Here is a 72,089-nt window from a genome sequence, read left to right on the forward strand (position 1 = left end):
GAATTCGTTACTCCACTCTATTTCGATAGACTTGAGAGTAGGAAACTTTGATAAACATATAGCATCTTAATTAGTTTTAGTTTTACTTGCGTTTGTAAGTTTCATCACTTTATTTCGTAGGTAAAACTATTGAATTTTATGTTTTATCAAATGGCGCCGCTGCCATCTTAGTTGCACTTTAGCATTGTTTTCATAGTAGAATTAGTCATTTTTAAGTCCCATTAAACCCACCCACCCTTGTTTGATTCATACTGTGGTTGTCCATTTCAGCGTTGAAAAAGCTCCGCAAAAATATATACCGAGCGACCCGGCTTATAAGGAGGCGCTTCTATACTCTAGAACCCGAGCGACCACCGCATCAGTTCTTGGACCTCGAGCGACCAGCGCCACTTATCGGACTAGGAGCTGACCCACGGCTTCTATAGCGAAAGCGCGCACTGCGCTCTAAGCAAAATTTTGCGGATTTGCGAGGTTTGTTTTGAACCGATTTTTTTAGTTCTTTTGTTCTAACTTGTTATTTACACCGAACACGCCGTAAACAAGACGCTATTCATAAGCGAAGCAAGGATGCTATCAGGTATTCCTTTCTTTCATACCCGTGATCTCGGTTAGAGGTTTCTACTAGTATATCGTAATTGTTTGGAGTGTTGCATGTTTAGTTAAGTTCGACTTAGTCTTGCATGAGATTAAGGTCCGGTCGAAGAAAACAACTAACGTAATTACGGCATCGTCAACAAACAAGTCTATCTAGTTTCCCACCCACTACACCTCTAGCTACTATTTCACACACACCACCGATATTATGGTGAAGAAAGAGAGACTCCTCTCTCGACTTTTATAAAGCCTTGAGCGATAGCCCTAAATCTTGCATCGTTCTAGCGGACCGATTGGGGATTTCGCAAGATCCCCCAAATATATTTAATTTGTTACCCGCTTTTTTTCATGGTTTAGACCATAAAAACCTTATCACATTATCGTGGGATTGAAAAAGTCCTTATAACATTCCACCATCCTACGGTTGGTGCGGAACAAATTAAATTGAGGGTATTCCCTTTCACCTTAGGCGATAAAGGCGTCTTGGTTAAGCGCCCAAAGCGCTAATTCGTGGACTCGTGGGCCAAACTTGTTGACTATTTATGGAACATTTTTACCCACCCCTAAAGACGGATGAAATGCTTTCCAAGATTCACTTCTTTCTTGACGTAATCCTCATGAATCATTTTCGAGAGGCTTGGAATCGCTTTCACCGATCTCCTTATAGAGTGTCCACACCATCACCTAGCAAAAGACACGTTAGTTCGTGCCTTTTTCAAAGGACTTCTACACCACCATAAAGAAGTCCTAGACATAATGAATGGGGGTAGTTTCCTAAGTAAAGGAGCCCCGAGAGGCATATAAATTTTTGGAAGATCGGACTAAAGCGTAATAATAATTGGGGGGGTAATGACGATTACTCCCGGCTCGTTAGCTCTTCTTCAACAGTTAAGGCTACCAGTATGTTTGAGGTTAAATCAGATCCTGAGCTTAAAACTCTAATTGAATCCCTCACTAAAAAGGTAGAGGCCATTTCGTACAACAAAAGCCTATCCCCGTCATGAATGTAAATTCAAATCCATGTAGTTTCATTTGGAGTCCCGAGCATCCCGACTCCCCATCGCCCTATAGCTTATGAACATTCTTGTTCCATTAATAGTGAACCTAACGCCCCTTGGAGACAAAATCCCAACTTCGGTTGGAGAAATAACCAACAAGTCACACCTGTGGTACAATAATCAATATGTTAGGCCAACGCACGGTTTAACCAAGCTCCACCACAACAAGGGGGGGATCAGGGTAATTATAATAATTATAACAACCAAAGCGCTTAAACCTCGACAAGGTCAAGCACAAGGTCAATATAGTTATAATAATTATAATGCTAATAGAGGTATCGTTAGGTAAATAATAACTATCACAATCCGCCCATAAATAATCAACGCGAGATAGTTCGGTCCACACCACCCGTGACTACTACACCCACAACTTGGATCGTCTTGACACCTTCATACAAGTGAGCCAACAACTTTTCCAAACCATGGCTCAATCTAACCAACACATTCTACAATCCGTTAATAATTTAAACCAACAGGTTAGCCCAAGAGAAAGCCCAACCAAAAGCGTGTTTCCAGGCTGGCGATACCCAACCCAAAAAAACAAAGAACACGCTTTTGAGGTAAACGGTAATACTAGTACGGAAACTACAAACCGTAGGTGAGCTAAATGTCATCACCACTCTCCGATTCGGAAGAGTGGTTGATAACAAAGTAACTATGCCTATAGTTACCCCATCAAGATCTACACACCGGATATCGAACTAGATACCGAAATAGAAACTCAAGAACCTACCACCGTAGAGGTACCAATTAAACCACAACCTAAGAAGCGAGAAAGCCAAGGTTACACATCAAGTCGAGCCATACGCTAAAATATAGAGCGAAACCACCGTTCCCTCAGAAATTAGCCATGCTAACCAGGGATACTAACTTTGAGGAGATTAGGAACGTTTTCAAAAATCTAACGATAAACCTTCCTTTTCTCGAAGCAATTAAAAAGCTACCTAATCACGCTAATTTTCTTAAAGAGTTGTGCACTACTAGGCGTAAGACCAACATACCTAAAGATGCCTTTCTAACTGAACAGTTCCCAACTTTATTCGAAAATAATGGAATTGTTAAGTACAAGGACCCTGGTCGTCCTACTGTATAATGCACCTTAGGAGATTCTCACACGACGACCGCGCTACTAGACCTGGGGGCTAGTGTTAACTTACTCCCATTTTATTTGTATAAACAAATAGGTCTAGAGGAGATGCAACCTACTAAAATGACATTGCAATTACCGATCGGGTCTATTAAATATCCTAAGGGTGTGGTTGAAAACGTCTTTGGTTAAAGTCTAAAATTTTTACTACCCAACCAGACCCGTTATCCCTCGACACGGAAGTCACTAACGACTCTGTACCTATCATTTTAAAGGCGTCCCTTCTTGGCTCACGCAACGCGGCTCATAAACCGCCGCGATGGTTCGATGTCCTTGTCCTTTGGCCATCTTTTCGTTGAGGTAAATGTTTTCAAACGAGGACACAAGATCCCGATTCATCTACAAATGGCGAGGTTAGCATGATCGAGAGCTTAGCTCAAGATTACTTCAAAAAATATGTTTCGGAGAAACAGATTAACAAATTCCTTTCCTTCGAAATTCCGACTTTAACAATGACTCCACGGTAGTAATTTAAATCGAAGAAGAATTCCGCAACTCTTTTGCACCGCTTCTTTACCACTTCATGAGTCCCCTTTGCCAACAACCATTCATCCCTTGATGCTATGGACGGAAGATGAATTTTTCAATCTCTATCCCAGTGATCCTTTTGACCCACCTATTGAGGAATATCTTGCATATATCAAGATTTCTGATGATATGGACTTGAGAGCTCTAGCTGAGAATCATTCACCTTCCATCACCAATATTCCCCTCCCTCCACCTTTTCAAAGGAACCTCAAGTTTGCACTCGATCCTTTAGTTTCTCCTGTGCTTCATGATTTTTTAAATCCACCTAATAAACAAATACTTCCCAAGGATAAACCACTTGACACCTTCATTTTCAAACTTAAGATAGTCCCTAACTACACCATGAATGAGTTTTGTGCTAAACCCACATCCTCATTTTTTCCATGCTTTCCCTCTAAAACTTATCCCAATCCACCATATTTTCCACAACCATTCACTTTTCCACACTTATTCACTAGGACACCCTCTCGTTCAAAGATGAAACATAAGGTGCATGCTCGGTTATGTTATAGGTCTATCCGACTTCGCTTTCATTCCACTAGGCTGCGTCATAGGAAATCTTGGTGCTTGATTGTGTTTGGATATGTTTTTTGTGATATTTATTTATGGAACAATCCACAACTATTTCGGTTGTTGATATATGATAAACTGCATATTCATACATATGTTTAGATAAGTCTAGGGAATCGACTTTAAAAGACCCAAGTTTTTAAGTTACAATACCAACGTCGAGTCTAGGCCAAACAAAATTTTCAAACTTAAAAGAGCTTTCCAATTTTGTTTTGGGGTGGCGATTTTGGTATTCATTTCAAATCATGTTGCCACCCTAAGCCTGTAATGTTTACTCCAGTAGAGTTTGTGTTAGTTAGTACGTACCAGTTTAATTGTGCTTCATATTATCGTATCATCTTTACAATATTTTATTACAGTCGCCAATTTTTGCCACGTTTCTATGGTAAATTCTTTCCTTATCTCTTTACACTTTGAGGACAAAGCGTTCGATTGTTTGGGGGTGGGATAGAAATATTTGTAAAAATTAGACACCTTTAGGATGTAAATTACGCACTTTTATTTATAAAATGTTAAAAATTATAAAAATTAGTTAGTTACATAATTTAATTGTGCTATTGAATTGTTTCATGAACCCCCTTCTCCCAAATTGTTTGGGGGTGGTATAGAAACACGATGTAAATGTTAAGCACATATTAGGTTATATATTACGTATTGTTTGTCTTAAAAATAATAAAAATAAAAATAAAAAGTTTATGCTATACACTTAGGAATATTGGTATTATTTCTTTCTCTATGCTCTTAATAAACTAGAAGTCTCATGTAGCTTTTGCATTAGAATAGTTTTTAGAAACTTAGGTTAATATGTAGGTAATAATCATTGCATCTATCTATAAATATATTACATGAGTATCTATGATTGTTTGGTAGTAAGTTTCTGAAATCTAGGCTAGAGTACTTATTCTACAAATCCTGTGAGAATATAGCCTAAAGCCTTATATGAGTGAAACATTTGAGAAATGACACAAGGGAGAAGTATATTCCGAATAGAGAAATCACACGTCCACTTGCTTGACCACTATACCATGTCCTAAGAGAGAATTTTGGCCCTTTTTGGATCGATATAGCTAGAAATTCCGACCTAAGTATATTTTCCGCTAGTAAGCCTAATCGAGCCTTTTATTAGCCCTTTTTATAAACCACAAATCCTTTACCCAAAAAAAAAAAAAAAAAAAAAAAAAAAAAAAAAAAAAAAAAAAAAAAATCAACCTACCCAATTTAGATAAGTCTGAGAATAGAATAAGGAAGAAAGAAGAAGAGAAAAACCTGTGTAAACAAAAGTTAGTTAATTGCTTCAAAAAATAAAGAAAAGAAGTTTCCATCCAAAGAAAAGAAAAATAAAAATAGAAATAAAATAAAAACTCCAAAAAAAAATAGAATAAAAGGAGTCAAAAGCCAAAAAAAAGGAAAAAAAAAATATGGCTAAGGATGGAAACAAAGTGTAGAAGCAAAAGTAAATAACAAGGTTTTCTCTAGTTTTATAATATGAAGACTCTATTATCTCAGACTTGTCCCTTTTGAATATCCATTTCCTTCCTTCTTAAACCATCTCCTAATCCCCGCAACACCTAATAAAGACCTCTAGCTCAATTAGGAATAGGTTAGTGGGATAGTAAGTGGCAGATGTGTTTGATCAACTTCGGCTTCCTTGTGTGTCATTGAGATTGTAAGGTAAAGTATGCCCACTGCACACTAGAGTAGCAAAACTTGAGTGGAAAAATCAGAGTGATTTTTGTCTTGACTTTTATGTGAGAACCTACTTAAGGATGTTATTCCAAAGTTTCAGAAACGGACTGTTCGCATTTCATAGCATTACTCATTGTATATATGTTTATTCATAGATGATTGATTATTATGCATATATTAGTTTTAGGTTTCGACATGATTATTCTCAGTATTCATTTCTAGTAAGATGTATAGATAATTGAGACATAAATAAGGAAACAATAGTTTTATTTCTTAGTCGATTTGTAGTATAGATGAAGTTTGTGAGTACCTTCATCTGGAAAACTCTCACGAGGCTATAACTTCGTCCACTAGGGAATTTCTAGTGGTTTAAGGCCTTGTTGCATATGGTCAATGCAATCGCGACTCAAAGAAAAGCGAGTAGATAGAACTCCATTTTGGTCACTTATTCTAATTTCTCATCTTTGCTTGAGGACAAGCAAAATGCTGTTTGGGGGTGGTTTGATAAGAGCCCAAAACTGTAGTTTTAACCCCTTAACAATCGTACTTTTAGACCAATTATGTGAATAATAAGTAAGAGTTAACACTGATTACGTGTTTTATGCCATTTCAGGCTTCAAAGTCCATTATGTGCAGAAATGTGCCACTTTAGCGAGATAAAGGAGCAAAGGTCGGTTACTAAGGAGTTCCGTGATTAAAGGCCAAGATTCAAGAAGATAAAGCCTTTCTAAAGCCCAGTCAAAAGCTGAAAAGTCGACGCGGGCAGAAACAACACACAAGTCAGCAGAACTTCCGAAGGCCGTATCTTTGGACTCAGACCTCAGAATGGGGCCTACCTTATGTCAAAACAACCGGATCGGAAAGTGCTTTCCAATGGACCAAGCCTTGACCCAATCAGAGGAGCAGAAGTGGACGAAAAGTCTGTTGAAGCCAACTGCAGCTGAAGAGGCCTTTTTGGACTGAAAGAATTGGGTTTTGGGCCTGATTCTCTGGCCCAAAACATGGCTCCAAGCCCATGCACGATTTTTGGATCTGAATGTATAAAAACCAAAGCTTCACTCTTTGTTAATGGTAGCTAGTTAGACCTAAAATAATATAGATAATTCTAGATCTGTTTTCATTAATTAAATTAAGCTTTAGTTCCATTTTCAATTCTTGTTTTAGATTAAGTCTTTGAATCATTGTTCTTGATTGATTAGATAAATAAAATAGTTGTTTTATCAATTTTGAATTGTGTTATTTCAATCTATTAGATCTAGTTTTAATTATTGTTGGTTACCATCTCTTAGTTGTTAATTAGAATTTAATCATTGTTTAGTTTAGATTAGTAATTTTCGAATCTTGATAATATGTTTAGTTTAAATTCATATAGGAATGATTGCGGAATGATTCAAGACTAAAACCTCCATTAGAGGGGTTGATGAAGCCTTGATGAAAACTTGGTGGTATAGTGTAGAAGCATTGTAGAATCTATTCCAATCTAGAAGGTCGTGATTCGCCATGAGAATGGGTGGACGACCTCACATGCTAGTTAGTACTCGGTAGAAATGCCATGAACACTAGGGATTAGAACTCGAATTTCTTGCCGTGAGAACGTAACAATCGAGATACAAGAATCTATGTTAGGCTATTAAGTTGGATTCGAGGTGGATTCAATTCCCCTCTAATCCTTTATCTAGATTCAAGCACAATCATATTTCCATAGCATTCGTAGTTAAATTCAAGTAATCAAATTCAGTAAGTATCGTAGTATATCACCTTCGTAAAGCTCTCATTGACTTAAGACTGAGTAATTAGATTAGAAAACATTACATGCTAGAGCACTAGGAGTGGAACGAATTCGTTACTCCACTCTATTTCGATAGACTTGAGAGTAGGAAACTTTGATAAACATATAGCATCTTAATTAGTTTTAGTTTTACTTGCGTTTGTAAGTTTCATCACTTTATTTCGTAGGTAAAACTATTGAATTTTATGTTTTATCACTTATTGTGGGCTGCTATTCAAAGTAGCTGCAAAGGAGAGTAGTATTTGGGTTGATTGGGTGTGGAAAAATCAGTTGGCTAACAAGTTCTTGTGGACTATGGCAATCCCGCAAGACTGTTCTTGGTCTTGGAGGAACATCCTAAAGAGAAGAAAAGAAGCGCGTGAACTAATCCTGTACTCTATCTCAAATGGACGAGACACGCTAGTATGGCATGATATCTGGTGCAACAGTAGTCCTCTCTTGTTCAACGCACAGGCAGTAGCTGAACTACAAATTCCTATTAACGCAACAGTGGATGAACTCATATCAGAAGGAAGTTGGAATGAAGTGGTACAGAACATCCAAAGTAATAGGCTACAAGAAGACATTCTGAATACAAGGATCAATAAGCATCTTGATCAGGACCGAGTAGTGTGGAAACCTCACCCTAGTGGCAAGTTTACATCGAACAACGCGTATGAAGCCTTGAGAAGAAAAGTTGAAAAAGTAAAATGGCAGAGGCTAGTCTGGGGTAGATTGGTTATACCAAGACACTCCTTTACTACATGGAATCTATTCTCTAACAGTTTATCCACGCAAGACAGGTTAGTATACAAGAAAATCATCTCCTTCTCGTCCTGCTGTTTATGTAATCAGAGTAGAGAGTTTTCTAATCACCTTTTCTTTGAGTGTACATATTCACGTGAGATCATTGAAGGCGTAAAGAATGTGTTGGGAATAAAGGCAGATAGAAGAAGTTCGAATAGAGAATGGTCGTCACTGCTGAGAGTATGCAAAGGGTCGAGTGTTGTGGCTGAAGTCTATAAGGTCTATATTTGTGCGGCTGTAGGGGGAATTTGGAAAGAAAGGAATGGGCGCAAATTCAAGAACAATGAGAGACCAGCTGCAGTAGTGCTAAGGAGATTACTTAGAGAGACAAAGGCGTACATACAAACACAAGTGAAAGAAGTCGCAGAATCCATTGAAGCAAGGAATCTATGCCGGTCATTTGGGCTTACAAATAGAGTTTCAAGTGCAAAAGAAGCAAGAGTGCAAAATTTGGACACCACCGAAACAAGGTATAGCAAAGTTGAATCTTGATGGAGCATTGACAGAGACCGGAGCTGGTCATGGGGGATCATCGAGATAGTGAGGAGGCGGTCTTTGGCAGCTTTCGGGGAAGTGGAGATAAGCGGGTCTTTGTTTGAGTGAAAGCGATAGGAATTGGGCTTGAGGTATGCTATGAGATAGGAATCCAAAAGGTGGAAGTGGAATCAGACTCACTGACAGCAGTGAACATCATCAACAAGATAGCAAAACCACCTTGGACTTGCGTGGACATAGAAGCCCAAATAACAAAGATTGCTGAACAATTTAGTTTTTGTTCCTTCTCGCATGTATTTAGGGAAGTTAACCAGCTGGCAGACTTTCTTGCTGGGCTAAACCCATCTCTATGTAAAGAGTTATCAGTGTTCATTCCTCCTTTAGATAGAGAATTGCAAAATCTAATAGAGGAGGATGCACGAGGTACTATCTATGTAAGATATGGTTAAATAATGCAGGTGAGGGTCAGCCTAAACCCTAGCTTATCTTTTTTAAAAAAAAAATCAAGATAGTATTAGACTATTGGTCTATTGCTATAGTGAGGATTTTTGGTTACAAGGTGTCATTAAGATGGCAATGCTAAGTGATACAGAAAATTCTTATAACCATTAAACCATAGCACTGACCATTTGATTGGCTCAAAAAGTGTTACATGTGAATTCACCTTGGGCGCTTATTACTAATAGAATTCTCATTCTTGTGTAGGAGAAATCACTCAAAGAATTCTGTCAATTGGTGAAAATTAAATTAATTGACCAAATGGCCATTAAAAGAGATTATATCAAGGGAAGAGGCTAGAGGATTAGGCAATTTTTTTGCAACAACAAATGTTTTCTATGTAAAACTAACATGTTTAAAATTGAGCTAAATTCAAAATTTCCATCATGAAATTCCACAAGACGAAAGCTTCAAGAAGTACTTCTTCAATTATAAAATTTCACAATATCCAGAAATCCTATTAAAGATCCTTCAAATTCAATTAGCCATTTCTCCCTCCTACATATGTTATTTGTATGCATGACAACAAAAGGATTAATATTGTGTTTTGCTTAGGTGAGCGGTGAGCCTCACGCCTCAATCAAGACAGTTATGTCGCTAGTGTGTACGCAATTTTACCAGTTTTTAGATGTATTGACAATTTTTTCATCCAATTGTGATAGTGCTACTTGTAAAGCCTCGTTTGTTTTACTCTTAATTAATTATAATATTAAATTGAATTTATTTTATTTTTCTCTAAAATCATGCTTGAAATTAATTATTAATGTTGAATTTGTATGTCCGGTTTTGACCACAAAGTTTTGGATCTATTTGCTTCTAGTACGTGTATGTATATGAGGCATCGTTTAGGTTAAGTTGTGACTTAAAAATTCAAGACTCGAACCATTTGCATGAGACCTAAATTAGGATCAACAAGTTTACTTTCAGTTAGCTCATTGTGAAACATGTGCCTCCAAAGTAGGAATTTTGACTATTACATAAAACCTTTAGTCAAAACCAAATTTGATGTTTTCCTCTTTTAATTTTCTCCCACATTATTTAGAGTTTCTTGACCAAAGTTCTATAATAGAGAGAGAGAGAGAGAGAGAGAGAGAGAGAGAGAGAGAGAGAGAGAGAGAGAGAGAGAGAGAGAGAGAGAGAGAGAGAGAGAGAGAGAGAGAGAGAGAGAGAGAGAGAGAGAGAGAGAGAGAGAAATATATGGTGAAAATCTAGCTACAAGGGAGAAAGGACAACAACCATTGAATTTGAAGGATCTTCGATTTCTGGATATTATGAAATTTCATATTGGGACAAGTATTTCTTGAACCTTGCGTCTTTTGAAATTGTCGCACACGAAGTTGAGCAATACCAGTTAGGATCATGCGCATGTTATTGAACTAGTTTTTTTTAGAGTGATGTTTTTCCTAGTTATGATGATTATTTTATCAAGTATCGGTCTCTAATTTTGTATCTTTTAAATGATTAGACGTACATACATGGATTTTGTTTAGATTATTGAAAGTTGTTTTCGTCTTTTACCATTGTATATGTATGGACTTGTTGTATATGCCATTTTGAGAAATATAATGAAATACAAATGATATTGTTAAGGATGTGACTTTAGTTTAATTATTTCATGTTGTACCATTTATAGAGATTTGGGTTGGGTTAAATTTGATAGGGTTATATACTAAAAGCATTACTTTTGTATTAACTCTAATTCTTTATATTTTGAATGAGAATCATATGGGCAAATGTAATGCATATTATATATGTTATTAGTTATATGCATCTGTCTAATACTTTATGTTGTAGATGATATGGTGTGTGGTGACACACAGAAGATCATATCATTAGTACCTTATAAAGTATAAGTAAACGTTCACAACCTAGATGGATTTGGACAAACCATTGGTATGGTTGTTGTATAATCTGGTATTAGTCTATCTTGACTACAGGATTACACTAGTACACTTTGTATGTATTGAACAGGACCAAGTGAGGTTGTTTCTCTTTATACTGACTATATAAGATAATAAATACCTCTGTTATTATGGATGCTTGTCCTCTTAATCTGGATATAATAACGGGCACTTACGTGCATTGTACATTGCTTTAAATCATCAATGAGTGAGATTCATTTGAGAATCAACAAACTTGATGGATTGGGTAATGACATTGTATGTAAGGTGTGATGTTGATTATAGAAGGAATCCGTGACCCGCAAGAAGTCGGGTTGATGATGTCCCCTTGAGGAGCTCATAAGGATTGTCATATAAACCCTGCAGGTGGATTTAATCTGACATGACAATGAGGATGAGTGGTACTACTCAAGGACATAAGAAGTTGATTAATGTAGTTGTCAGTAACTTGACTTAATCAACGGGCATTCGATATCTTAACGGGCATATAATATGGAGCTCATAACCAAAATACACGCAATTTGGGATTAGGGCGGTAGTGCAACAATGGCCTTTAGTGGAATAAACCATTTGTTGACGGACTTGGGTCGTGTGTTCTGAGCGAACATAGGAAGCCTAAGCCCGTCAGGAGACCTAACACTAATTTCTCCTCATGGTCCTTGTTGTAGCCTATATAAAAAAAACCCTTTTCTCTTAGCCGAAATTAAGTGATTGCTCAAACAAGATTAGTTCCAAAAATTCGGTTCTGACCTTGTGAGTAAGAGAGGCAAAGAGAGAAAGAAAGGGCTGGTATATCGTTGCCCACACAACGTCCATTCCAAGAATAGAAATACAACAGAAGATCAAGAGGTTGCTGATTCGTAGAGATTGGATTCTCAGAGATATCACAGCTAATCAAATGTATGATTCTAAACAAAATCGTGAACACCCTTATTCCGCTGTGCATGGGTTTTTACGGTTTGTAGTCGATGACATGAAACCATAACGGTTCCTACAAAATTTTGGTTGGAATAAGCTAGTTTTTAGTTGATGCTTAAATTATCTTTTTGTTGGTCGAGTTTTGACTGAATATTTGGTTCCCTAAAAATATAGTCGTTACAACATTAATGATGAGTTGATGGCTCTTTTGAACATAGTGCTAGCTAGAGAAAAAGGAACAAAAATGTTGAAAGCTAGAATATAAAAGTCGAAGAGACAAAAGTACTTACTTCAGGGTCTCATTGCCAAGTTGGCAGTTTCCTCTGGTTGGATACCGCACCTGCAAAAGACACGAATTTCTTGGGAAACAACACTCTAGTGCATGCATGTAATGATAGACCACAATTGTTTTGTAGAAATGAAACTTCTGATGGTTACACCACTGACAGAGCAAACTACTTTTCAATTCTCTTTGTTTTCACGAGGTTTAAAAGAAGAGTTGAAGAGCTCCCAAATCTCAATAAGTTTTAATAAACTAGTTAATGTCATCTCCATTCATCTTAATAAAAAAAAATGAGGAATTTCAGATGGATGAAGTCCTGAAGATAGAACCATGCCCTAGAACTCATAATACAGAAAAAAAAACTAGATTTTACAAACTTCATTGACAAAAGTAGTCATAGCTATGCATTGTGATATCGATGATAATAGAATGGATCTATATGCAAGGGCAAGTCACTATTAATTATTTTGTGTGTGTGTGAAATTAAGTTACTAGATTTGGTTGAGCAGTGGATGTAATATATGGTTATTTCTTCTTGTACATGATATTGTATATCGTTTATACAACACTTTTTATACAACATTTTATATAATGTATGATCTCTATTTCACTCTAAAAATTTACTTAATTACAACATAATTATTTTGTGGATGTTATCTTCCCACTATGGATAACATCTCTGCAAAAAAGAGCTAACTTGTTTGTACGTTAAAATAAACTCACATTTTCAAATCAACTTTTGAATGAGTAGAGATTCAGAAATGACCTGAAATTTTGCGGATATGATCTTTATAGTAGTAAAGATCATAACAACAAAGTATTAGCACTTAGTTCAACTTATAAAAGGGTGTTGTATAAACAATTGTATATGCCCCCACCCCCAATTAAAAATTAAATCGGAGCAAAAGAAGCAAGAGAGGCGGAAAAAAAAAAAAAAATCTCTAAAAGCATTCCAATGCAAGTTATCTCCACATAGGCGCCATATGGGATAAGTTGCCCTCAAAGTTGTCTTTGTTTTGTACAAACCACCATGGGTTTTGTCCAATGCTAATGTAACTATAAAAATTAGATGGAATCTAAGATCTCGCATGAAGGGAAAAAAACAATGACATGAAATATCGAAAACAAACAAAATATTGTGGAATATGATACTAATCCTACTACTTCTGACTTGAGTTGGATAAAGCCAACTGCACCCCCTAGATGGGTGAAACTAAACTTTGATCCTAGCTTTAATAGATAGAGTTCTCATGCCTGTTTAGTTGTGGTTGGCAGGAATAGTGAGATATGTTTTTGGGTGGAATGGTCAGTAAAGTCAAAGCCACTTCTCCTATTTAGCTTCATGATGTAGAAGCAATGGCATGAAGCCATTTTGGAAGGATATGCCAAAACTGTAATCCAAGCTTATGGAGACATAGCTGAAGCATCCTCTTGGACTTGGAAGCAAGCACTGTTATACATTTCTTCTATTTCAAGTAGCTTCAATTCTCTTTTGTTTAGATTTACTCCCATAACTTGTAATGTTTCTGCTCACAAATAAAACTTGCAAAATGGGCATGGAATAGGGAGTTTCCTAATGAACTGGAAGTTTGTAATAACTTTTTAGACCAATTTCTAAGTAATAAATGAATTATGGAGCCTGTGAGTTCCTCACGGGTCTTCACCATTTAAAAAAAAAGGGCGGGGGGGGTGGGGGGGGGGAGTTTGTGGTTACATTGCCTAAAACTACAATGAACGCTTCTAGGCTCCAATTGTATATATAAACTTAGAACCCTCAAAAACTAAAATAACTAGAAACGGATTTAAAATCTAATGTTGTTGAAAAGGCGCATACATCACCCTACTCGCAATAAAACCTAAGTTAGTTGTGTTGTGTGAGTAAAATGAAAAACTCTGTAGGTATGGAGCAATTTTGGTTTCGAAAAACTCTTAATACATTTTTTTTTTTGCTAAAAACCTGATTCCTAGTCATCATGATGGGCCAAAACTAGAAAATTTGTATGTTGCGTGCTCAAATAATATATGGGCATGTGTGAGAGAGTAATATCCACATCTAATGAATATTAGACACGTGTCCAACACTATATAACCTCTAACCGACCTCCAACACTCATCCCACGAGCTCGCTTCCAAATGACTCGAGTCGGGTAGCCGTCCTCTATGAGAAGGTTGCCCAAACGCCCTAACCAGAAGCGACCTCTCCAGCGCTCACTCCATCCAACTCCACAACGAGTAGTAACATATGTCCTAGCCATCACCTTCAAGACCGGAGCTTCAGTTGCGCCTCTTATTAAACCTCCATTACTTGCCATCATGGCTCACCTAACGACTTCAAGACTTGATCTTGACCTGACGTGGGAGAGGAGGAAGCGGGGGCAACTTGCCTATATATAAAGAGAAGAGGAACTATGTCCGACCTATACCGGTGATAAAGAGCCAAAACTGTAGTTTTAACCCCTTAATAATCATCTTTGTTAGACCAATTATGTGAATAATAAGTAAGAGTTAACACCGATTCACGCGTTTTATGCATTTCAGGGCTTCAAAGTCCATTTATTAAATGTGCCACTTTAGCGAGATAAAGGAGCAAAAGTCGCCGAGAACTCCGAATGCCATATCTTTGGACTCGGACCTCGGATTGAGGCCTACCTTATGTCAAAACCGCTCGGAAAGAGCTTTGCAATGGTCCAAGCCTTGACCCAATCAGAGGAGCAGAAGTGGACGAAAAGTCTGTGGAAGTCAACTGCAGCTGAAGAGGCCTTTTGGATCGAAGAATTTGGGTTTTGGGCCGATTCTCTGGCCCAAAACATGGCTCCAAGCCCATGCACGATTTTTGGATCTGAATGTATAAAACAAAAGCTTAGTTCATTGTTAATGGTAGATAGTTAGGTTAGAAAATAAATTAGATTAGTTAGCCTCCATTAAACCTTAATTCTAGATCTAGTTTTCATTAGATTAATTAAGTTTAATTTCATTTCAATTCTTGTTTTAGATTAAACTCTCAAATTATTGTTCTTGATTGATTAGATAATAAAATAGTTATTTTGACAATTTCGATTTATAGATCTAAATTCCATTATTGTTTGTTATCATTTCATAGTTATTAATTAGATTTCGATTATTGTTTAGTGAAATCGCATAAAGTTAGAATCTTTTCATTATGTTTAGTTTAGATTTAATGGGAATTGTTAGTTTGATGAATCAAGGCTAAATCCTCCATTAGAGGGGTTGATGAAGCCTTGATGAAAACTTAGTTGTTAGTGTAGAATTGTTTGTAGATTCTATTCCACTCTAGAAAGTGGGTTTTAAGCCATGAGAATGGGTAGACGACTTCACATGCTAGTTAGTACTCGGTAGAAATGCCATGAACACTAGGGATTAGAACTTGAAATTCTTGCCAGAAGAAGCGTGAGAATCGAGATACAAGAATCTATACTAGGTTATTAAGTTGGATTCGAGGTGGATTCAATTCCCTCTAATCCTTTATCTAGATTAAAAACAAGCATATTTCCATAGTATTCGTAGTTAAATTCAACGTAGACTCATTTTAGTTTTATCGTAGTATAACACCTTCAGAAAGCTCTCATTGACTTAAGAGCGACTAGTTAGACTTTTAGACTCCGTTTAGTGCAATTCGCATTGAGAGTAGAAGCTTTGATAATTGACACGTAAAAGACAAAGTTTTAGTTTACTTACGTTGTGGATTCGTAGTTCATTTCGTAGGTAAACTAATCATTTTACATTTATCAGCAGCTCACATCTATCGCGAGCTTAGTCAATTCACATCAAACCACCACTTCCTTTAATCTTTTAGATCGTAAAGCCTATCCCAAATAGAGCCTTTACAACATGTATATAGGTCTATTTGTACAATCAAGAAATTGGGCTACAGAGCTGCTTCAAAAATAAAATTAGTTTTAAAGACCTGGAAATATTATTTTTGGGTTTTAATACCATTTTAGACTTTTTGCATTACTAAAAGTCGTTATTTTTTAAAATGTTTTTGAAATTGGGGTTACGACTCAAGACCGCCCGCGAAACCTTTTTTTTCAAACTTTTCCTTCTTCTCTTTTTACCCTTTAACTGGTTTTGATAGAAACAAAAAGAAAAAAAACTAATTCACAATTTGTTTAATTCATATTCTTCACTTAAATTCCTTCTTTTTATTTCTAATTTATTTCTTCCACAATCTCAGTGTTCATAAATTCTGTCAATACTCCGATAATAATAAGGTTAGACTCTTTTCTCATTTTAAAATGCATCATATTGTTATTTCACTCATATTTCATATAAGTGCATATTGTGTTGAAATGGAATTGTTTTGAATTGTTAATTCACTCATATTTCATCCAAACATAATAATAACGTTTTTTTTTCGTGCAGTTGAAATGGAAAATACTGATACACATACAATTCAAAAGGATAATCATGTTTTTGCTGTGATATCATATTTGTATGATACACTTGCTATTCGTATTGGGTTGGATTCTACAGTTAGCGCACTAAAGCGCAACATATATGATAAATGGAGAGATGTTACCCTATTGGCTTGTAAGCTTTATTTTATTCGTGATGAGAAAAAGTCTTCAATTGATACTGATTCAGAGTTACAATCATTAGCTTTATTTCTTTGTGCAAAAGGAATTTCCTCCTTTAAGATTTTTGTTGGTTTGGATGACTCAATTCAAAATTTGATTTGTGATGAGGTTGAGAATTGTAGCATGTTATTTGCACCAACTCTGCACAATGTTTTCCAATATCTCGCTGCAGTTCTGCACAATGTTTTCCTTCAAATGCATTCTTGAAGAGCCTTTAATTTGTCCTGTTGAAAGGAGACACTCGACTCAACAAATCAAATGATTTCTTGCATAGGTGCCACACAGTTGCTGATAGATTGTTTTCTTAAAGTTGTAATTCTAAATCATATGCAGAGAATGTTAGAAATGAGAACCTCCAAACGTTTTACCATGTAATTTGCGTTCAGTATGGCTATCTTTGATGCATCTGTCAGACCCTTAGATCCCATCATCGCTATGTATGTGTAGGAAATGGGCAAAATAAGTGTAGAACCCCAAGGTGCAGCAGAAATGGTACCAAGCGGCTATAGGCCTTATCAGGGGATGGTATACCACTAGTAGCTACCTTCAGAAGTTAATAGTTAGAATAGTCAGTAACCGGAAACAAAAAAAGATTAGTGCAGTTTGATTTGTAGACACAAAGAAAGATACGCTGCAGTTATGGAAATTTAGATATGGATATAAATGCATGCATCTTATAATAACACACTCAAAACCAGAGCTAAAAAATAATGCAATTGATAAATGAGCAGGATATCTCCTATTGCTATCGTGAGTAATGTCCCAAAGAACCAGGAAGTTTCTAGGCTTTAGAAATCCAGCAACCTCAGGCTAGCCCTTAATATTAACCACAAACTTAGCTTTGTTGTGGTAGAAAGCATCAAATTTTTCTAAGATATCTATTATATGAACCTTCTCTATATAAATAGGGAGAGAAGTGCTACACATAACAAAATCAAACCTACCATTACTAGGACACAACTTTAAGTTAACTAAATCTAATATTGGTTAACTTTATTGTCCAAGACTCACCTCTAGTTAGAACTTTATGTCCAACTTGAAAGCAATAATTCAAACCGAAGTTAACAATATTAAGAAAACTATCAAGTAACACCTTAATTATAACTATGCAGTTAAAGTCACAAAAGCTAGGAGTTGGCGCCTAAGGGATGAGCATAGACCCTGCTTTTGACTGCATAGATTAGTGCGTTTAGAAAGGCAAAACATGGAGACTAACTTGAAATCAGTTTCTCATTTTTCCTTTCTCCAAAACCAAGCTTACATACAAATATACAACCTCTTAAACTTTAGGAGCACCCAACTCAAAACCAATTAGTGATGAGTGGAGACTGGAAAGGCCCAAGAATTCGTGCAACTAATCTATATTATAATCTCAAGTACTTCTGTTAATGCTGTAGTTATCCTTATTTAGGTGTTGTGACTTATGACTTCTGTACTTCTGCTGATCTGCAAATATTATATTTTTAGACATCGTCACATCCATTATGAGAATATATACATATATAATCAGAATCTTTACAGACCCCTTTGTTTATTAATCAGATTCAAAGAAATGGATACATTTAGTTCTCTCTCATACACAGAGAACCATTAGCATAATGCTTGAAAAGAGTTTCATATTCTATTTATAGTAATGATGTCACCATTTAAAAATTTATATAGAGTTTTGACATTGTACTGAAAAAACAAACATTTGATATTATGTTCTTCTCCTTGTAATTATTTCCTGATTGCAAAGAAATGCAGCAGATCCTATATAAACAATGACAAAGTCCCGGTAGATCGAAATGATTCCCTAGTATAATAGCAAAGTGTGTTTGTCATAAACATTGTTGTAGGAATCAAATTTTTAGTGGAACAATATACAGTAATTCCAAACTTTCAAGTTCACATACATTATAAACTAAACTTGAAATCCAAAATCGAAACACTCAGTTTCAAGTGATTCATCCTTCCTTTCCAATCACCACATTTTATTCAGGCTTTAAGCTCCAACTTCTTTTCTTGTCAGACAGGATCTTGTATGTCAACTTTGCACGAGCTTTTTGAATTTTTTCTCCACAATTGCTTGATGTGAATAAGAAGGCATTGTTTTTCTTATACGACCATTGCATGAACTTGCATACATAAATTGCACAGTCCACCTTGAAATCATAATTGATATTAGAGTCCTCATAATTAGTCAATAATTTATAGAAACTTTAAAAGTATTGGGACTATGGGCATACGATGATTCTTGTTGGGGGCAATCCATAACTTGAATCGGCGAATCAATAGGCCACAATTTTTTGCCTTCTTTACTGCGATGTTTGTTAACCAACTCGGTCACTTTATTTCTCTGTAAATTCAATCATTTAGTTAGATTAGGGAAGAATAATAAAGGCAGATTAACAATCAAGAAATTGGGAAATTGGGTCACGGAGCCTCTTTTAGAAAAGTTTACAAACAATCAATTATAACCACCTATTTTGCATTTTTAAATGCATATTGCACAAATATAAACCACCAGCATTAAAATACTAATGCATTTTAAAATGTATATGCGTAATGATATGTATTTTTCACAAAATGCATTTTATTATTTAGTAGTTTCGACCAACTATTATGAAATGCAATGAGTTGGTTTAGGGTTTAGTGTCCAAAGGTTTAGGGTTTAGGCTTAGAGTCTAGTTTATAGGGGTTTAGGATTCGGTATCTTAAGGTTTAGGGTTTATGCAATTAAGGTTTAGTGTCTATAGGTTTTTAGGGTTCAGGCATATATATGGTCTAGTTTATTGGGGTTTAAAGTTTATTATTAGGGTCTAATTTACATTGATTTAGGGTTTAGTGTGTAGAGGTTTAGGGTTTAGGCTTAGGGTCTAATGTCGACAAGTTTAATTTGTGATACACTATATGCAATTTAAAATGCAAAGTCATTGTCAGCACTCTAGGTAAGGCAACAAAAATGAAATATGCAGAATGCAAGCCCCCTTATACATAAGGGGCCAGAACCAACACAGGTTTAAAGTACACCAAAAAAGAAATCCGTCATTGATGCTCCTGTTTTGACTTTTACATTGTAAAGATGCTAACCTTCAGTGTTCCAAAAAACAAGCATGCAGCACGCACCCATTTATAGAGACACATCTAAAAGCAATTTGTTAACCTCTATGACAAGATTTTACCGATTAACAAAATACCCTATATATAATGCCACTCTTTAGAGAAAAAGAGAGTCATAACTGATTAATATTCTATAATTATAAATTACTAATATTCTATAATTCTATATACCCTATATATAATGCCACATCTTAGATAAAAAAGAGAGCTCAATTACTACTATTATAAAATGATAAATGACTACTATTCTATAATTAGAAATTACTACTATTACATAATTATCAATGACTACTATTCTGATGACTATTCTATAATTATAAATTACTACTATTCTATAAATCGAATTCTAATATCTACTCTAAATCCCCTATACAAGTATGCCACACATTAGAGTAAAACATCCCTCATCTGAGTCAAAGTTTTCCCCATCTGCACTGCTAAAATGAAATACAAAATGAATTTGCATTTTGAAATGTATGACCAATGAAGTGTTTTTACATTTTTAAATATTGCTAGAGATTTCACATTTCAAAAAGTTGGCATACGCATTCCTAATTAAACAAATTGAAACCTTTATTTACTAATTACAATGTAAGTAATGCTTGTAAACAATTCAGTTCCTTTTTTTTTTCACAATGACAGTTAATGCTAACCAATCAAATAAAAGTTTTATAAAGAAAGTGAGTGAAACATCTACGTTTTTTAAAATGTTTTCGAAAATATGAATTCTGATTTTGGAAATAAATGAGAAATTAATGGAAGATGCTAATTGCTATATGTTGAATTCACTAATTAATAAATTTCTATATATGATAATATTAATATTTGTTAAAATTGGAAACAAATTTATTACATACCTTTGATCACGATTTGCAATTGACGTCTTCTTCATTTTTGATCTCTCACAAACTTAATTTTCTCGAGAATTTAGTTCATTAAATTGAGTAACTTTTCATATCTAAATTTTTTGATTCAGTTTCTTTTTTTATGTGAAAATCAAATTTTTGTTTTGCATCCCACTACTGGGTAGTTAGTCGGTTCTGCTGGTTTATATGGAGGATATTTTCGTCTATTCATGGTAAAGTTGGGTAACAGATGTCAGTTCCATATTCTGGTCAAATTGGGGTATTAAATTCTAAAAAAATTTAAGAGTATTAGGATTACTAAATATTTATAACTAACTCCTCTAGACTAATTTTCTGTTTATACAATACCGTATCAAGACACATGATGGTTAAGTTGATAAATTGTTGATGATTGCATAGTACAAAATATCCTGATATATCGCGATATTTGGGGATATCTATCCATATTTCAGAAAAAGATATTTAAATATCACGATATGTTTAGAGATATATACGACTGTAAATATCAGTTATATTTCGATAATATTTGCGATATTTGCGATATTTTGCAATATTTGGCTATATTTTATATATATAACAATTTTATTTAATATTTACCATTATATTTCAAATAAATATAAATAATGTATCATGATATATCAAAAATATCCACGATATTTGTCAATATTTTGGATATATCTACGATATTTACATGTGAAACAATGTCAAATATCCCCAAAGAGAGGGATATATCCACAATACATATCAGAAATTGAATATCGATAAATACCCATATCATGATCCGTGAGCGTAAGCGAACTCTTGAGGTCGGTATTCAAAACTCTCACAAAAAACCACTTCCACGTGTCACTCTCCCCTGTGTCTGACCGTACCCCCAGATAACCCTTACTTTTTGTCTGACCGTACCCCCCCTCTCTTCTCTCATTTTCCCCTGTCTTTGCTTCCAACCTCTACCAATCTCCCCTCCAAACTCTTCTCACAATCTAAGAGTGATAATCCAGATTATGCTCCGGATTCTATTTCTACTCTATCCGCAATCTGCGTAGTGCAAGTGCTTTGGAAAAAGTGGAATTGCTCTGGAAAGATTTCATTCTGTTCTCATAAAAATTTGAAATGCTCCGCTACATAATTCCTACCATAGGTATGTCTCTACAAATATACGGTGACGAGTTGTTAATAGCCTGCTCCTTCAGAAAATTTGTGTTTTACAATCTGAAGTTGCGTACTTTCAGAAGAGTTGCCAAGAATCGTTTGTTTGGGGGTCATGAACTGCATGTAAGTCCCTCACGTCAGTAGCCTGGTCTCCTTGAATGTTGATGGTGTCCTAATTTTGTCTGTTTAATCACTTTAATGTATATATATACACTTGGGAATTTACTTATTTTACTTCTTGGCATAATTAGTGTATTGAAAATGAACATATTGTTAGAAGAGTTGTGGTTATAACTTATAATGTAAGAAAAATGGTGATAACTTGTTCACTTGCCTTAATTACTTCAACTCCAATTCTCAAAGTAAGACATCAAATTTAACAAACTCAATAATCTAACTTATTGGGGCTTATATTTCATTTTGCCATATGTAAATCGTCTCTCATTTGTAATAATATTTGTAGAGACTACATGGTTTCCGTTGCTCATCAAGTTTACACAATAATAAAAAAGAAACCCCCTTTGTTGTTGAAATTCTTTCGCTAGTGGAGTTCTGAGCTTTTACGCGATTTTCTCTTCCGGTACTACACAGAGGTATCTTTCTGCATTTGATTAGTCATTTTTTTATGTCTTGTTTAATTATTTTGAGATTAAAAGGGTTAGGTTTGGTTGTGTTTAGTTAAAATCTTAGATTCTTAGTCCATGGGATGAAGGGGTAATTTACTAAAGCAAAATTTTGGTTGAATTTGAACTTTTCTTTGAATGAAAAAAATAGGAAAGTCCACGCAGCAAACCGAGGCCCTGCGTGCCCCGAACCGCCGACGAATAATAGGTACCCCCACCCCAGGCAGAGTTAGTGAACCGTGTAATAGGCGACCATTTTGCGCGGTTCGGGGGGAGCAAATGGAGAGAATGCGTAAATAGTGTAGTGTGTGTAGTCACTATTGCGGCTACACCTCCCGATTTGTCAGCTATACTACGAAGAATGCCATGGGTCGGTAGGAAATACCATTCCGGACTTTTTTTTTGCTGAAACTGATCATCGCTTCCGGGGACAGGTCCTCTCTGGAAAACATTGATAAATGCTACCAACTTCGCAGTTTCTGTAACACCCACTGGAGTTAAGAATAGATCCAGGTTTCGGTTCACCCGGCGCTACCCAATCAAGTCCCAATCTTACTCTAAATTAGAGTGCCTTCGCTTCGTGGGTTCCCTGCTTCGCTTTCGCTTCACAAGTTCCCCACTCGTTCAGACCTAGCTCCATGTAACGATCCATTAGCAGATCGGACCTATGATCAGGCTCCCCGTCTGGTTCACCCGGCGCTACCCAATCAAGTCCCAATCTTACTCTAAATCAGATTGCCTTTGCTTCGTGGGTTCCCTGCTTCACTTTGCACAAATTAAAGAGGTTTTGTATTAAAGAGTTACTAAATAAACAGTAGGCATAGTGGAGCTAGCCGTAGAAAGTCCACGCAGCAAATCGAGGCCCTGCGTGCCCCGGACCGCCGACGAATAATAGGTACCCCCACCCCAGGCAGAGTTAGTGAACCGTGTAATAGGCGACCATTTTGCGCGGTTCGGGGGGAGCAAATGGAGAGAATGCATAAATAGTGTAGTGTGTGTAGTCACTATTGCGGCTACACCTCCCGATTTGTCAGCTATACTACGAAGAATGCCATGGGTCGGTAGGAAATACCATTCTGACACTTTTTTTTTGCTGAAACTGATCATCGCTTCCGGGGACAGGTCCTCTCTGGAAAACATTGATAAATGCTACCAACTTCGCAGTTTCTGTAACACCCACTGGAGTTAAGAATAGATCCAGGTTTCGGTTCACCCGGCGCTACCCAATCAAGTCCCAATCTTACTCTAAATTAGAGTGCCTTCGCTTCGTGGGTTCCCTGCTTCGCTTTCGCTTCACAGGTTCCCCACTCGTTCAGACCTAGCTCCATGTAACGATCCATTAGCAGATCGGACCTATGATCAGGCTCCCCGTCTGGTTCACCCGGCGCTACCCAATCAAGTCCCAATCTTACTCTAAATCAGATTGCCTTTGCTTCGTGGGTTCCCTGCTTCGCTTTCACTTCACAGGTTCCCCACTCGTTCAGGGCTAGCTCCATGTAACGATCCATTAGCAGATCGGACCTATAACCAGGCTCCCCATCTGAGGGAAAGAGGTCACCCGTAATATCCGTGTAGTCCAAACAAAGATCACGTGTAGTCGAAAGAAAGAAATAGTATCTGAGAGAACAGAATTAATAATTAAATTACCAGATTGCTTTATTTGGGTTGCCTGTTTTCAACCTGCGTTTTTGTTCGTCGAATGTGATTTTTTTCATAAAGGCGTGTATGTTCACTTTATTTGTTGTTTCTTTTCTTCATTGGTAATATATAGAGCTTTCAAATGTAATCTTTAATTCAATCTTGGAGTCTGTTATCACACTCTTGCACTTAGCCTTGTGGTATGTTGGATTTGATGTGCAGATCCTCTCTATGTTGCTTACCATGATGAAGAATAAAATCTTTTACAAGACACATACTATATTTTCTTAAGATATTTCTTGTCGGTTTGACTTTTGTTGCTTTGTCTCGCACAAGAAAGTTGTGTGATCTAGCATTTAGCCCTATGTTCTCTTTGGAAAGACTTCAAAAGATTGGAAAATGTGTTGGTCTTAGAGGTCGATTGCAAGAGGAGAATCGTTTGTTGCACTTGTCTCCTTCAACCATTTGATGTTCTAGGAAAATCTGATCATTGAAATGTTATTTTATTGTTTTTATCTCGGTATGTAGTATTCATCTTTCTACCTTTATTTCTATTTATATTGTTTGCAAATTCACTTCATCAAGATGTTTTATATTTCTCATAAATGAATATCTAATGTCGTTATCATACTTAATTTTGTTGTTTGGATTTATGTAGGTTCTTTCACAAGTAATGTATAGGAGGACATTTTTTGATGGTTGCTGCAGATGGATTTGGTCACTTCAGCTATTGCCTTTTATATTATAGTTGGTTGGACTTTTGCTAACCACTCTCTCTGTGTCTTCTGAGTTGAGTTGAGCAGTTTGTAAAGTAAATAACTGTGCAACTTGTTATATGTATAGTAGTTTAGAACTTTTGTGATGTTGTTACTTTGGTTCGATGTTGTTACTTTGGTTTTTCTGGTCATATGACAGGTTTAATGATTTTATATCTGACAGGTTTTTTATGATTTAATATTGAAAATACAAAAGAGATTCTGTCGAAATTTTCATTCGTAAAATATGTGTTATGATTTTTCTACGTTGAGAATGTAATATTTGCTTCTAAATAAAATAACTGTGTAACTTTTTATATGTATATTGTTTTAAATCCTTCGGGGTGTTACTTTAGTTTTCTGATGGTGTTGTATATATGTATTTTTGCTTATTCAAATAACGAAAGACAAAAACATGTTTCTTTGGAATGACAGGTTCTGTGATTTAATATTAAAAATATAGAGAAGATTTTGCCGAAAATTTCGTTCTTATCGATTTGGATAATGTAATATTTCTTTAAAATTAAATGTATGTTGATAGGATATTATGTGACTTACCTCCAAACATAAAAGGACTACATTGGGGTGCCCATCGTAATGCATGACTACTTAACAGCGGAAATTCCAGCAAATACTAGCTTCTTTCATTGTTGGGATAAAGGTCCATTTCTTCACATTTACCACACATTTAGTTATTGATAGATAATTCTTTGTATGTGTTAAAGCGTTACACATGTTAATACATGATTGTTGGTTCAAGTACGCAATCAAATATCCGTAGCAAAAATCTTCATTCAATATTGTTACACTTGAATAAACTAGACAATGGTATAGTCTATTTTTCTTAATTTATCTGTCTAATTATCAAAAAATTAATCAACTCGTGGAAATAAATTAATAAATATAATATATTATATTATTATATCGCGAGGAGAAAAAAAAATGACAGCCTTAAATAAATGATAGCTCCGCTCCTCCCCACGCCACGCTAAAGTATACTAGTATTATATAAAAAATGACAGCCAAATAAATGATATACTACGCTCACGCCCCATTGCAATGCAGTATACTAGTATTTTGTACTATGGATGGATGATTGAGATTGTTCTTTTCGCTAGAATGTATCGGTTATGGGTTTTATGGGCCGGGTCAGACCTCCACCCCATTTACTAGGGTTTATAACTTCTTATACCCTCCCAAGATCATCTCCTCCTCTCTCTCTCTCTCTCTCTAATTTCTGTCTTCAATTCATTCCAATATTTTCTTCTAATTAAGAAAAAAAAGAAAAAAATGCCGTCATCAAATCGGCCGTCTCACGAACCAGCATACATATCCACCGAATCATTCTCCGCATCAGGTCTAAGCTCAGAAAAAATAAGTCTCCCAACACTCCAATCCAAAATGAAAATCGACCCAGAAGGTTACGAAACCGAACTAATCCAACTCTACCGACATTTCGATTCCTCCCTCCATTTATTCCAACAACAATCCACTCTAAACTTAAACTCAACTGGTAACAATACTACCGATCCTACTATATCTAAAGATTTAGGTGACATGGCTATGTTTTTATCACATGTCACTCCTTTTTATCCCACTCATTTATCTGACTTTCCTAATAAATTGTCCCACTTACTTCGCTCCGCTGCTAAGTCGCTTCCTAGTTCTCTTCGCTCTCATCTTGCTCAGGCTTTGATTCTACTTATTAATCGCAAGGTATTGATCAACTACTTCCTTGATTTTGTTATTATTAGTTTGTCTGTAGTTGATTTTGACAGTTTCTTTTTTGTTTGTAGATGATTGATATTGGAGAGAATCTTGGTTTATTTATGGACTTGCAAACACTTGGGGACAGAGTTTTGAGGAAACTGTGTTTCTCTCATGTTGTTCATAGTATTCGGCGTATGAATATGAAACATAAAAATGATGCTAAGAATCGTGCACTTCAGAATATAATCTTTTCCATGCTACAGGTTTGTATTGTAATGCCTTTTTGTGAATTTATACGCAGTTTAATACTTAGTTCTTAGGACTAAATTTTGATAATTGTGTTTCAATAATCAGAATGAGGATGAAGGGAAAGCTAAAAGAGCACTTGTTGTACTGTGTGATCTTCACCGGAGAAGGGTTTGGTTTGATGAGAGAACTGCAAATGCGATATCCACTGCGTGTTTTCACTCGTCTTCCAGGTTTAGTTTTCTTAATGTCTTTTAGAGGTATAGCTGTATAATGAATAATATGGACATAAGTTTGATATCTGAATTGCTCAGGATTATGATTTCTGCTCTGTCTTTCCTTCTCGGATTTGAACGGATTGAAGAAGGAGATGGTAGTGATGACTCAGGTGATGAAGATGGTATGACTCCTCAAAACCCTCAAGTTATTATCAGTAGGGAGGCTGTGTACAAGGTATTCTCTTAGGTTTCAATACTCTAGATTCTTCTTTGTGTTTTTCTTTACTTTGCTATGCTATTCTATTTGTGAGAGAGCTTCGACATTTCATAATTTGGGACCCCCCTCTCTTTCAAATTTCATTTGTGGCTGTATATACGACATTTTCATCCTTGAAATCAATTACTTTTGGGCTCATTTCACCATTTCAGTAGATTAATTATTACTTGCTTCATAATGTGGCATCTTTCAGTTCCTTATTTCACCTTTTGCTTTCCTCCGGGGGCTTAGTGACAAATTATGTTATTTTGACCATTGTCAATCGAGTGAATAAATTGAAGATTTACTGTCAGATGCTAATATAAGGTAAACGGTAAAGTTGCAAAAATATCCTAGTACAATTGCACAACTCTTTGTACCTATTTACCTTTCTAAACTTTATAAATATAGTTAATAACACATAAGCATAACTGCATAAGTTGGCAACCATGATTCTAAACTTGTACGCATTACTCCAAAATTTTACTTCAAATATTTAGTTTGTCCATTTATTAACTTAGAACTGGCCACTGGGTATTAGGGATTGTAGTTACCATGATAGTCTCTGCAGTTTTTTTTTGTTGGAATTTGAAGTCGGTATGATTGGCTGAAACCATGTAGAATCCTGCAATCCTTTTTGGATACTCTATAGGCTCTTTTCCCTTATTTCATATCTGTATATATTCTATATTACTTTTCCAGATATCATTCCTTTCAAGTTTAATATTCAGTAAGAGAAGCAAAAGGTTGTCTTAAAAGTAAGCTGCAAGTTGTCTGCTGAGTCTTGTCTTTGTTTAACTGGACCTGTCAATGCTTTCGCCTGAGTGCCTGACTACTATCAATGCTTTCATCTATCTATGTCCATGAGAGACTGTTATCCTTCGAAAAGCAAGCATTAATCTGCGTTTGGATAGATTGTGTTTATTTGCAGCCTGATCTTTCTGATTTTCATGTGGGTCCCAGTTGGAAGGGGTCCAAAAAGAAGTTGCAGATGTCATCTTGGCATGCTAACAAAGAAGACTTTTTATAAGATTCATATCGAGTCAGTTACTTATGGCTGCACAAAATTAATCAAATTATTTGTGTTATGTTATCAAGTGAAGGAATTTCTGGCATTTTCTCTTCAAGTCTCTAAACCCATCAGTTCCTTGTAACCTTTGTTCTTGTCTTGGATTTTAGGCACATCACAAGGGCACGAGTGCCAGCAAGAAGAAAAAGCAAGCCAAATTACAGCGTGCAGTTCGCACCATGAAAAGACAGCAGCGAATGTCATCAGAAAAGACTAGTCCGAACCACTATTCCCCGCTTGGCCACTTGAAAGATGCCCAGGTTAGCTTGATCCATTTCCTTTTAATCCATTCTGCTATGTTTCCTTTTCTCAATTATGAAGCATAGCTTATGGTAGACCGATCCTGCCGTTTTACACAACCTACGCAACGAATTTCCTGATGTGTATAACGGTGAATTCTTACGTATCCTCTTGTAGGGATTTGCTGAGAAGCTGTTTTCTCGACTTCAAACTTGCAATGAAAGGTTTGAGGTTGGTACTTTAATATCTGCTTTTGGCATCTTGTTTCTTCCTTTTGAAGCTATAGTGCTAAGATTTCTTTATTGAATTAGTTTCCAAACTGAATCTCGTGCATTTATGTAACTCTCTCACCCTGGTCAAGGTTCAGTCTCCATATGTTGTCTCTTCATGTTCTTAAATCCATAATTTTCTACACTTAGTCTACGAACGTTCTTTTTACTGATTATTTCTAGTAGAGAAAAGTCTGAAAAGGCTGCATATTTTCAAGTCATGGAGTGGTTATAATAGTTGATAGGCAAAGGGCCGAGATAATAAGGTCATGTGAATTTATGTGGAATAGGCCAACGAAGAATATACAAGTTGAGGATTTTAGAAGACTAGGAAGAAAGCATGAATTGAGCGAGCAGATATGAGCGAACCTGAATAATTGCAACCTATAGCCCTAGATAGAATTGACTAGATAAACATCATTTGTTCAATGAGCCTATTGGATTTTTTTTTGGTCTTGAATTTTTTTGGATGAAAAATTACTCAAGATTAAGATGATGAAACTAAAGTTACGTCTTCCTTTTTGTGTGCATCAACATCTTTATGTTGTCTTATATCATGTTTTGCAAATAAAGTTGTATAACATAAAGTACCACAAATTAGAATATAGGGGTCCCTCTTTATCACTATTTTCTTATATTATTTTCTATATATATATATTTTTTTTCTTTTCCTTTTTTGAGGAAGAAGGTTTAGAGGAAAAATAAGGGACGGGAAAAAGGGTAAAAGAAGATGATTAGGTCCTGGGATATGGAAGGACTAACTATGGAATTAATATATTGATCTAGATGAAGATTGATTACAACCACAGAATTAGCATGAGATCTTAACTTACTTGCTTAGGGTCAAGCGATGTTAAGCTTTGAGGTTGAGTAATTCATCGAGACATAGTGTGAGTCTCAGAGAGACAGGTAAGCCTCGATTGAACAAATATTTGCTTAAAAATTTCTTCAATAAGAATAAGAAAAATGAAATGTGATCTCATAGCTAAATAGAATAATGGAAACAAGCATAACCATGATGGAGGATTGGAGGCTATAAGTTTTTCTAGCAAGTCACACTATCAGTCAAGTTGCACATCAGAGAGCTTGAACAAAAAAAATTTATAACGGTAAAGGAACAATTAAAGGTTATTATGGGCTTGCAACACAAGGGTTGAAGATTTTGATGTTGCCAAGTTCGAGAATGGAGATTGAGAAAGTAGAGTTCGACTTTACACAAGATGTTATTGTGGTCCTTGTGTTGGAAAGTGGAAACTAGGTTTCAATTTCTTTTTATAGTTAGAGGTGTAGGACATCATTTATATACCAGGGAACTTGCATGTAGTTGAGAATTTTAAAGGATAAGTGTGATGATTTTTCGTAATTTAGAAACACATATTTTGTTGATGATCAAAGAACAATTAGAAGTCTGGGGTAAAATCTTTGGATGATGATATCAGAGGTCTGGGGTTCGAACCCCCGCTACACACAATTGAGTTACTGATCTCTTTAAAAACAGGTTTGCCCACACATTTTGCAGGTTCCGACTAGCAAAGTCGGTAAAATCTTTGGGTGATGATACCAGAGGTCCGGGGCTCGAACCCCCAAAGATCAAAAAGAGTTCTTGATCTCATTTTTAAAACAGGCTTGCAAATAAAAAAAAGAAGAAGAGATCTAGAAGATGATGAGTTGAACCATGTTTTTTAATGGATGCTTACGTATCCTGTGAAGAGGAATCAAACTCAAAACGTAGTTCAAGTATTCTATTATTTATAAGAATAGATTAGGTTTTTCATAACTACTTGTGAGCTAAGTAATTAGTGTTTAACTAGGAAATAATCTCTTGTTAAGTCTTATCCAAACTCTTCTAGAAGGTCATGTTTCCCAAGTCAATTTCTCTTTTTTATTGACTTAAACAACAAGAAAATATGTTCAAGTTCAGAGTAGGAGTTGGAGTTCCGAACTTGGTAGTTGAACTTCAGATTTAGAGTTCCTAGTCAGGAATTGGTTCTATGAACCTACTACTACAACCAGTTCCAAAGACCTCTGAACCACATCTTGTCTCACTTCCGAACCTAAGAAGTGAGTTAGTCAGGACTTGAACTTGGATTTGAAGTGTGTTTTGGTACTTCCTGCCCACACCAAGACCATATCCGAGCCTTAAAAAGAGGTTGCCACGCGTCGCATATCTATTTGCTAAAATATGTACATACGGATGCCCCTTTGTTTTCTTCATGGATTGTAATTCAAACCGTTAAGGAAAAAGGGTAAAAGTGTAGGTGCACGTTTTGTACGAAACCACATAAAAAATAGTGAGCAATATCCCTCTATTTTCATCTTGAGATTTATGCATAAAATTTCACATTATTTCAACTCAAGGAATTGAATTTTGTTAAATCCGGACATACCATAACCATGTCCCCAACCTTGTATATATATCATGAGATGCCAAGCACAAGGAACTATTTTCTTTGTCAAATCCAAACATGGGGAGAGCAAGGCATGCCTAACCAATTCACTACGACTCGGACTTGGGCAGATTAGAATGCCAAGCCCATGAGCACTCAACCGGAATTGGGTAGAAAGTCATGCCGCAACTTACCCATCTGGAATTGCCTATGTGAGGAGAGAGAAAGTAAATACACCTTTTTACTTGGTTTCACTTACTCCCCATACAGTGGAAGCTTGTTTCGATTACTTATTTCAATTCCTTGTAAGTGAAGCACCCCACCGACTACAATCCCCTTGCGGCCACCCTTAACACTTTGTTAGTTTGCTACTATAGATTTTCTCCCCCACTTCTAATCCAAAAAACTAATATTTCAATTGTGCCCAAATTCTTTTCGTTGGCTTGAACGGTTTTAGCGAATGAATCATAACTTCCTAATCAATTAGACAATCAACCAATTTCGGTCCTAGCAATTGTTCAAACACTACTTGGTTTTTCAATTGACAAGGCAATTTCATGTTCGTCACTCGACAAAGCAGTACCGGGTCCTTCAAATGGTAATGCAGCTCCGGATTTAACACTCAACTTGGCAGTTTCGGATTTGTTACTCAACTTGGCAGTTTCGGACTTGGACTTTCTATAGAGAAAGTTGAGTTCCTTACTAGCTAGGAAGTGGAGTTTATGAACATGGACAAGTTTCGAACGTGGAGTTCCTGACTAGCTAAGAAGTGGAATTCCGAACTTGGACAAGTTCCGAACGTGGAGTTTCTAACTAGCTAGGAAATGGAATTCTGAACTTGGACAAGTTCCGAATGTGGAGTTCCTGACTAGCTAGGAAGTGGAATTCTGAACTTAGACAAGTTCCGAATGTGGAGTTCCTGACTAACTAAGAAGTGGAATTTCGAACTTGGACATATTCGGAATGTAGAGTTCCTGACTAGCTCGAAAGTAGAGTTCCGAACTTGGACAAGTTCTTAAGCTAAGAATTGGAGTTCCAAACTTGGACAAGTTCCTAACGTGGAGTTCCTGACTAGCTAGAAAGTGGAGTTCTGAACTTGGACAAGTTCAGCTAAGAAATGGAGTTCCGAACTTGGAGTTCATGACTAGCTTGAAAGTGGAGTTCCGAACTTGGAGTTGTTCCTAACTAGCTAGGAACAAGTAGAGTTCGGAACATGTACAAGTCCTAGAACCAAAAAAAATTCGACCAAAAAATCAAATAAATTTTTGCATGGTTTCCACAGACGGCGCCAATTGTGTGATGATTTTTCCTAATTTAGAAACACAAGTATTTTGTTGATGATCAAAGAACAAATAGAAGTATTGAATCAAGAAAAAGAGATCTAGAAGATGATGAGTTGAACCAAGTTCTTTAATGACTGCCTACGTATCCTATGAAGAGGATTCAAACTCAAAACGTAGTTCAACTATTCTATTTATAGTAATAGATTAGGTTTCCATAATTAGTGTTTTACTAGGAAACTAAGTTACATTGACACCACACGTGTGTCCATATCTGACACATATCTCAGATATGGAGTGTCTGACACGGCGAAATATAAAAAACTAAGGTATATCACACGCAACGTGTCCGTGTGATATGGTGTGTCCATGTAACATAGCTAGGAAACAATCTCTTGTTAAGTCTTATCCAGACTCTTCTAGAAGCTAATGTTTCCCAAATTAATAGGTCTCTTCTATTGACTTAAACAACAAGGAAACACGCTTAGGTTCGGAGTAGGAGTTGGAGTTCCAAACTAGGCCGTTGAACTCCGGAGTTCCGCGTCAGGAAGTTGAACCTATTACTCCAACTAGTTCCGAACCTCCTCTTCTTATTTCACTTCCGGACCTAGGTAGTGAGCTATTCAGGACTTGGATTGGAAGCGTGTTCTAGTACTTCCTACCCACACTTAAGACCATATCCGAGCAATAAAAAGATGTTGCCACGTGTTAAATATTAATTTACTAAAATATGTACACACAATAAGTAAAAGAAAGAGAGAAAAGAATGAAAACAGCTAAAATAGGGGCTTAAGCCTCGAGGCATGCACCTTGTGACATAAGCATTTTGAAACAAGCATGGAGGTCATGTCCTTACTGAAATTTTCTTTATGAGGGTTTGAGGAGCGGTAATCTTGGGTTTGAACCCATGCCTACTATACAGTAAAAATACACCTGACCTTCAGGCCAGAAGTATCTTGTGTTCATAGAGTTATAAAAAAACGCATATTCTCCTAAAATAATCAAATGTACTACGAAATCTTCATATACTCTGGGGTCTGACCATTATCAGATCTCAGTATCTTACTACCATCTGTCAAAAGTGATCAGGTCTTTGTAACCTTTGTTTTTTCTTCTTTCTTTGTTTTTTTCTCTCAGGAGATATCTTGTATAGGCAGGATATCCTCTATAGATAACTCTAAGTAACATGGACATTTCATATTCTTTAAAAAATCTGTGTCAGACACACAGACGCATAGACACATCATGCATACAATTTCAAATTAGGGTGTTTTTCTGTACCCTAAAAGACAAAAAAAAAAAGTCTATTAACATAGTTACACCTCTATGATATACGACTTCACAGTTAATTATTTTTAAAGAGGCTCTTTGTAAGGTTTTGAGCCCAAGAAGTAGTTGTGTAACTAGAATAGTAATATTTATCTTTTTAATTAGTTATGTCCCCGTGTCGTACTTATATAGGTTGTTGTGTTGGACACCGACACGTGTATCTGTGTTAGTGTGACTTAACTATAACTATATAATTCTAAATTTGTAAAATATCTCTATTTACTGATCAAAAATATAAATATATCTTCCACTGTGATCCAATAAGCTATCGGGCTAAAACATATTGGGCAGTGATATCTATCGGTCTTCGGTCTGGCTCAGCCCAGTGACAGCCTAGTTTGCAAATCTCTATAATATGGAGCTATAGATTTATGAATCTGTTATCATGGCACACATATAAATAAAAGAGTGTGTCAATGTTAAAAATAATGGGAGTAAAAGGATGAATGGTTGGGACACGTGGTAAAGAGATTAAGTTGGAAAAAGAGATGGAGTTTAAATGTGTTGTACTTTCGATTTTTTTATTGCTGATTGGCAAGTCAATTTGGGATCAGATTTGTTTTGTAGAATGCTCAACGAGACCATTCCAGTTAGACCACACATGAACATCAATTTCTGGAAACCAAAAAAATGTATATTTGGTGTGATGTACACGAGACGAATATGAATAGAAGGGGAATGATTCAGTTAGAAGATATGTTCTTATTGTTGCTAGTGGATGGTACCCTTTTTCTTCTTAGTTTTGTTTGTTTACATCTCGTGAATTTTATTGGTTAAGTTGGAGGAAGCTGTAAATCATCAAATTGTTTGTGCCACTTCATGTGGCTGGGTCATCCATAAGGGATTGAGGCAAGGATAATGATGTGACATCGACAACAATTGACCCTGTATTACTGCTCTTCAGGCATGCGTATAGTTCGTTATTTGTTTACTTATTTGATGCACATATACATTGCCACATTGGTGCTTGGACTGTTATATAACTAGTATACTGCGTGGCAGTGGGGAGTGAGCGGAGCTGTGGAGAGAGAGAGAGAGAATTGGGTGATGCAGGGGAGAGGGAGAGATGGGTGAAGGAGAAAGAGAAAAAATGAGAGAGAAGTGAGGACAGACAGACAAAAAATGACAAGTTGGTTTTTGTCTGCATAGCCCCCCCCCTTCTGCCAAAATCGTTCGCTCCGCTCACTCGATTAGCTGAAACAGACAGAAAGATTTGTTTTGATTCAAGTATTTTTGTCTGATCACATAATCCAAAACTTCGATTTAAAACACTCTAACCATTTTTTTTCCCTGCAACTTTTACTGCATGAATGATGCAAAGATTATCTAGTAAGAAAGTTGGCTTAGTTGATTAGATCTGCTCTATAAAGTATCACGCAGGGGTTCAAGAATCAAGACCAATGGATTCCAAGTTGATGTATTGGACGTTCCCTTATTGCAAGTTGCAATTGTGTCTTGATAATTAAGCATATTGAATTACAATTTAAGTTGTGGTGTCAGATGCTAAATGCCATTTATTCCTCTGACCTAAATGAAAAAGATGAATATTTTGTCATATGCTGTATAGTCATATCAAACTATTTGTTTTTCAGGTTAAGATGATGATGTTGAAAGTTATTTCTCGAACAATTGGGCTTCATCGCTTGATCTTGTTGAATTTTTATCCTTTCATTCAAAAATATGTTCAGGTATACCCTTTTCTTCAGTTGAAGTTGAATTGAAGTATACAACATTGAGGACGCATTGAGTATCGAATCTTTTAACACCTTCAATCACAAATTGACTGCTTATTTGTTACTTTTTCAGCCTCATCAACGTGACATTACAGAATTGCTTGCAGCTGCAGTTCAGGCTTGCCATGATATGGTTGTACTTTCTTTTTTCAAGTTGTTAATTTTTCTAGCTTCTTGGCTTGTTAGAATTTTACAGTTTCATTTGGTAAGCTTCGAAGATCTAACTGATATTGTATTGACTAGGTGCCACCTGATGCTGTTGAACCATTGTTTAGACAAGTAGTAAACCAATTTGTACATGATCGGTCCCGTACAGAGGTATCGTTCAATATATTTTTTACTTATCCATCATTGCTTACTTTCCACTCATTTGATTCTAAAATTTTTCCCTCCCTATTCATATTGTGTGTTAGGCAATTGCCGTCGGACTAAATGTAGTAAGGGAGATATGTCTGCGCATACCTCTGGTATACATCTTTTTCTTTTTTTTAAGCCTTTTCATTTCCCTGTTTATATTATTAGTTACAGTTTTTAATTTGTATCATGTTTGTATCTATCTCGAGTTTTATTTCTGCGAACTCATTAAGTATACTTTCAGATTATTAAGTTGCGATTCTACCAGCGAAGGCAGCTAATTTTTAGCCTTCTCGTTTTCTGTTATTTCTTTTGGCTTTGAAGGATAGGTTCCAGCATACATTGTAATGATTCTAACTCAATATTATGTTTTCATGTGCTAGTTGATGACAGAGGATTTGCTGCAAGACCTGGTCTTGTATAAGAAGTCACATGAAAAAGCAATTTCAACAGCAGCTCGTTCATTAATAATTTTGTTTAGAGAGGTTGATGACGTGCCTTTATTTCTTGTTTTGGTATTCTACTTGTCAGTGATCGATTAAGTAAATTAAATATCTAATTTTTCACAGATATGCCCTTCGTTGCTGGTTAAGAAAGACCGTGGGCGACCTACCGACCCAAAGGCAAGGCCAAAAGCATTTGGAGAAGTAAATGTATCAAATACTGTTCATGGCATTGAGTTGTTGGAAGATGACGATGGCGATAATGAATCTGCTTTAAGTATCTCTGATAATGAGGAGGCTGCTTGTACTGATGACGAACCATTTGCTATGGCTACTGACTCTGTTAATGGGGATGAGAATGAGGAAATAACAGAAGATGAATTAAGTGGAGACCCTAGTGAAAATGATGAGATGGAAGAGGTAGAATCTGATGATGTTGATAATATTGACGATTATGAAGACGACGAGGAGGAAACTGATGCTGTTGCTTCTGAGGGTGATGAGGAGGAATCTGGTGGCGATGAGAATGAGGATAAGAAAGAGGAAGAGGAAGACAAGGGAGTCTCTAAAACAAGGAAGAGGAAGTTTGTTGGGGATGAAGGACAACTGATTGCTGCAGATACAAGTCTCCGGGCATTGAAGAGGGTAGGAGTAAAAGTGAAGCAATCAGCTGCAACTGATGGGTTTCTCTCAAATGAAGATTTCCAAAGGATCAAACAATTAGAGGTGTGTTGATTAGATATCCGTTTTCGTAAATGATTTTTGCTTTATGGTTGAACTAGGAACTTAATATGTTGATTAAGTTTCTGTGTGATTTACAAAGTACGCAGCAGTTTCTGTTGAATGCCATGACAGTTGAACTATTTTTATAGAAATAATTGTTGGATCTATTTTTATTGTTGTTATTAAAAATAAATTACTGCAAAGACTTTTATTGAATTGATTTTTCATTCTGTTACATCTATATTCTACAACTTCATTTTCCTTCCCATGGGTCCTGGAGGAAATTTGTTTTTTTTCCCATCTTGGTAGGTGGTGTACCCTTTTATTAGGGGAAATAAAGAGGGGTGGTGGGTCGAAGTCTTGACTGGAAATGTTTAGTTTCTCGTTAAGGATTGAGATTGACAATGAACATATGTCTGACTTCTTTATTAAATGGTATGTTGCTTACTTCCAGACTTGAATTGTGTATATTCTGTTCTTATCAGGCAAAGAAAGAAGCAAAGCTTGCTTTAAGTCAGCATGGGCTAATAAGAAAGGGCTCAGATGCAAAACCTGTTGCTTTTAAGATTCCAAATGCTGAGCAGTTAAGTGTTAAGCGAGTAGATCCTGCTAAACTAGAGGTGAGTACTTTTTTTTAATAAAATATTCTGTCAACAGATAGAAAGCATATGTTTAGCAATGGACCCATTGATATGTGTTATTATTATAAAGAGAAACAGAAAAAGAAAATGAAAAGCATTGATATGTAGCACATGGTGTGAAAATCGAGTGCAAGAAGCAGAGGTCACGAAGATGGTAAATCAAAACACTTCTTTGAGAACTACTGATCTATAATTTTCATTAGCACTATGTTTCATGATATGGCCTACCCACCTTTAGACTTTTTATGTTTTACTGAATTGTTTTTTGATTTCCTTTGGAAAGCAAAATGAGCTTGCCATTTCTGTTTTGCAAGTGCATCCACTTGCCTTGCTACGTCTCTTACACATTCTTTTCTTTGCTTTTCAGCTAAACATAAAAAGAAAGATGAGCAAGGAAGAGAGACTAGCTTTAATCAAAGCAGGGAGGGAAGACAGAGGGAAGTACCAGTCCCGGACTGCTGTAAAACAGAAAAAGGTAGAAGCGACTTTTACTGCTTTTTAGAATTTTGAATTTTTAAATACCTTGTTACCTGGCATGAATTGAGTGAAACTGAGAGCAATTAGATGTTGAAATAGCAGAGAAAATGAAGTCTGCCAAAGTGGAAAATTATATTTCTCTTGTGGTCCGTTTTAATATTATTCCCAGAAACCAAGTTTGTTTCTAAGAGAACCATTACTTGCAGCTTTTGAAAGGTTGTGGTTTTAGTTCAAGATTGTGGCCACTAAATTATTTATATCTAGAATCCTGAACCGACTTGTGATTCAGTTAGTTATCTGACTAAGCTTGAGCAGCAACTATTGTTGGAGATTAAAATCTTAAATCATTGTTTGTACCTTAAACCATGGGGTCCCAATTGGCGTTCAGAATCTTCAACTATTGTTCGTAGATCCTAAGTGACTATTTTAGTAGGTTTCTTATTAATTTAAATGTTGTGGGTTTTAACAACAGACGGGTGGTTTGAGCAATCGGCAGAAAGAGCACAAGAAGCAAATGCCTTTGGTTGCAAAGAGAAAGAAGGTTGCACGATCCCGACAAGAGAAAAAGAAGCAACAGCGTCGTGCTGGCACACAGTTCCGGGGGAAGAAAGCCTGGAAATGATCTGGTGTCAGTTGTGTATATTTAAATGTAATCCGAGTTTTTCTTACCGGTTTTGTTTGTACTCCGTTTGAAACAGTGAGTAACCTGGTGTAGTCCTCATTGGGAGTGGTTTATTCATATCAGAAATTCCCAGTTTTGTTTATTTTCCGGTGTACTCACCTGGCAAACATCTTATGCTTCTTTACCTCCAAATATAATAGAATCGAAATATTCAATTAAAAAATTGAAAAGCAACTTGTTGAGAGTGGGTGCGGCACTAGAAAGAATTGGATTATTCAGATGCTGATGTCCAATTACGCAATTCCAGGTTTATGACTTTATGAATAGTTAGAAAACCTCTGGAATAACGCTCTGTAAATTTGTTTTGGAAAGTCATGTTTTGACCGAAACTAAGCTGTGAGGTTCTGCTACTCAGTTTGCGAGGTTGTACCATGTGTTAAAGATTAGCAGGTGGACAAGGCAGAACTTTTGCTACCGGTGGAGTATTCACAGGTGGCACTGCGGAACATCATCTGACGCAAAATTGTACCGAGTGTGAAAGATTAGCTAGGTGTTTTGATGTTTTGGCGTATAGACTGGTGGTCTTTTGAGTTTTGATTAAACTTCGTTGATTGTATACATATACAAGCTTACTATTGCAGTATACCCTATATGACAATCTCGATTTTGGTTCCTAAATTTCGTTGTTCATAGAATTAGAACTGGTTTACGAATATATTAATGGCCATCTACAGCTAGTTTTCATTGAGCATAATCAATAAGCAACGAAGCAACCAACATTATATTATGGTACGTTTGGTTCCTAAAATAAAAACCAGCATTATTGTACGTCTACATCTTTCTGGACAAACTATTACAACAATCATGTCATACACTCAAACCTCTGTTTCTCTGTATGCCTTTGTTTTCGAACTAAAACACCGCACGACCCGGTCAAACCAAGCCACTATAAGATAACCGTTTTAACTGAAACCAGCCTCCTCTCCTCTCATCAAGCTTTCTTGTCTCTATACAACTAAATCACATCCCCACCATACAACTAAACTTTCTCCTTCCACCTTATTTAGAAATTTTAGGAACCCACCCAAAGTTACCTACTTATACGTCCCCCATTTCCTTTCTCATTTGCAGTGTTTCTCTATAGGCATTATCATTCTTATCATATAGAGTAACTTCTGTCCAACTTTGGTCAATTCAACTTATTTAATTTCTTTCTATCCCAATGGCTCGACAAATCATTGTTCTAGCTCTCATCTTCATCGCGATTGTTGGGTCAGTTTCCGCCAAAGAGCAGCAGGCCAAGGCCCAATCACCATCTCATGCTGCTAGCAAAAGTTCGTCACCTGCAACAGCACCATCAAGTGGTGATCAAGTAGTTGAAGAGGGTGGTGTGTCACCTTCTGGTGGTGGTGATCTTGATGAACCCGTCGGAGTGACTAATGCTGCTGGTCCCATGGGCGAGTTAGGACCTGTTTCCGCACAGGCGATTGGACCTGCCCCCGCTGCAAACAGTGCATCTGCATTCAAGGTATCCGCTGTTTCTGTTGCTGTTGTTGCTGCCGTTGCTGGTTTCTTCTCCTTCTAAGTTAAATATACGTCAGATGTTGTAGACTGGTACCTCTCCTTGGAAGGTGTTTCATATGTATTAAGCACGAAAGTTTATCATGAAAATTTCGGTACTCTTCGGTTTTCTTCAAGAAAATTGAGTTATGTGATGTTCTTTCATTAATAATATAGTTTGTATCTTTATTATTAACTAGCAATGCCTAATGCTTTCCCAAACCAATAAATAATTTCGTAGTTGGTGCCTCTGGTATTCTTGTGTCTTTATTGGCAGTGATCGATGGTTGTGTTTCCGCTACTCCCAGGTTTCAGCATGGAACTCTTTTTAATTAAAATGTATATAACAATCCTGTTTAAGGCCCTAAATGAAGATTTTAGGAATATGAAAAGCATATATAGTTGACCAAAGCATCGATGTGATCTGCAGCATTATCGGAGACATATATAGGATATTCTATTGGACTCTAGAGGACAAATCGGCCGAAAGAGGAACTCTAGAGGACACGTTATTTTTGTAATCACTCACAAAGACCGGGTGGATGAAAGTTCAAATTTATCATTGATGCGAAATAAGAACGGCTCGGGTAGATGAAAGGTCAAGTATACCCCTGAAGAAAAAAAAATAAATGGCCCGACCCAACTGAAACAACACATTGATTGTTCATACCCACGATAGGTATGAACATTGTTCATACCTATCCATGTATGAACAATAGTTATGAACATTGATTGTTCATATCCCCAATTATGAACATTAGCTATGAACAATGAGTGTTCATACATATTTGAGCTATGAACAAGCATTGTTTATACCTATCCATGCTGAACATTAGCTATAAACATTGATTGTGGCTATGAAAACATGAACCCAAAACAGATATAAACAATAACTGTTCATACCCCAAATTATGAACATTAGCTATGAACAATAAATGTTCACACCCAAAACAGATATGAACAATCTGTGTTCATACCCAAAAAAAATATGAACCCAAAACAGATATGAACATTGATTGTTCATACCCAAAACAGACATGAACATTAATTGTTCATACCCAAAACATATATGAACAATAAATATTCATACCCAAAACATATATGAACATTGATTGTTCATACGTACTTAAAAAAAAACATGAACCAAAAACATATATGAACATTGATTGTTCATACCCCAAAACATATATGAACAATAAATGTTCATACCCAAAACATATATGAACATTGATTGTTCATACCCAAAACAGATATGAAAAATACGTGTTCATACCAACAAAAAAATATAAACCCAATGCAGATATGAACAATAAATGTTTATACCCAAAACAGATATGAACAATACGTGTTCATACTTAAAGTAGGTATAAACAATACGTGTTCAACAGTAAAAAATGAACAATCATTGTTTGATTAATATTAAAATTTTAGAGGATCTTGGTGGAATCGAACCACCATCACCTTTGGATATCTCCAAAGTGCTCGCCCATTTGAGCTAAAGATCCACCAGGGTTTAATTAAAAATAAAATAAAATGATAATGGTGTGATACTTCATCTTCAATGTCTTTGATTTTTTGGATAATGGTTGTCATTTTTGTTCAATTTCTTTAAAATAACTGAAGTTTCGCACAACTTCGTCTATTTCTCGACTTTGGTTTTAGGTTTTTTCTCTCGTAATTTCGTTTGATTATTAAAACAGGGGAGGGGTTTTGGGTTTTTTTCTCTCGTAATTTCGTTTGATTAAAACAGGGAAGAGATTTGATTTGTAGTTTGATGAGGTGCGTCATGAATCAAAAAGTCAAGTCAATTGGAGAAGAAAGGGGTTTTGGGTTTTCTCACTCGTACTTTTGTTTATTAACAGAAAAGGGTAAAAATGGTATTTAAGAAATATAAAATAAACCGGGCCAACTTATTTTGTCCGTGAGGGTTATTAAAATCAAGAAATTGGGTCGGTGAGTTATTTCATTGATGAAAATGGTTTTGCGAGTCATTATCACAAAACACTGTCCTCTACAGTTGTTTTGAATTGAAATTGGGCCTTCTTGTTAAATTTAATTTTCAAGGAATGTTAGTTATATACTAGAACTAGCTAGCCATAACTTGGTCCGTCCTTTTCGCCTTAGCACTTTCAAGTTTCAATAGCCAATGTTCCTAGTATGAACATGTGGAACTTTGAGTGCCCTAGTACGAACAGAAACAACTTTTCAAATAGTTGTAGTTTCGAGAGATACCTCCAGAACTAGCTGGATGTGTACGTAGACCAAGAATCCAATAAGAAAGGATAGTCCCATATGGAGAAAGAAAGCAAGAAGAATAGTATAAGAATATTGTGGATCTCTCACAAACCAGAGTTTGTAATTGGACTCGAGATCTCTACAACCGGGTACAGAGATCATCTCTGTAACCGTGTTATCTCGCCGTTGATCCGAATCCGAGATGTGTGTGTGTGTGTGCCTCGATACCTGTGTGTGTGCTCCGAAATGTGTGTGTGCGCGCCGAGATACGAGATGTGTGTGTGTGGTACAGAGATCAATCTCTGTACCCGGTTATAGAGGAACCGGACTCTTTGTAATTAGGGTGGACAATGATCATTCTACTTATTTAAGATTTATTTCTTTCTTAATTTTGTAATGTTGGAGAGACCTACTTAAGGCTCTCACAAAGATCTAACTGTGAAAGTTTTTTTTTTTTTTGCTATTAATACATACAATTACCCTTTAAAAAAAAAAAAAAAAACTAGTACGGATGCCTTTCAATAATAGATCGAACACTAAGAGGCTAAGACCAAGGTGCTTAAGTTGGCGATAATATCCATGCTAATGGGTTTCATGGGTCCTGAAGTAGGCCTAACAGGATGAACCATGATGTGTATAAGTTCGAGCTTTTAGAGAAATTTAAATCGAATTAATGGTATCAAAGCTCATGTTATAAGAGGAGTCTTTTATAATAGGAGGGTATATATAAATTTTAATTGATTTCCTATTTGATTTAAATATTATTGGCTCATTCAGTTATGAAGAGTTGAAACACAAAATTAATTAAATTCTTTTAAAAAAAAAAAAAAAACATTATGGGATTAAGGCACACCCCACCTGTATATTTGAAAGAAAATCATAAAACTTACAAACTCCCCAAAGAGTGATCTTTAAAGGGAGTAGATCACAACAAACCAAATGCAACATTGCTACACTCCGATCTTTCCTAAGAAAACTAGGAAAGGTTACATACCTCCCTAAGAGTATATGAATATTAGAGGTATGTAGGAGCTTCATTACAAAGAGTCAAAGACACTAGGCAGCATAGGCTATAAGCCTTACAATCATGAAACACTTATTCGGGTGCACATAAGAATAACAACATATAAACAGATATCTATCATCTGCCACGACAAAATTAAATTCATAATTAGGTGAAGCTGAAAGAATTTATCTAGAGAAAAAGAAATCATGAGTTTAGATGCTACATTTTAGATGCTACTTCTCATAATTTTTTTTTCCATGTGCGGTCACACCCTGATCTCACACTCCCTCAAAGGGGCCTGTCGTGATCATGATGACCTAAATGGTCATGCCATGACTTAAATTATTTTTTATTTGAAAACTTCTAAATTCATTACAGCATATGCACATATGCTCCCTCTACATTGTGTAGTTGTATGATGCAACCTTGAGGAGAGATATAAAATAAGTAACTCTAGAGTTTTCTAGTGTGCGTGTGATGAGAGAGAGAGTTGAAATGGACAACTCTATGTATGTGTCATGTTTTATCAACAATAATTTGTTTTTTATATACTCTAACGAATCAACTGTCCATATATATAGAAATATGAGTAAACAGGAATCAAACTCTTTATATATATATATATATAGTCCCTCTCTTAAACGTAGGTACTTAAAATAATAACTAACGGAGTAACCCTCACAAGATATCCCACGAGATTTAGTCAATCTTAAAACTAGAAAACCCCACCGTATCTCTCTTTCTCTTTCCCTCCCTATTTTCTCTCCCATTTTGTGAATCTCTCTTTCCCTCCCTATTTTCTCTCCCATTTCGTGAATCTCTCTTTCCCTCCCTATTTTCTCTCTCCCATTTTGTGAATTTCTTCCCCTCCAACTTTTCTCTCTCACGGTTCTCCCTCGTTTCTCTCTCTTCCAAGGAAAAAAAAAACCTCATTCATATCTCTCTCCATTACTTTTTCTAGGAGAAGGTTTTTCTTTACTGTTTAAAGGTATGAATTACTACTTATGCCTCATTAACAATAGTATATTGAAGTGACATGTAACAATATTATCCTGCAAAAAAAAAATATCAAAGTTTAACTTCAGACAAGGATTTTCTTCTTCCATGTAAATAGCATCTATCAGAAAATATATATATATCATGATCATCATATCTCACTCAACTTGAAGTACGATACACTAGTTCCACGAGTAGCTTTTCTGCCTCATTTTTCTGTCCCCGCCATTGACAATATCTACCTTTTCATAAGTTACTACTGGAATTAATTAAGTTTTGTAGTTCCTTAATTTTATAGTTATTAGTAGGTACTATACTAAAACAAATAATTAATTATTACTATATAGTGTTTTTTGGTAATAAGTTAAATTTTTTCTTATGTGTTAGGTTATAGTGATGGAGAATCCGGAACTCAATGCAAAGAGTGGGAGCTTAGGTGTTGAAAATTGTGAGATCTATACTCCTCAAGAATCAAATGACGTGAAGCCAAAAGTAGGTAAATAATTTGAATCATTGGATGAGGTTTATAACTTTTACAACGCATATGCAAAAATAGCTGGATTTAGTATACGTAGTTGGACTCAACAGAAGAAGGATGGTGTAACAGTAAGAAAGGAATATGTTTGTTATAAACAAGGAAAAAGTTTAATAGTAGCAGATGTTGGGCAAAAAAGGCGTCGGGGTAATATAAAAGAAGATTGTAAAGCAAAAGTAGCGGTGACGAAGACAAAATCCGGTGCATTTGTAGTTAGTATGTTCGTTGAGGGGCATACTCACTCGTTGTCAACTCCGAGTAGAGTACACTTTCTGAGATCTCACCGTGGCTTTTCTAATGCCCAAAAATGTTTAACGCAGCAACTTAGCATGGTTAATATACCACAACATCAACAATTCAGCTTGCTTGGAGTGCAGTCGGGTGGGATAGAAAACATTGGTTTTACAGAAGGATTTATATAACCAGAAAAGGAACAAGCGTAATGAGATGAAGGGCCACGATGGAGATATGTTTCATGAGTATTTAAAATTGGAACAAGGAAAGAATCCTTCTTTCACTTTTAAAATTGAGGCAGATGCTGAACAAAGAATTACTCGTTGTTTTTGGACAGATGCAATCTCTAGGCGAGCATACAAGTTTTTTGGAGATGTGGTTATTTTTGATACTACCTATAAGACCAATCGATATGGATTGATTTTCGCACCATTATTTGGGGTTAATAATCATGGCCAGACTATTTTATTTTCTTGTGCTTTTTATGTGATGAGACCCGAATTGTCGTTTTGTTGGTTATTCGACCAATTTTTAGAAGCTATGCCAAGCGAAGCGCTGAAAATGATTATAACAGATCAGGATCCAGCAATGACAAAAGCCATTTCTCAAGTTCTTTCAACTACTTATCATAGGTATTGTAATTTTTTCTTTTCTTTTCTTTTATTTTTATTTCTTTTGGCATATTAAAGATTTGGGTACTCTGTCACAGGTACTGCAGTTGGCACATATTAACGAAATTTTCCGAGAGATTAGATATAGTTAAGTATACTGAGTACTATGGTGAGTTTTCAAGTTGCATATGGAGATGTGAGACGAAGGACGAGTTTGACTCCAAATGGAATGATCTTGTTGAAAGGAGTGGTTTACATGAAAACAAATGGCTACTGATCAATGTACGATATCCGTTCACAGTGGGTGCCGTGATATGTGAATCATATATTTTCTTTGGTATGTCAAGTAGCCCGAAAGCGAAAAGTGCTCATTCATTCTACAAGAGGTATGTTTCCAAGGAAAATTCTTTAGTAGATTTTATGATTCAATTTGGTAGGGGGATTATGCACCAACGCCATGAAGAATTAATGGCTGATAACAAAGATATGATTGAGAAGCCTAAATTGAAAATGCCCCATAATTTTTTGGTACATATGGCTGATGTTTATACACTTGAGTTGTATTTTAAATTTCAAGATGAGTTGTGGGAGATCTTGAACTATAGATTTGAGCTTCTTAGTGACGATGACAGTTGTTGTGTTTATAAAGTTGAAAGGAAAATTTTGGGGAAGAAAGTGGAGGAAAAGTATAAAGTGCGGGAAGTTTGTTATAAAAAAGATTTGGATTTGGCTTCATGTAGTTGCAAAATGTTTGAAAGTGCGGGGGTCCTCTGTAGACACGTTTTGGAATATTTGAACAAGATGCATGATTTTGATAAATTGCCGGACCAATACATTTTAAAGAGATGGTGTAAAACTGCAAAATCAGAGACAGTCATTGATGATGGTGGAATGGAGATAAAAGATAATAAATTATACCTTTTGACGAGGAATGAACTGATTCAAATGTCTACAGTTGTAGTTGATGAAGCTCTTAGAAGTAAAGAAGCAATTAAAGTGTATACTGATGCTTTATGTAGTGCACTTGAAGAGATTAAGAAGTTAGTTGATTGTGGCACAAGTGTAGCAGCAACACGCGATAAAAATATTTTTCTTAGAAATATGAGTTCTAATATAGAAAATAATTATACTGAACCGAGTCAAGCAAGGTCAAAAGGTAGCGGAAAAAGGCTTAAAAGGGGCAAAGAGAAGGCACTCAGAAAGGGGAAGCAAAGTCAAGGCAGGCGGTGCAATGGATGTAATAAGGCTGGAGTATCTCATGACAAAAGGAATTGTCCAATGCTTAATAATGGGTAAGAAAAGCCAATTTATTATTTCTTCATTTTTAATCCTAAAAGTGCATTTCACATATTCTTTGTTATGTTAATTGTCTTGTAGCAAACAAGCTTCACAAATTTCATGTGACGAGGAGAATGAAACTAATACAAATTCTAATAGTGATGATGATTCTTATTCTGCCTCGGGTACACACTGATTTTTAGTATTATTTTTTACCTTTTAGTATTATATTCATTTTATCCTTATCGCTATTAAATTTTTGCTTGATATTAGGTGATGGAGTTTTGCATTGATATGCATAAAGTACATGGCAGTTGGTGGTGCGTGGTACAGATTTCATAAGAGTAAATCCCAAAGTTGGACGGTCCGGTCACTTGTTTACGTGCTTTACATGGACAAGATGGACTGACATATAGAAGGCACATAATGTAAAGACCTAACTAAAACAAGTAAGTAAAAGATGTGATGTTGTGGTGGTTTATAATTTGATTGATTAGTAGTTGGTGGTCGAACCATTTCTGAAGGTGCATGTATTTGGTGGATCTGTCTTTGTCAGCGTGCTCTGTATTTGATATCTTTTTAAGTTTTTAGTGTCCCTCAATTATAATGGAAACTGATGCTATCTTGCCTATCACTTTAATAGCTCAAATGGCAGTTAAAGTTTTTTGAATTAAGAATGTAAATACATGGTTGGTTCAACCAGAGTAGATATGGAACTTCTTATTTTGGACCTAACACCACAACAAGACACTTCTGAATACATAGTTGGTTATGCACTTCTGCCAGAGCTGAAACTTTTTGTTTTGGTCATCTTTCAAAATGACTAGCTCTTGTAGTATTTGTAGTCGAAATAAATGTCATGCTCCCAGTAGAAGAAGGTCTGCCATGATGGATAAACTTCTGAAATGATGAGATAAACTTCTGTCCTAGAAGAGATTCAAAGTTGTGGGTAGCAAGTTCTGTTGTGGCAGCTTTGCTGGACATGATGTCAACTTGAGAATTAGAGGATAAAGACTTCTCGATAAAGGCAATCTTAAGTGTCTCTTAGTAAAGGCATTATTGGGATAAAAAATCAAAGCTGAAGGCCTCATGCTATTTAGAATGAACATTTGTTAATTCATTTTGAATATGTTGAAGGCAGCGAACAATCTAGCTAAAGCTTGAGGCAGTAAGAACCTTAGATATTTCAATGCACAGTGAAAAGAAGAAACAGAAAAATAACGTCAACCAGAACAGAAGTTGCAATTAGTCAATAAACATCAAATTTCGAATAGAAAATTCAGAACTCACTGACAAAGCTCATATTAAAAGTCCTTATCATTGATAAAAAACTGTAATCCCAACAATTCCAGACAAACAAACATTTGATCTTGATCCTTCAAACTCATCAACCAAGCTTAAGCATCTCTCAGGAACTGCAAAGTCCTTATTCTCATCCTGCACTTAGTATTAGCAGTTTATTTCTCATTTGTAGTATCTGTTAAACTGGAGTTGGCGGTGTCTAGCTTCGCGATCCAGTTCATTTCAACACAAGGAATACTTTCTAAACATCTCTTAAATTTATGCAGATGAATAATATAGGATCTTGGTGGATTCGAACCACCATATCTTTGGATAACCCCAAAGTGCTCTACCATTTGAGCTAAAGATCCAATCCTTGTGAATGTGTTTATCGGTACTTTATAAAAACCAGTTTACTAATTACCATTAGAAACACAACAAAAAAACGAAAAACCAAATTCAACTTCAGCTTCACTACATCATGCCCATTGACATACCCATCACTCCTGATATTGAAATTCAAGACGCCGCAAAAAAAAATTTAACTACAAAAAAAAATTACTAACAACAAAATTTGCTACGAGAAATAAGTTTCAAAAATACGAAATCCAGCAATATAAGTATGACTCAGGAATTACACCAGTCAAGTTGTTTGCAGATAAATCCAGCCTAGTTAGGTTAGATAGCTTAGATATCGAGTTTGGTATGCTACCTGAAAGGCGATTCTCATTAAATAACAGAGACGTTAGCATTGTACATTGGGAGATTTCTTCTGGGATTTGACTTGAAAAATTATTGTTCCCAAGATCAAGCTCCTTCAAATGGGAAAGCCTTGAAAGATCAACGGGTAGCCCACCAGTTAACCGATTCGAGCACAAGTACTTCAAGATTAGAACAGTTACCAAGCTCAGTTGGAATCGTGCCAGAAACACGATTATCAGATAAAGACAGTACCAATAACCCCTGCTGAAAGCCGTAAGTTGCTGGAATCTCACCGGAGAGAGCATTGGACGTTAAGTTCAGATATCATAAACTCGATAAACTACTAAACCCTTCAGGTACATCACCAGATAACATATTCTGTTCTAATGAAATAAACTACAAATTACGCAAACCAGAAAGTTCAATTGGAACCTCACCAGAAAATTTTTGATGGCTCAAATCCAACGTTGTGAGACTCAATAAATTCCCAGTGCTGGCTGGAATTCTTCCTGAAAACCCACAATTACTCATATTAAGAAATTTCAAAGTCCTCAAATCCCCAATACTTGAAGGCACTGCACCATAAAATTTATTACCACTGAGAATCAAACTACTCAAGTGGGAGAGAGCAACGAGAGTTTTTTTTTTTTTTTTTTTTTTTTTTTTTTTTTTCTGGTTCCTTTGGTTGAGAGAGAATTACGGTAGACAAAAAAGTGGGAGAGAGTTGGAGAGAGAAAAGAGAGAGTTACGGGAGACAAAAAAAGTGGGAGAGAAATTTGGAGAGAGAAAATAAAAGAGATACGGTGGGGGGTTTTAGTTTTAGAATTGAATAAATCTCGTGGGATATCTTGTGAGGGTTACTCCGTTAGTTATTATTTTAAGTACCTACGTTTAAGAGAGGGACTATATATATATACAAATACAAGAATCAAACTAGCTAGTTGAAAATAATACAAATTAAATCTTAATGTTGTATACTTGTATATTAATCCAACCTAATTGGACAAGTGATGGGTAACATTAATGAGTCTGAAAGTAGTGTTTCATTGTAACATTGCAAGTTTTCTATTAGATTTTATATAATCAATATCAACAATATCATTGTGTGCGATCGATGCTAAAAACAAAATGTCGTATAGTTGGCTTGACTTTTAACATAGAGTTCTGAATAGAGTTGAAATGCAAGAATTGAAAACAATTCATAGTTGAAAAATATTAGATACTGAAAGATTTTGTTTGATTTGTGAAAAATGACGTAGTAAAATTAAGTGAAAACAATATTTAATTTAATAGTTTGTGCATTTTCGTATAATTGGTCATAACAATCTTTTTCGAATTGTTATTTAGACAAATACATAAACTATTAACAAACTATTTCCATTTCCACTTTTTCTTTTTTTGGTAAAGTTTTTATATACTATCAGACTCACGATATATATCTCATCAAGTAAATTTAAAGAAAAAATATTGGTTTGACAAAAAAGCCTAAAGTTTTAGAGTTTCTACCTAAGACTTCCTAAAGGAGCTTCACAACTCGCAAGTGGATCCTAACACAGATGGTTGAATTGACAAAAACCGACCAGTTGTTTCAAGACATAAAATGTATATCTGGAAGTGTCAAAAACAATTAGAATATAGGCGATGGCAGTGATGGATTTGATTATAAAGCTAGGGCAGACAGGGAAGAATTTCAGGTTGGCGACAAACATCCGATGGATAGTCGGTGGCCGGGGTTCCTTCCCTTGCAAAATTCTCATATTTTGGGTCATTAATCAAGTCTCCTAGTGGCCAACCTAGCTATTTTGCTCCATGGAGAAGAAGAGGGATGAAGGGAAGAGTTGGAAAGAAGTGGGAGAGAGAGTACGCAAGAGAAAATCACAGAAGAAATCTTTATTTCCTTATTGGTTTTATTTAATTAATTAGGAAAATGAAAATGAAAAAGTTTTGTTAGCACACGTGAGGCACTAGGAGCGCTGATATGATGGTGAACAAATTCGGATTGGTGTGACTGGAAAGGTAGACATACTCCAAATCTTATCAAGTAGTTCCTTGATTTTTGGAGTAAACGTGTAGATATCTTAACAGCTACCTACTTGGAGTAAAGACGTGTAGATATCTTAACACCTGCGTACAAAGAGTGCAGAATATGGCTAGAGCGTTAGTCAGGCCGAACGACATGACCAGGAACTCAGAGGTGAATTATTTTGAAACGGTCACCGGTTGATTAGGACTCTTTCTATTTAAACAAAATCTCCAATTTCTTGAACTCCATCATTTTCCCAGTGGTTCTCTTGTTCAGTGCCGCCTCTGAGGCAAAGCGACCCAAGCGGTTGCTTGGGGCCACCAAACCAAAACAAAAAATAGGGTCACACTATTATCGGCACAAAACAATAAACTTTCTAATAAAAGTTTAGTTAGTTGCTACTTATTTAGGACAAAAAATAAACCAACCATACTTAAGAAAAAAAAAATAAACACATGATTTCAATTAATCCCTCAATCCCTGAGAACCCAACTCCTTATATTAAACTCTTTGACAATACTTCCCCACTCGTTATAAACAATTAAAAAAAAAATAAAAAACACTAAACCAACTCACAATTAAAAAACTCAAACTTTTATTTATATCTAAAAAAACAAATAAAACTCCTCTGTCAAATAACAAAATCACTTCACTCGCTCTCTCTTGGATTATATTGAATAACACAAGTTAAAAAAATTTGATAACATTAACGCATATAGAGCCACATTCTATTGTATTGCTTTAGGCCACCAAAATGTCAGGGTCGGCACTGCTCTTGTTCTCATGAGTGGCATTATTAATGAAACAGTCGAAGAAATCAATCACCACCACCACAACAATAAGGAAGGCACTGCTAATTTCTTTAAGACTTGTTTTAATGGGCTCAATGCTTTATCAGGTTCTCTTCTTTCTTTTCATTTTTTGTTCTTATAATCTACAATCTAATTCGATTTGCTTCTGAGATGTGCGGCCGATTTCATTTTCTCTACTAGTGCCCCAGATTGACACCTACATGAATTTCTTCATTAGTAGTTAAAGGAAGGAACACATTAATTGAAATGATAAAAGAGAAAATGATGATCAATAGTTAAAAAGCCATTGGGGCCAACATAATTTAGTGAACTGCTTATATGCTAATGCTCTGGTCCTGTTCTTAATTCATTTTAATTTTTCTAGTTAAAACACTACGTATAGAGAGAATAGGAATACATATAGCAAGGGTTGTAAGTTGTAACCACCCTTACTAGCTACATTAATTGAATCTAGGGTTAAATGCATAGATGGGTAACGAACTATACACGAAATCAAACATTGGTGTATATAAACTTTTTTTTGTACAAATTTGGGTAACGAAGTGTACCACGTTTTGCAACATTGGGTTCTATTTTACTTCCGTCCAATTTTTTAATATGTGTCAAGTTTTTTCATACATGTCAGATTTCCACTAGATCGCCAAATAGGAAAATAAGTGACACATAATTAGAGAAAAAGGAAAAAACCTTAACACGTGTGAAAAAAATGGATGGAAGTGAAACAGAACCTAACGTTGCAAAACGTGGTACACTTCGTTACCCAAATTTGCTCAAAAAAAAGTTTATACACCAATGTTTGATTTCGTATATAGTTCATTACCCATCTATGCATTTTTTTTCTTGAATCTAAAGTAAGTCACTTCAAGAGACTCCCATTCTGTGATTCCTGGAGGTCTTCCTACAAAGTTTTGTTCATAAGTAATCATGACTAGCACAGTTGATCCGCACTGAAATTTACCTTCTTCCAAGCATTTGACTTGGAAGGAAGTGGGAGAGAGAGTACACAAGGGAAAATCTTGGAGAAAGTCCTTATTTTCTCATTGGTTTTATTAGGACATATTTTTAATTAATTTCTCTAAAAAGGAAAATGAAAATGAAAAAGTTTTGTTAGCACACTTAGGCACTACAAGCGCTGGTGGATTTTACCAGCAAATGTGCTGGTGAGAAAATAAACACACCATGAGAAAATAAACACTCGGTATTGATTTCCACACGTGTTCATTGATAGACATGTACTAGCTAAAAGTGCACGTGATTGATTATATATACTGACGGAACTCAAATTGTCTATAAATTGCTAATTAAACAAAGGTTTATATAAGTAAATATTCCAATTGCATTTTCAGTTTTGCCTCATTTTAACATCTATTTAAAAAATTTCTACAATGCCTTTGGCAAAAAATAATGAACCAAATATAACAATTTCAAAGAAAGAAAATGGCCATGTTACTGTCACTTAATGTAAGAAGCCAACATTACATAGAATTTTGTACTAAATTTTTTAACAACCGATTAGAAAAAAAACAGGACCAATGCGTTCAAATTTGATACCAATGCTTTGACATCGGATATGCTTTCTCCTTCAATCTCATCAATCATCTCTCATCTTATCCACAACCTTCACCATCTAAGCTGGTTAACCCATGGTAAGCCAAATGGAAACAAGTGGTCCCAAACCTCAACCCACTTCAAAGTATTCTCAACTCTCAAAGCCTTGCAAACCCTGTTGCAACATTGTCAAGCCTACTTCCAGAACCCAAAAAGCTCTCCCCCACTGTTGCTTTTTTCCTTTCCATCACTTGAACGCCCAAAGCTCCCAAACTCGAGGCACAAACAGCAGCCAATAAGAAGCATGACAACCTTCATGTTTTCACCAGAAAGCACGTGGAATGTGAGCTTGACCCTTCTAATTTCAAGTCCTTTAATGAATTTGGAGGCAGCTGGTGCAATTGTCGAGGAGATTTTGTCGCCTAAAAACGGTAATGGAGGTGTGGGCAACACCAAATCCGAGAACGACAATGCACATATTCACTTTAGTGATGCTGATATATTGGAGGGAAACGCTCCCTCCTCGAGGTAAATTTATGGTTAAGCTTATATAGATATAATATGAAATTCAATACTAAAGATTGCATGTTCTATTTCATATTCGATTTCTTTATTGACCATGATCAACCTTTAATTTCATTAGTTACTTCGACTCTTTTTAACTCCCCTCACCATCATAATATGCAACATATATGACATGTCTTTTCTTTGTACACATATTGAGATTACTTTTTGTGCTAAGCTTGCTTGTTATAGAAAACATACTACTGTTGACTTTTGCACTTTGAGTTGTAATAATACATACAAGCCCTTTGACAATGATCAAATGCATCATGACATGTTAGTCTCCTTGTTTGGCAATATAAATGTTAGCTTTTGCAGTATGCACTCTCATGCTAATAACAAGTTCTTGCCTGATGATAGCTCCAACATGCTAGAAATGCTCATTAGTATACCTACATGGCAAACATCCATTAGTAGGGGTCTCCACTTTATTCATTTAATCGATAGGGCTAAAGCCCAATTTGCAATACCATGGATCAATGTACAAGCCCACTAACTCATGTGTCTAGAGCTAAACCCTAGCCACATGGCTTACCATTTACGTACATTAATTTATGTCCAGATTCATTTCTTATCAAATAGATAATTATCAGTTGAGAGTTACATTCAATTACAATTACTTGAGCTACAAGAAGTTTCTACTTTACCTATATAAATACCAAACTATTTTTCATGCAGAATTACGTTCTTGAGACTTGATCCCATCGATAATTTGGGTACGTAGGCAACCGAAAGGTACAGTCTCATCATTCACTCGATCACCATCACTTTTTCACTATTTTTCTACGTTCTTCATCTCTTTCATCACCGCTTAGTGTTTTGATCATATTTGGTCGAAACATAATTGGCGCCGTCTGCGGTTCTTATTCAAAACCCTCGAGCACGTTCTACAAAAGTTATGACGCATACTAGAGGAGCTCAAGGTCCCGATGCAATTACTGACGATCATCATGAACATGATGTCCAAGGTCAACTTGGCAATAACGGACTAATCCCTCCTACTCATTTTCCACCACAGCTTGCACGTGACCCTACTTACGTTCCACCAATGCACCAAATTATTCAGCGCGAGATTATTACCTCTAACGATTCTCCATCCTCTGATGCGGATAATGTAAGTCATATGTCTTGCGAAGCTCTTATTAAAAAGTTCAAGAGTGTCCGCAAACAGAACAACTACTATAGGCATCGTCTGAAATGACCCACTCCACTCACAAATGATGTTGTATCTGTCACACAATAACGTAACACATGCCAACAACATAACAATGCGTGGGATCGTTTAAGTGGTGAGGATGAGATTCACGATATTCGCAACAACCATCAACGAGTTCCAAGAAATGGGTACAAAATTCCACGACCTTTGTCGAGAAACAACCAACCCCCGGTCACGTTCTCGGTAGGCAAGGTAATGCTACTAACCATCTAACTGCACCCCAAGGTCCTGCGGATTATCGGCCAGTTCCAAGGAATTTGGGTGACGAACAGAATAATGGTCGCACTCATGATCGAAACCATCAATTTCGAGAAATACCTCAGCGACATGATTCTTATCATTCCGAAGGATATCGTACTGAAGTCACACCATACCGTCCATAATCATCTCGACCCAGTCAAGATGAATCTTAGTCGTTTTCTTCTCATTCCGTTCGTTTCCATAAGCGTCATTACAACTATGATTATGATCCAGCAGATATGGATTTGAGGACTCCTCAACGTGTCAAAGAAATGATTAAAAAAGCTCTTCTAGATAGCGATCCTTTTGAATCGACACTAGAGAATCTGGCAGTTGAAGATGATATTTTGGACAAATTTTCTCTCGCCATCCAACGAGCTACTTATAGCAAAGATTTCAAACAACCAGAGTTTGATCAATATGATGATGTCGAGGGCTGCCCTATGCTTCATGTGATTAATTTCACAAACAAACTAGTTTTATCGGGAGGTGATGATGCTTTGAAATGCAAACTTTTCCCTTCTACATTAAAAGGGGAAGCGTTGGTATGATTTAGCGAATTACCCCGGCGATCTATTCGTCGGTTCAAGGACTTAACCGAAAAGTTTTCGAAACATTTTCATCATAATCTAAAATGTCCAAATGGTGTCCAAGTTCTTTTCAACATCAAGCAACAATGTGATGAAACTCTCCGTAGTTTTGTCACTCGTTTCTACCAAACTGCAGCTGAGATTTCCGAGCAGTCCGATCTAATGGTGGTCTACGCTTTTAAAGAAGCGATTTTGTTTGATAAAGACGGGTTGTACAACTCTCTTGTTCGGGACATTCCATCTTCCCGATGTGCGTTATACCAGTGAGTTCAACAATTTATCAATATTGAGGACGACACGACTGCTCGAACTTCTCATGATAACGATAATAAAGGAAATGATTTCAACAATCAGCGAAACAAACAGAAGAATTCGGTTTTTGATCAACAACAACCTGGTTAGAAGCCTTCATATAAGAAAGAAGACTCCACGAGTAGGACCGGAAAGCCTTTAACTGATTTTGAATTAACTCTGCTTAATACTAAATATGCGGTTGTTTACGACAAAATCAAGGATAAAAGTCTGCTCACTCCGCCATTTCCCCTACGTAACGACACTAAAACAACTCGCGATAAATCATTATGGTGCAAATTTCATAATGATTGTGGTCATGAGACTGAGAATTGTCGATCTTTGAGGGGAAGAATTGAAAAACTTGTGCAGAATGGGAAACTTGATCAATATACGCAGAAAAAAGTGACAACTCAAGCTTTAACTGTAACAGAACACAATGTCATTAAGGTTAGACATGCTGTCATTGATTCATTGTCCAATACTCAACGGAAAAATGCTCGTCATTCTAAAGTCAAATATCTTTCTAATTTTTACGAAGTCAACGGGATCAATTTCGTGGAAGGTTTTCGCACGGAGACTATTGGAGACGAACCATTGTGTTTCACTGACCAAGACCTAATGGGAGTGCATGTTCCTCATTATGATGTTGTCGTGATAACTGCATATATCAACTGTATACGCGTACAACGTATAATGATAGACACTGGTAGTTCAGCTAACGTCATATTTTCTGGGTGTTATCGTAGTATTCCTTTTATTGATAACTTGGTCACCCCTGAAAATGCGCATATCATTGGTTTTGATGGTACTACTACTCATTGCATTGGAAAAGTTTCTCTCCCGGTCATTCTTATGAAGAAGGAAGTCAATATTGATTTCCTATTGATGGATTGTAAATCCCTTTACAATGTCATCCTTGATCGTGATTGGATTCATTATATGGAAGCTGTCGTCTTAGCACATCATCAAGTTATCAAGTTCTTATTCAACGGTAAAGTCTGTAAAGTGCACAACGATCAACTTGCATCTCTAATTTGCCACGACAATGTTCTCGATGATTATAAGAAGTCCAGAGTTGTTGGACGAACTATTCTTAGTTCCAACGCCAACAATTACAGCATTCGAGACCTTCAGTTTACTCTGCCAATAGAAATATTGAAAGACCCCCGACTGTCAATCCACTTTTAGAAGTTCAAATTGGCCAACTCCCTGAAGAGATTACTTTTATTTTGGCCAAACTTCCAAAAGCAGAGAGACAAGAGCTTATTTTGTTATTAAGGAAGAATAGTCATGTTTTTGCTTGGCGAATAGAGCAAATGCCCGGTATAGATCTTTCTGTGGCTTGTCATAAACTTGACATTGATCCCAATGCTAAGCCGGTTAGACAAAAGCCCCTAAGGATGACCCCTGATAGAAAGATGAAAGTGAAAGAAAAAACCGACCGTCTCTTGTCTGTTAATTTTATAAGGCTTGTGACTTATCCAACATGGCTGTCGAATGTAGTCGCAGTGCCTAAAAAGAACGGCAAACTACGTGTTTGTATTGATTTCACAAATCTCAATAAAGCATGTCCGATTCGTCCATATCCGTTGCCTCGTATATCTGAAATGGTCGATGCCACATCTGGTTTTCAGCGTTTGTCTTTTTTGGATGCTTATTCTGGTTATCATCATATTCCATTATTCATTGAGGACCAAGAGTTCACTGCATTCATTACAGACCAAGGAATTTACTGTTACCAGGTAATGCCTTTCGATCTGAAAAATGCTGGAGCCATATCAAAAACTAGTCAACACTATTTTTTCTGATCTACTTGGAAAGACAGTCGAAACATACATCGATAACATGGTTGTCAAATCAATAGAAGCACCTGATCATCTTACTAATTTGCAAGCTATTTTCAACAGACTCTCCAATGTCAACATGCGTTTGAATCCGGCTAAGTGTTCTTTCGGTTTGTCGTCTGGTAAATTCTTAGGATACATGATGACTAGACGCGGAATTTAAGCAAATCTAGATGACTAGATTCTTAGGATAAATTCTTAGGATACATGATGACTAGATTCAGTCTATCCTTGAAATACCTTCTCGATGTCAAAGAAAGAGATTCAACGACTTACAGGACGCTTGGCTGCCCTAAATCGCTTTATCTCTCGGTATTCTAACCGATGTAGTCTTTTTTTCAAAACATTGAAAGACGCATCAATTTGGACGGAGGACTATGAACTTGCATTTTGCCACTTGAAAGCGTACTTAGTCCAACCTCCAGTTCTCGCCAGTTTAGCAACGGGGCAGCCTATAGGTCTGTATTTAGCCGCTACTAATCATGCCGTAAGCGCCGTCTTATTTGTCGACACTAACGATGGTCGTCCTATATTCTTTGTTAGCAAGACTCTTACAACGGCTGAAATAAGGTATTCTTAAGTGGAGAAAATTGCATTGGCCTTGGTTCATACTGCCCGACGTCTTAAGCCTTATTTCCAGGGACGAGTTGTCAAAGTTTATACCGAATATCCACTGCGAAAGCTTTTTCGCAATGCCCAGGAATCAAGTCGCCTCGCAGAATGGGAAAGTTATATTAGCGCTTATAGCATTGTTTTTGAAACTCACATAGCTGAGAAAGGACAAGCTTTGGCTTCGATAATGGCCGATTTTCCTATTGATGATATTCCTATGTCTGATGCATTACTGAACGAAGAAAATATTGTTGACAACACGCTATTACCTCTTGGAGGCGATGACTTGCCACACTTATCAGATGTATCTGCCGATTGCTGGATTATTTACACTGATGGTTCGCATAATAAGTCTGGCTCCGGTATTGGGTGTGTAATCTTGTAGCCGAATGGAGAAAAAATTAAGAAGTCAGTGCGTTTGGATTTTGACGCTTCAAATAATGAGGCCGAGTACGAAGCTGTCATTTGCGGCTTGCGCACTGCTCTTCACCTGGGGGCGACTAATTTACGATTATTCACAAATTCTAAGTTAGTCGCTAGCCAATTTGGAGGATCGTATGCGGCTCGTGATGAGAGAATGACGACTTATTTGGACTTAATTCATCGGATTGCTCGAAATTTTGAATCTATCAGTATTGTGCAGTGTCCGCGTCATGATGTGCGACATGCTGATTCTCTCGCATATTTATCCATGGCAGTTAAGTCAGATGAGCCTTTCCAGATTACCATTGAATTTCAAATGGAGCTGAGTATCGATCTATCCATCGAGGACTTGCGAGATATGTACATCACTCAGAGTTGTTTTTCCATCTAGACATTTTCTGACGAATTACGTCATGCCAATTTGTTATCTCTTATGCTGACTCGGAAGCGCAAGCGAGATCTTGATAACTAAGCTGTCGTTGTAGAGAAAACACTTGATCCACAACTTATGCTTTCAGATGACCCCAATGATCCTGTTAATGATATTGTCTCAGTCCATACCGACGATGATCATGAAGCTGACAATGCTCCAAAAGTTCTTGATGTAGAGCTAAGTTTTCCGCTTACGCCTTGAGACGAAGATGGTTGGTGTCTTCCTTATATCACATATTTACATGATCACATCTTGCCTCCCGATCATAAAGTTGGTGATCGTGTCAAACGCGATGCTTGGAAATATTGTCTCATCTCGACTTCGGACGGTCTTTTGCAATTTTATCGCAAAGGCACAAATCTTAACCATATGCTTCATTGTCTTAGCAGAGCGAAAGGTTTACTCGTTCTCGCAGAAATTCATTCAAGCCTATATGGGAACCACTCCCGGGGGCGAAGTCTCGCTCATAGAGCAATGACACAAGGGTACTGGTGGCCATACATGCAAAAGGATGCTAAGCGCTTGTCTGAGAAGTGTGTTCCTTGTCAAAAATATGCTAATATGGGAACACTTCCAACGACGGAACTTCATCCAATCTTGAGCCCTTGGGCGTTTGCAAAGTGGGGCATTGACATTGTCGGTCCTCTTTCGAAAGCTCCGGGCAGTGTTCGTTTCTTACTTGTTGCAACTGATTATTTTACCAAGTGGGATGAAGCTATGCTCTTAGCCCAGATTCATGCTTCAGATGTTAAAAGTTCTTATGGCATGACATTGTTTGTCGTTTCGGTATTCCAACATCATTGACTTTCGACAATGGCAAACAATTTGAAGATGACGAAATTCGACAATTTTGTTCTGACTTGAAGATTAGTCACAATTTCTTGGCACCGTACCATCCATAAGCTAATGGACAAGATGAAGCTACTAACAAACCATTCTTGCAATGCTCAAGCAGCGACTTCAACAGGCCAAAGGAAATTGGGTTAAGGAACTTCCTGTGGTTATGTGGGCTTATCAAACCACGCCTAAGCATTCAACGGGATTTTCTCCGTTTAATCTTGCTTACGGTATGGAAGCGGTCTTGCCTACAGAGTTGATGAATCCAACCACACGAACTTCTGCCATAGAATTTGAGTCGAATGATCAAGCACTTGCTTAAGCCAAAGCCTTGATAGATGAGACGAGAGATGTCGGTCTGCAATAGTTAATTCGTTATCAGGCTGATATGAAACGAAAATAGGATAAGAAAGTTTGACTTAAAGTGTTTGAGAAAGATGACTAGGTACTCTGTCGAAAGACGAGGTTGATAGATTCCGGTAAATTTGGAGAAAACTGGACAGGTCCATACATTATTGATCGCCCCGCCACCAAAGGATTTTATTTTCTCCGAGATTTAGATGGGACTATTCTTGATAAGCCGTGGAATACGTTTCATCTGCGCAAGTTCTATAAGTAGATTTAGTTGTTGTTTTCCAGTTATCCTAAAAAAAAAAAACTTTAGTTTGTTTCTAGTTTAGTTGTTTATTTTCCGTTATTATCTTTGCACTTTTCAAGACTCGGTCATAAATAAAAATGTAGTTTTTTCACTTCAGTTCCAATGGTATTATTATTGTTCTAGCGAATCTTATTATTGCTACGACACAATCTGACGAAGTTACCACGTTTAGCTTCGTCAGTCTAAGTTTGAACTCTTTTACGCTCGCTTAGTTCGTTACTATCGCTACGACAAATCTAACGAAGTTACCATGTTTAGCTTCATCCATCTAAATTTGAACGCTTTTACGCTTGCTTAGTTTGTTACTATCGCTACGACAAAATCTGACGAAGTTACCATGTTTAGCTTCGTTAGTCTAAGTTTGAACGTTTTTATGCTCGCTTTGTTTGTTACTATCGCTACGACTAATATGACGAAGTTACCACGTTTAGCTTCGTCAGTCTAAGTTTGAACGCTTTTACACTCGCTTAGTTCATTACTATCGCTATGACAAATCTGATGAAGTTACCACGTTTAACTTCGTCAGTCTAAGTTTGAACGTTTTTACGCTCGTTTAGCTCGTTACTATCACTACGACTAATCTGACAAAGTTACCACGTTTGGCTTCGTCGGTCTAAGTTTGAACGCTTTTACGCTCGCTTAGTTCGTTACTATCGCTACGACACAATCTAACGAAGTTACCGCGTTGAATTTCGTCAGTCTAAGTTTGAATGCTTTTACACTCGCTTAGTTCGTTATTATTGCTATGACAAAATCTAACGAAGTTACCACGTTTAGCTTCGCCAGTCTACGTTTTAACTCTTTTACGCTCGCTTAGTACGTTACTATAATTATGACAAATCGGACGAAGTACCACGTTTAGCTTTGTCAATCTAAGTTTAAACACTTTTACGTTCGCTTAGTTCGTTACTATCGCTACGACATAATCTAACGAAGTTACCACGTTTAATTTCATCAGTCTAAGTTTGAACGCTTTTACGTTCGCTTAGTTCGTTATTATCGCTACGACAAAATCTGATGAAGTTACTACGTTTAGTTTCATCAGTATAAGTATGAACGCTTTTACGCTCGCTTAGTTTGTTACTATTCCTACGACAAAATTTGATGAAGTTACCACATTTAGCTTCATCAGTCTAAGTTTGAACGCTTTTACGCTCGCTTAGTCCGTTACTATCACTACGACAATATCCGACTAAGTCACCGTGTTTAGCTTCGTCAGTCGAAGTTTGAACGCTTTTTACGCTCGCTTAGTTCGTTATTATCGTTACGACAAAATCTTACGAAGTTACAACGTTTAGTTTCATCAATCTGAGTTTGAACTTTTTACTCTCGCTTAGTCTAATTTTGCCAAGTTAAGTTAGCATTGGGGACATTTTCTCTACATGGCGGTCTCATTCTATTCCATTTCAACTATATAAATCAACAACATTGTCAGTTTTCTGCAGGTATGTTCTCTGACACAACAACAATATTCAATACCAAAACCCATATTTTTTTTTCATGAACAAATTTTTTCGCTCTGTGGTATTAAATTCACACAATCACATAATCATTGGTTTGAGAAATCCAATGGTTCGTTACCAATTTTTCGCATAGCCAACTCGTACAAATCTTTGTAATTTATCTTTTCACGTTCTAGTTGATCTCCCGTTTCTGTTAACGTCTCTGTTAATTGTCTTACAGTCGCCTGATTAAATCTTTGTTTTATTCTTCGAAATCTGCATTCGCTTCGCTTAACGCTTTCGGTTAACTATCTTCCGACTTCATTATTTTTTAAACATTGACGGTCTTTCTCAACGACACTTCTGTCAGCTTCTTTAATTCTTCTACGGCATTAATTGACACCTTTTTGCGCGAAATTTTTTTCCGTCGATTCTTTGTGAATATAATTTGCTCGTAATACCGTCGTTTCTCCGAGCGGTGAAAATTTGCATTACGTCAAATTTTTGAGCGATTTATTCTAAGGTATTGGGCCGATATTTCTGCACGACACTTTTCGACGGCTTTTCTGAGTGAAATTTTTCTCTGCTCGAAACTTTTCTTCGTTGACTTTTCGTGAATTTCTTTCGCCAGTCATACCGCCGTTTCTACCTGCAACGACCAAAATAAACTTTTGTCAGTCTTTCAGACTTGACCAAAATTTTCGGATAACTGATAAAAAATACTAACATACTTGTTTCATGTTGTCGAAACTCTTTGACACCGCTTTTTTCATATTCTCCAAACTTTTCTCCGTCTTCTTTGGCAGCCCAATTTCAATTTTGATCGAAATCCAACAATTTAAACTTAATAACCCAGCAGATCCAATTTGAAACTAATCAATCATTACTTAGATTATGTTGGTCAATCTTTAGTTGCCTATCCAATTCGAAATTACCGACATCTCGTAGTAGAGAGAAATTCCTTACTTAACTGTAAAACCACCTCCACTCCTCAATTTCATGCCACCGCCACCAACAAATTTTCACCCCAACAGACAATTCATGTCCACCACCTATCAAATTCCATATCATAGTCCTGTCATTCAATCTCATCACCAAGTTCGTCACCTCACAACAACCCACCACCAACTACAACCAACCAAAGGGACAGGTTTCAAATTCAACAACCAACCACCCTGCAAATCATCAACACCACCACCAATTTCCAACTCCGTCTCCAACATCAAGTTTTTCCACAAACTCAACAACTCACTGAATTCAAGCAACAAATCATCGCCACCGATCTTTCACAACAATTTAATCCCTTGCTTATTCAAATTAAAAACCAACCCACCCTCACGGATTCCACAACCCCACTTTTTTTCAACTGGATACTGTTCAAGAAGACGAAGGTAAGGAGAAGACGACCCTATTCCTTTTTCTTTTTTTGCTTCACGAGTTCTGTTCCAATATACATGAGTCCAGGACGGAGACACTCGCCACCAGCACCTTTGCTTGCTTTCTATCACTTCCTCAAATTTCATAGCACTTCCCCATGCTAAATCCAAACAGTACCATATAATTAACCAGGCTAATTCCCAACGAATTTTATAGTGGTCGACGTACCTGGCATCTCATTGTTTCGCAGCATATTTTTTGTTCCTCGCAGAAAACAATTTGCAAATTCTCGTTCTTGGCGACATCATGACTTGCTGTTGTTTTTCTTATTTCTGCCCCTTCTTTCCATCTCACAAATTCTGTTATCGTCATACCATTCCCTCACATAGTTTTCTTAGTTAGATGTTTTTTACTTACTCTTCAATCATGTCTCGTTCGTGTCTTCTTTAATGCCATCCTGATCTTATGTATTTTACATCAATTCTATTTCCAAGTTCCAACTCAATTTCCACTATGTTTCCTAATACAATTATATGTCTAATTTGTATGCACTCTTTAGCATGTGTTTAATTATTGAAAAAAGAAATAGATAGCATGTGTTCCTATATATGCCCCACATTAATTAATATATTAAGTTGTGTCTTTTTTCCATAGCTTCTTAATTAGCTTATATTATTTTCGTTTTTAGCTTTCTTAAAACCCATTAATCTCTCCCCTCCTTTACTCCAGTCAATTCAATAACACCTTATCACTCCTTTTTCCGCCTAAAATTCTTTTCATAATCTTTTTTCACATGCAAATATTAATTGTTACATAGTTAACACTTTACATGCATTTCGATTCCATTTTTTTTCATTGAGTTTTCCTTCTTCTTTGACATCCGAACTATCGTGTTCGCATGCCAAAGAGGAGGCGGTGTTTCGACCCCCACCTGCGTGGCAAACGTCTATTAGTAGGGGTCTCCACTTTATTCGAAAGAGGAGGCGGTGTTTCGACCCCCACCTGCGTGGCAAACGTCCATTAGTAGGGGTCTCCACTTTATTCGTTTAATCGACAAGGCTAAAGTCTAATTTGCAATACCATGGATCAATGTACATACCCACTAACTCATGTGTCTAGAGCTGAACCCTAGCCATATGGCTTGCTATTTACGTACATTAATTTATGTCAAGATTCGTTTTTTATCAAAGAGATAATTATCAGTTGAGAGTTATATTCAATTACAATTACTTAAGCTACAAGAAGTCTCTACTCTACCTATATAAATACCAAACTATTTTTTATATAGAACTACATTCTTGAGACTTGATCCCATCGATAATTTGGGTACATAGGCAACTAAAAGGTATAGTCTCATCATTCACTCGATCGCCATCGCTTTTTCACTACTTTTCTACGTACTTCATCTTTTTCGTCACCACTTAGTATTTTGATCATATTTGGTCGAAACATATGTCTTTCTATATTTTGCATTATGTTAGGTTTAGTACTAATCCTGCTATTTGTGGAGCCTTGAGGATTAATTACTACCACATGTCGAATCTCTTGACACAAGCACACACCATCTGTACCTATGGTATCTTTGTTGGGCATGAATATTTATTCTCTCTTTACGCTTTTATAAGGAAAATGTTTAGCTTCATTGATCTTGGAACCATTAATTTCTTGCTACAAGTTTCCATGATGAGTGTCTTTTTTACTCTATATTCGTTTACGATCGTTGAACATGTGGTTAAACCTCTCTCTTGCATCATAATTTCTATGGTTAGTAAGGTTTGGTGGGAACACCATTCCTCTCAGTCATTTCCTTTTTTTTTTGGCGGTGAGCACAGTGAAGGCTCTCCGCTAATACCAATGAGTATCTTTGCGTGGAATTTTCGTGGGAGTGGGAATCCTATGAAAATTCGTCAGCTTGAAACCCACATCAAAGATCTTGACCCTGATATCTGTTTCCTATCTGAAACAAGGGTGGATGCATCCACTAGTTTCATGAGATTCCCCCCTGATAAACAATAAAAAGATAAAGTTAAAACAAAGATAAAGTTTACCTACGAAATGAACGATAAAACTCAAAACGTAAGTAAACTAAAACTTAATTACGTGTCTAAATTTATCAACGATTGTTCTACTCTCGATCTATTGAACAGATATAGTGGAGTAGGAAGTTCGTTCCACTCCTAGTCCTTCCGCATGCTGTGTTTTCTAGTCTAATTACTCTACTCTATGTCTAATGAGAGATTTACGAAATGATAACTAGACTACGATGCAACTACCCACAAGATGCAACTAGTCGACTATTTAAACAACTATGAGAATACTACATCGATTCTATGGTAAGGAGTTAGAGAGGGATTGATTTCACCTTAGCTCAACTTAATCCACTAACGACTTTAATCGTCAGAATAATCGAATTGAGCGCGCCGCAGAACAATCTGGTTATTCCTAATCCCTAATTACACATGGCATTTCTACCAATTCATAACTAGCATGTGAACGATTACACCTATTCTCATGCTGAACTAATTATTTCTAGAGTGGAAAGAAAATTGCGACGACTCTACGATAATCGGAATATAATCAAGCTTTCATCAAGGCTTCTCAACCCCCTCTAATGGAGGTTTAGCCGAGAATCATCACGCTATCATTCCCAATCAAATTCGAACAAGACATGATATAAAGATTGAAACTTTGCTTATTTAAACTCAAATGGAAACTACTCATGCAAAAATCTATTCAATCTAATAAAGACAAATAATTGAATCTAAGAATTGAACTAAATAAGTAAATGGAAAATGAAACTAGATTACCAAGAACACTATTTTATTAATCTAATGAATAATAAAATAATGATTCAAATACTAAATTAATAATCTACTTTGTTCTAAAGTAATTAATTAAACATGAAACTAGATCTAAAACAAGATATGAAAAACTAATTAATTAACTAATTGAAATTCTAAAACTAAGTTCTAAAACTAATTAATGGAGGCTAACTAATCCAATTTTTAATCTAGGTCTAACTATCTACCTTTTTACAAAGAGTCAAGCTTTTGTTTTCATACTTTCAGATCCAAAAATCGTGCATGGGCTTGGAGCCATGTTTTGGGCCGGAAAATCGGGCCCAAAACCCAATTTCTTTAGTCCAAAATGGGCTCTTCAGCTACAATTGGCTTCGACAAACTTTTCGTCTACTTCTACTCCTCTGATTAGGTCAAGGCTTAGACCATTGGAAAGCTTTTTCCGAGCCGGTCGCTTTGACATAAGGTAGGCCCAATTCCGAGGTCTGAGTCCAAAGATACGGCCTTCGAAAGTTCTGCTGACTTTGTGTGCTGTTTCTGCCCGCGTCGACTTTTCAGCTTTTGACCGGGCTTTACAAAGGCTTTGTCTTCTTGAATCTTGGCATTTAATCACGGAACTCCTTAGCAACCGACCTTTGCTCCTTTATCTCGCTAAAGTGGCACATTTCTACACATCATGGACTTTGAAGCCTGAAATGCATAAAACACGTGAATCGATGATTAACTCTTAATTATTACTCACATAATTGGTCTAAAAGTATGATGGTTAAGGGGTTAAAACTACAGTTTTGGGCTCTTATCAAACCACCCCCAAACAACATTTTGCTTGTCCTCAAGCAAAGATGAGAAATTAGAATAAGTGACCAAAAATGGAATTCTATCTACTCTCGTTTCGCTGAGTGCGATTGCATTGACCATATGCAACAAGGCCTTAAACCACTAGGAATTCCCTAGTGGAAGAGTTATAGCCTCATGAGAGTTTTCCAGTGAAGGTACTCACAAACTTCATCTATACTACAACGACTAAGAAATAAAACTATTGTTTCCTTATTCATGCTCTAAATTAACTATACCTCTCACTAGCGATGCATATAGAGTAATCAAGTTGAAACCTAAGCTAATATATGCATAATAATCAATCATCTACAATAAACATATATATAATGAGTAATACTATGAAATGCCTAGCAGGTTCGTTTATGAAACTCGGAATAGCGTCCTTAAGTAGGTTCTCACAATAATAGTCAACATACAACACTGATTTTTCCACTCAAGTTTATTTACTCCGAAGCATGCGTGGGCACATTTTACCTTACAATCTCAATGACAACAAGGAAGCCGGAGTCGATCAAACACATCTGCCAATTACTATCACACTAACCTATTCCTAATTGAGCTAGAGGTCTTTATTAGGTGTTGCGGGGATTAGGAGATGGTTTAAGAAGGAAGGAAATGGATATTCAAAAAGGACAAGTATGAGATAATAGAGTCTTCATATTATGTAACTAGAGAAAACCTTGTCATTTACTTTTACTTCTACACTTTGTTTCCATCCTTAGCCATATTTTTTTTTTCTTTTTCTTTGGCTTTTGACTCCTTTTATTCTATTTTTTTGGAGTTTTTATTTTATTTCAATTTTTATTTTTCTTTTCTTTGGATGGAAATTTCTTTTCTTTATTTTCTGAAGCAATTAACTAACTTTTGTTTACACAGGTTTTTCTCTTCTTCTTTCTTCCTCATTCTATTATCAGACTTATCTAAATTGGGTAGGTTGAATTTTTTATTTTGTTTTGTTTGTAACAGGGTAATGGATTTGTGGTTTATGAAAGGCTAAACAAAGGCTCAGAGGGGCGACTAGCGGAAAATAATTCATAGGTTTGAATTTCTGGCTATATCGATCCAAAGAGGGCCTAAATTCTCGCATAGGATATGGCATAGTGATCAAGCAAGTGGACGTGTGATTTCTCTATCCGGATTTTACTTCTCCCTTGTGTCATTTCTCAAATGTTTCGCTCAGATAAGACTTTAGGCTATATTCTCACAGGATTTGTAAAATAAGTACTCTAGCCTAGAGTTCAGAAACTTGCTGCTAACAATCATAGATAGTCATGTAATATATTTATAGATAGATGCAAAGATTATTACCTACATCTTAACCTAAGTTTCTAACAATTATTCTAATGCAAAAGCTACGTGAGATTTCTAGATTATTAAGAGCATAGAGAAAGAAAACAATACCAATATTCCTAAGTGTATAGCATAACTTATTTATTTATATTTTTGAATTTTTGAAATTTTAACTAGAAAACAAATGCATATTATACATATTTATATCCTAGCAGATGCCTTAATTACACGTGTTTCTATGCACCCCCCAAACAAGAAGCATGCTTTGTCCTCAAAGTATTTTAAATAAAGAGGGTAGAAAAAATACCATTGAAGCGCGTGAAATTCGGGGAACATCCGCAAAACAAAGTTAGAACGCACTAATATAGAAAATAAAAAACTGACGAACTCTATAAGAGTTCCACCCATTATGGGGTTAACAAGAATAAAATTGCTTGGAACATAAGCAGACACTAACTAGAATTAAAACTTACCTTATCTCCCGCTTTATTCATCATCCTCCTCATCCTCTTCTTCTATAAAGAAGAGGAGGTTCCTTCGCGTCTGCCATGCCATGATAATTTGCCGGGCTTCCCGCCATTTATCATCTATTATTGCTAACCTATTAAAGCCACACTTGTCCGACAGGGGTGTAGGGTGCAACCTGATGAGGTTGTATCCTCCACCCTTGCCAAGTCATTGCACGGAAAGATCGAATAATACTATTGGTAGGTTGCACAAAGTGTCGACCCGTAATCCGCGGAAACGCGTGTACAAAAAAATAGGAAAGAAACATAACATAATACGGGAAATTAGAACAGGCATAAGAAGGTACTTATGCCTCATGCTATGGGCTCGAGCTAAACTAGACATCAAGGTTCTGGGAAGGTCGTGGCACATACGTCCCGTGGCTAAAGCAAGGAAGACGCTGCAAGTGGCATCATTCACAGAAGAAAAACGCCATTCCCCTAAAATGTTTAGCATGATCCAAAACATAACAGTTCCTATGTTCATGGACATGCTACCAAAGGCGACGTTATATTCCCCATGGTCCTCGATACGGAAAATGCCTGCCCCATACGACTCATGCAGAAACTCATAAGTGTAGACATGCATATTATCTACCTAATAGCACCATGGGTCTTGTATTTCAGCGGGCATAGCAAGTCCAAGAACAAATGCTAGCAAGAACCTGGTAATTTCCATTGGTTCATCATTAATGTTGATGGAGAACACTTCTCCATCCGGTCTCTCAAAGAAAATACAATTATCATAAAAATAAGATGCAAGTGCTGGAGAATAAAGTTCATCAGGTCTTACCATAAGCGGTTCCCAGCCTACGTATGTGATCGCCTCGCGAAACCAAGCACCATAAGTAGTGCTTTGGAACAAATCTTCGAAAGACTGTTCCGGAATTATTTTAGGGGATGTCATCTCAAAACGATGCTCTGGAACAGCTGCAAATGATCCGGGAACAACCCGCAGAAAACAAGAAATTTTTGTGTTTACGGAGGTCGACGCCAGTGCGCTTCCACTTGAAGCAGCGAGGCGCTCGATGATTTTCGAGTTCCAAAGTGTTTTGAAGTCGCGCTCACCTTGGGCGAGGCGCCAAAGGCAAAATTTCTAACAGAGACTAGGGCGCAGGTGCGCTCCGAGGTGCTATTTTATCGAGATTTCATCCTACCGTGATATTTATTCATAGATATGCCTAATCGGCAATATTCTCACCCTGACTCCGAAATAACTTCTAAAAAAATAAAAATAAATGGGGGTCATATAAAAATCATGCTGGACTAAATAATACCACCCCCAAACAATTTGGGAAAGTGGGATCAACATTAAACAACCACACACGATGAAAATAAAGACATTATATTAATATTGGCATTAAATGCCCTTTCACTACAAAATTCAAATTACGGAATTAAAACTTACATTAAAATAACTAACAATAATAAAACTACAAATAAAAATCATCAAGCTATACTATCCCTAAACACGCCGGGCATCGGTAGCGGAGGGCACACTCGAGGAGATGGCTCCCGAAGTCCGTTGGGCAGCACCATTCGATCTTTTCGGCGATGACGCTCGTGCCTCGATGATGTATCCTCAGAAGGAGAATCCCTGTGAGGTGGAAAGCGTGCAAGCATATCGCTCGAACTGGCTGGCCGAGCTTCTAGCTCAGCCCTCATCTGTTTCCACCGCCATCCCTCATTTGGTAACGAATCTCGGTTATGGTGCATAGTAGCCTGTCGAGTCCGGAGGTCTTCGCAGATAGTATTGAGTGAACGATGCCACGATGAATCACAGCCATGCGTTTCGTGATCCGACCAACACCTCTCCAAGGCATCGGCATCAAAACATGTCAAGTCCTCCTCATCCTCCAAGTCATCATTCTCATTTCGACGTCCTCCCTTGTCGACTACTCTATCCTCGAGGCAACCTCCGAACTTGTTGGATACACTCCTTATAAACCGAGGATTTCGGTGTAGGGTGAGGCAAATCCTATCGACGCGTCGAGTCGCTCTCAACTTCAAAGATGATCTTGGTTATCAAAACAGGGAGAGGTGCAATAGACTTCCCCACTCCCCTAATCATGTTAAGCAAAAACTCCAAGATACAGAACTCATACTTCTGCTCCTGGAGTGTCCATAGAATGTGAAGGCAGTTCAGACCTATGTCGCTGACCTTCTCCTTCCCTATGACATTCCTACCAATCCATTGAGCTGCAGCTAGCTGGTTGGTTCTGAGGGATGCCTGGCGAACACAATGAGAGCTTGTATTGTAGTTCCCTTCGGTAACAGTCGCATTCATCAAAGGCTCTACCCCATTATATTGGGACTCCTGTAA

General features: G+C 36.6%; 4 protein-coding genes and 1 long non-coding RNA gene across 5 annotated transcripts; 4 read left to right on the forward strand and 1 right to left on the reverse strand.

Moving 5' to 3' along the window:
- Positions 1 to 18,642: 18,642 nt before the first annotated feature.
- Positions 18,643 to 20,948, reverse strand: LOC147497378 (uncharacterized). Its single transcript, XR_015197193.1, has 3 exons — positions 20,811 to 20,948; positions 19,080 to 19,189; positions 18,643 to 18,995 (listed from the first exon to the last, which is right to left on the reverse strand). It is a non-coding gene; the product is annotated as an uncharacterized LOC147497378 (long non-coding RNA).
- Positions 20,949 to 26,217: 5,269 nt separating this feature from the next.
- LOC147497379 (ARM repeat superfamily protein) lies at positions 26,218 to 39,126 on the forward strand. The gene is made up of 15 exons (XM_086559950.1): positions 26,218 to 26,703; positions 26,784 to 26,960; positions 27,052 to 27,176; positions 27,258 to 27,396; positions 28,597 to 28,746; positions 28,904 to 28,957; positions 35,584 to 35,679; positions 35,798 to 35,857; positions 35,968 to 36,042; positions 36,138 to 36,191; positions 36,462 to 36,563; positions 36,648 to 37,247; positions 37,730 to 37,864; positions 38,253 to 38,360; positions 38,835 to 39,126. Exons 1-15 carry the CDS (start codon positions 26,278 to 26,280, stop codon positions 38,982 to 38,984), a joined length of 2,451 nt encoding a protein of 816 aa, XP_086416076.1. The 5' UTR covers positions 26,218 to 26,277; the 3' UTR covers positions 38,985 to 39,126.
- A 677-nt stretch (positions 39,127 to 39,803) lies between these two features.
- On the forward strand, positions 39,804 to 40,793 carry BCP1 (homolog of Brassica campestris pollen protein 1). The gene has a single exon (XM_086559951.1). The coding sequence runs from the start codon at positions 40,207 to 40,209 to the stop codon at positions 40,567 to 40,569; it is 363 nt and encodes a 120-aa protein (XP_086416077.1). The 5' UTR covers positions 39,804 to 40,206; the 3' UTR covers positions 40,570 to 40,793.
- A 5,707-nt stretch (positions 40,794 to 46,500) lies between these two features.
- LOC147497381 (protein FAR-RED IMPAIRED RESPONSE 1-like) lies at positions 46,501 to 47,982 on the forward strand. The gene is made up of 3 exons (XM_086562865.1): positions 46,501 to 47,453; positions 47,539 to 47,624; positions 47,713 to 47,982. The coding sequence occupies exons 1-3, from the start codon at positions 46,501 to 46,503 to the stop codon at positions 47,730 to 47,732; spliced, it is 1,059 nt and encodes a 352-aa protein (XP_086418991.1). The 3' UTR covers positions 47,733 to 47,982.
- A 12,540-nt stretch (positions 47,983 to 60,522) lies between these two features.
- Positions 60,523 to 61,180, forward strand: LOC147497382 (uncharacterized). Its single transcript, XM_086562866.1, has 2 exons — positions 60,523 to 60,807; positions 60,977 to 61,180. Exons 1-2 carry the CDS (start codon positions 60,523 to 60,525, stop codon positions 61,178 to 61,180), a joined length of 489 nt encoding a protein of 162 aa, XP_086418992.1.
- Positions 61,181 to 72,089: the final 10,909 nt, after the last annotated feature.

The sequence above is a fragment of the Coptis chinensis genome, chromosome 5, assembly GCF_015680905.1.
Source record: "Coptis chinensis isolate HL-2020 chromosome 5, ASM1568090v1, whole genome shotgun sequence".
NCBI lineage: Eukaryota > Viridiplantae > Streptophyta > Magnoliopsida > Ranunculales > Ranunculaceae > Coptis > Coptis chinensis.

What these genes read in the sequence shown, in the direction of transcription:
- LOC147497379 (XM_086559950.1), top strand. Translation starts at nt 26,278, where the DNA reads ATGCCGTCATCAAATCGGCCGTCTCACGAACCAGCATACATATCCACC. An exon ending in TAATCTTTTCCATGCTACAG is followed by an intron (nt 26,961 to 27,051) that starts GTTTGTATTGTA and finishes TTCAATAATCAG; the next exon opens with AATGAGGATGAAGGGAAAGC. An exon ending in TCATTCAAAAATATGTTCAG is followed by an intron (nt 35,680 to 35,797) that starts GTATACCCTTTT and finishes TTACTTTTTCAG; the next exon opens with CCTCATCAACGTGACATTAC.
- BCP1 (XM_086559951.1), top strand. Translation starts at nt 40,207, where the DNA reads ATGGCTCGACAAATCATTGTTCTAGCTCTCATCTTCATCGCGATTGTT.
- LOC147497381 (XM_086562865.1), top strand. Translation starts at nt 46,501, where the DNA reads ATGTCAAGTAGCCCGAAAGCGAAAAGTGCTCATTCATTCTACAAGAGG. An exon ending in TGTCCAATGCTTAATAATGG is followed by an intron (nt 47,454 to 47,538) that starts GTAAGAAAAGCC and finishes ATTGTCTTGTAG; the next exon opens with CAAACAAGCTTCACAAATTT. An exon ending in TGATTCTTATTCTGCCTCGG is followed by an intron (nt 47,625 to 47,712) that starts GTACACACTGAT and finishes GCTTGATATTAG; the next exon opens with GTGATGGAGTTTTGCATTGA.
- LOC147497382 (XM_086562866.1), top strand. Translation starts at nt 60,523, where the DNA reads ATGCAAAAGGATGCTAAGCGCTTGTCTGAGAAGTGTGTTCCTTGTCAA. An exon ending in TGACATTGTTTGTCGTTTCG is followed by an intron (nt 60,808 to 60,976) that starts GTATTCCAACAT and finishes ATGCTCAAGCAG; the next exon opens with CGACTTCAACAGGCCAAAGG.